This window comes from Muntiacus reevesi, chromosome 9 (assembly GCF_963930625.1).
Source record: "Muntiacus reevesi chromosome 9, mMunRee1.1, whole genome shotgun sequence".
NCBI lineage: Eukaryota > Metazoa > Chordata > Mammalia > Artiodactyla > Cervidae > Muntiacus > Muntiacus reevesi.
Window position 1 is genome coordinate 82,636,122 of NC_089257.1, and position 72,089 is coordinate 82,708,210.

Consider the following 72,089-nt stretch of genomic DNA (forward strand, 5'->3'; position numbering starts at 1 on the left):
CTATATCTACTTGATTTAACCAATAGCCACTTATATTCAAACACTTTCTAGAAGAGCTACATTTTTCACTCTGCTGCCCCATATTTTGTGTTTTTGATGTCATATTTTGCATCTTTATATTCATCCCTTAAGTATTTACTGTGGTTATAGTTGCTTTTACAATTTTTGTCTTTTAATCTTCATATCTTCATATTTGCTTATTTAAATGGTTGATCCACAGCTTTTACCATGTATTTGCTTTTACTAATGGGGTTTGCTTTTCCTATAATTTCTTAATTCTTAGTCATTTTTTCACCTAGAGAAGACCCTTAGGGTTAGTTTAATATTTATAGCCCCTTTGAGTTGTTGCTTATCTGAAAAGTTCTTTATCTATCCTTCAATTCTAATGATAACCTTTACAGGTAGAGGATTCTAGATTTTAGATTTTTCAGTTTTAGCACTTTAAATATATTTTGCCACTCCTTTCTGGCTTGCAAAGTTTCTGCTGAAAAATAAACTGATAGCCTTTGGGGATATCTCTTGTATACTCTCTTGCTGCCTTTAGAATAGTCTCTTTTTCTTCACATTTTGCCATTTTAATTATATGTTTCAGTGTGATTCTGTGTTTGTCTTGTTTGGGGCTCTCTGTGATTTCTGTATGGGTTTCTGTTTCTTCTTCAGGTATGGAAAATTTTCAGCAATAATTTCACCAACTAAATTTCAACAATTTTCTTTTCCTCTCTTCTCTTTCTGAGATCCCATATAATGGGAATATTAGTACACTTCATATTGTCTCAGGTCCCTTAAGTGTCCTCATTTTACTCTAAGGAGTGAATTGAAAAAAAATCTTGTTGTGATAGATGTCAAAGAGTGTTCTGCCTATGTTTTCCTTCAAGAGTTTTATAGTGTGCATCCCTATATTTAGGTCTTCAGCCCATTTTGAATTTATTTTTGTGCATGGTGTTAGAGAACGTTTTAAATTCATTCTTTTTAATGGAGTTGTCTAGTTTTCCAAACATCATTTGTTGAAGAGGCCATCTTTTCACTATGGTATATTCTTGCTTCCTCTGTCATAGATTAGGTGACCAGAGATGCGTGGGTTTATCTCTGGACTTTGTATCCTGATCCACTGATCTACATTTATTTTTGTCCCAGCACCACACTGTCTTAATGACTCTGGCTTTGTAGTGTGGTCTGAAGTCAGGGATCCTGATTCTTCCAGCTCCATTTTTCTTCATGAAGATTACTTAAGCTATTTGGGGTCTTTGGTATTTCCATATAAGTTGTAAAAATTTTTGTTCTAGTTCTTTGAAAAATACCATTGGTAATTTGATAGGGATTGAATTGAATCTTTAGACTACTTTGTTTATTATAGTCATTTCCACAATACTGATTCTTCCAATCCAAGAACATGGTATATCTCTTCATCTATTGGTGTCATCTTTGATTTCTTTCACCAATATCTTGTAGTTTTCTGAGTATAGGACTTTTGCCTCTTTAGGTTTATCCTAGATTTTTTTTTTTTTTTTTTTTTTGATGCAATGGTAAATGAGATTGCTTCCTTGGTTTCTATTTCTGATTTTTTTTTTTTGTTACTGCATAAGAATGCAAGAGATTTCTCTGTGTTAATTTTGTATCCTGAAACCTTACCAAATTTGTTGATAAGATCTAATAGTTTTCTACTAGCAACTTTAGGGTTTTCTACGTATAGTACCATGTCATCTGCAAAAAGTGATAGTTTTACTTCTTTTCCAGTTTGGATTTCTTTCATTTGTTTTTCTTCTCTGATTGCCATGGCTAGGACTTCCACAATTATGTTGAACAATAGTGGTGAGAGTGGGCACGTTTGTTTTGGTCTTGATCTTAGAGGAAATGCTTTCATGTTTTCACCATTGAGAATGGTGTTTGCTGTGGGTTTGCCATATATGACTTTTAGTATATTGAGGTAGATTCCTCTCAGCCCACTTCCTGGAGAATTTCTATTATAAATGGATGTTGAATTTTGTAAAAAAAAAACATTTTTTTGCATCTGTTGAGATGATCATATGTTATTTTTTGTTTCAGTTTGTTAATATGGTGTATCACAATGTTTGACTTGCATGTATTGAAAAATCCTTGCATCCCTGGGATAAATTCTACTTGATCATGGTTTATTATCCTTTTAATGTGTCATTAGATTTGGTTTGCTAACACTTGGTTTAAAAAATGGGTGGAAGATCTAAATAGACATTTCTCCAAAGAAGACATACAGATAGGTAAAAATCACATGAGATGACACTCAACATCACTTATCATTAGAGAAATGCAAACCCAAACTACAATAAGGTATCATCTCATTCCAGTCAGAATGGCCATCATCAAAAATATACAAACAATAAATGCTGAAGTGGGTGTGCAGGAAAGGGCAAGCTCCTACACTGTTAGTGCAAAGATAAACTGGTATAGCTACTATGGAGAACAGTATGGAATTTCCTTAAAAAACAGAACTACCATGTAATCCAGCAACCCCACTCCTGGGCATATATCTGGAGATGATCATAATATGAAAGATGCATGAGCCCTGATGTTCATTGCAGCACTATTTACAATGGCAAAGACATAGATGTTGTGGGTTTCCCAGGTGGTGCTAGTGGTAAAGAACCCACCTGCACATCAATGCAGCAGACATAAGAGACACGGGTTCAATCCCTGGGTTGGAAAGATTCCCTTGAGGAGGGTATGACAACCCACTCCAGCATTATTGCCTGAAAAATTCCCTGGACAGAGGAGCCTGGTGGGCTACAATCCATAGGGTCACAAAGAGTTGGACATGACTGAAGCGACTTAGCTCATACACAGCAGCAACCTAAATGTCCATCAACAGAGGAATGGATAAAGAAGATGTGGTAAATATACACAATGGAATATTACTCGGCCTTGAAAAAGAAGATAATGTCATTTGCAGCAATATGGATAGACCTAGAGATTGTCATGCTGAGTGAAGTAAGTCAGACACAGAATGACAAATATTATATGATTGCTTATATATGGCATCTAAAAAAAAGTACAAATGAAGTCATCTACAAAACAGAAACAGAGTTACAGATGTGGAAAGCAAACTATGGTTACCAGGGTGTAAGTAGGGGAGAAATGAATTGGGAGACTGGGGTTGAGACATACACACTACTATATATAAAATAGATAACTGATAAGGATGTATTGTACAGCACAAAAACTCTACTCCATACTCTGTAATGACCTATATGGGAAAAGAATCATAAACAGAGTGGATGTATGTACATGTATAATTATTCCCTTTACTGTACACCTGAAACTAACACAACACTGTAAATCAATTATACTCCAATACATCTTTAAATGAAAATAAATAGATAAAAATAAATTTTCTTGTTCATTTTGCTGCTCCAATTGGATTATATCCATTATTCTATCCTCTAGATCACATACACATTCTTCTATATCCACTTACTAGCTGTTAATGCCTCCTAGTGTATTTTTAATTTTAGTGATTTAGTCTTCTGCTCTGAATCTTAAAAAAAAATTTTCTACTTCATTGTTAAAAATCTCACTGTGTTCCTCTATCCTTTTGCCAAGTTCAATTAGCATTTTTATTATGAACGATTTGAACTCTGTGTCTGATAAATTATTTATTTCTGTTTCATTAGCTATTTTTCCCTTGTTCCTCATTTGAAACAAATTCCTGTTTTCTCATTTTGCTTAATTTTTCTGTCTCTATGGAATAAGGTGACACAGCTACCTCTCCTGACATTAATGGGGTGTCCTTGTGTGGGAATGTTCCTATGTATTATGCTTGTGCCCAGCGGTTTTTGTCTGGGATCTAGATTTGAAATGAGCATGGGTCATGTGTTCCACCAGAGCGTGCTAGAAGCCATCACCTTGGTGGGAAGTGGAGCTGGAGATGAGGGACTAGATCCAGTGCCAGGTGTGAGCTGGAGCTTCTGCTATGCTCAGTGGCCACCATCACCTTATCAGTGGTGGGCCTGGGGCCCATGGTGCTGGAGAAGAAGCCCTGAGATTTGGGTCTGAGCTGTTTTTTTCCAAGTATCTCCTGTGCCCTTTCAGCAATGGCACTCTGCCCCAAAGGGGAACAGGCCAAGCACAAGTGTGGGCTGGAACATGTACTAGGACAGTCCCAGCATACCATCCAGAGCTCCAGACAGCTCCTCACCCACCAACTCCATGAGTGCCAACAATGGGTGGCCCTTGCCATATTCAAATGCAATGCCAGATCTGAGCTGCTCTGTCCCCTTCAAGGGTGCACTCTCCTTGGCAATGGCAGCCTTCACTCTATTGTGAGCTGCACTGGAGCTAGAGTGGCTAGAGAGGGTACTCAACACAGGCTGGGGCACTTTTTGGGATGTCTTGGCATGCCAATCAGAGCTCCAGCAGCTCCCAATATGCCACCTCCACAAGCACCAGCAATAGCTGTCCTCACCCTATTCAGAAGCACTGCCAGGTCCATATTAGCTCCTTCTCCCCAATGTGTACACTCTCCTTGTAAACAGTAGCTTGGAGTATCTGGAGATTAGAGGAGCTGGAGCCTGGGCTCACCATGGGCTGGGGTGCGTGCTGGGGTGGTTGTAAGAAACCAATATCTCTAATGAAAATAGATGCTAAAATCATCAATGAAATATTAATAGGCTGAATTCAACTGTACATTACAAGGATTACACACCATGGTTAACAGGGATTTATCACAAGATGGATTAATGGTTCATGATCCACAAATTGACCAATGTGATATACTACATGAACAAACTGAAGAATAAAGATTATATGATCATCTTCATTGGTACACAAAGGCTTTTGATAAAATTTAATGTCCATTTATGATAGAAACTCTCCACAAATGTGTATAGAGAAAACTTACCTCTACATAATAAAGACAGTGTATGACAAGCCCATAGCTAATTACATGTTCAATGAAAAATGCTGAAAGCATTTCCTTTAAGGGAACAAGACAGAGTACTTACTCTCATCACTTAATAGTATTGGAGTGTTGGTGAAGATGTGGAGAAAATGGAACACTTGTGTCCTGTTGGTGGGAATATAAATTGGTACAGACTCTATGGAAAATTTTATGTAGATTCCTCCAAAAAAAAAAAAAAAAAAACTACCACAAGATTCAGCAGTTCCACTCCTACGTATTTATGTCTTTATCTGAAGAAACTGAAAGGCAAGTTCAAAAGGATCCATGCACTCTTATGTTCATTGCAGCATATTATTTTTTTTATAATAGCCAAGATATGGAACCAATAACACAGTGTCTATTGATAGATGAAGAGATAAGAAATATTTGGTATATATATATGTGTGTGTGTATGTATATGTATATATACACACACTGAAATATTTCTCTCATAAAAAATGTTATCTTGCCATTTGTGACAACATGGATGAACCTAGAACATGTTATGCTTGCTGACACAAGTCAGACAGAGAAAGACACATACCATATGAATTCACTTATATGTGTACTCTAAAAAGCAAAACAAATAAACATATATAACTAAAAAGAGAATACACAGATACAGAGAATAAACACGTGGTTGCCAGAGGGAAGGGAGCTGAAGGAAGGAGGTAAACAGGTGAAGGAGAATAAGAGGTACAAACTTTCAAATGCAAAATTAATGTCATGGGTATAAAATGTCCAGCGTGAAAAAAAATGTCTAGTGTGAGGAATATAGTCAATAATTATTTAATCTCTTTATTTAATAACAAGTAGTAAATAGATGTATTATGATGATCATTTTTCAAATGTATGGAGATATCAAATCACTATGTTGTGTTATCAAGAACTACCGTGGTGCTGTAGATTGATTGTATCTCAAAAATAACCAAATAATCCAACTCATAGAAAAATAAATCAGATTTGTATGTACCAGATGGGGGTTTGGGGGAGGAGAGTTAGAATAAGGTAGCGAAAATGTATAAACTTCCAGATGTGAGGTAGTTACTCATGATGTAATGTGCATTATGATACATTTAACACTACTGTAAGTTATACATGACAGTTGTTAAAAGGGAAAGTATTTCCAAATCAAGGAAAACTTTTCTATTCCTTCAACTTTGTATCTGTATGAGATGATGGATATTTAAACTTGTGATAATCATTTCACATGTATGTAAGTCAAATCTTGTCACTGTATAACTTAAGCTTATACGGTGCTGTATGTCAGTTATATCCCAATAAAATTGGAAGAAAAAAATAGAGTTTTCAAAATGATACATAGCTGATGAAAGACCTTAGAAAACAGGTTGCATTCAAAGTGAAAAGAAAAACGAGAAACTCCAGATATTTTTGATCAATAGAAACATTCTCAAAGTAATGCTTAAAATTTCAATTAAGCGATCATTTCAAGCCTGGTGCACTGGGAAGACCCAGAAGGATCGGGTAGAGAGGGAGAGGGGAGGGGGGATCGGGATGGGGAATACATGTAAATCCATGACTGATTCATGTCAATGTATGACAAAAAACACTACAATATTGTAAAGTAATTAGCCTCCAACTAATAAAAATAAATGAAAAAAAAATAAAAATAAAAAATAAAAAAAAGAAATGATACCAGAATTGCAATGACAAATCCAAAAAAAAAAAAAAGAGGTTGGCAAGACATCGCATACATTCCTTAATGTTAATTTGTAGATCCACTATTCCAAAAGATCTAACTTAGTACAATAGTGTTAAATCTCTGAAAAATAGTGAAAACTACTAGCAATTATTAGTAGCATCCCTAATGTATTTTCTTAGTTTTGCCTCGGCAATTTTTAAATGGCAATATGTGCTAATGTGCTGCACTAATATATCCCACAGATAAAGGAGCTCTACCCACACCTATAAGAAATTAATTGAATCAGCGTTACAAATATAACAAAATAAATGAGATCATAAGCTGGAAAGTTTTAGCACTGTTTCACTGGTTCAGGCAAGAAGAGATGATGTTCTTTAGCTGGAGAGAAGAAATATGAACTCTTTTTTTAGATATGAACTATTAAGAGAGAAAAAAAATCACAGAATGTTGGGTGTGCTGACGTTTTATTTATTTTCCTGGATGATGGTTACCTCTTTAAGCTGTCTTTTCTAAAGTGCACTGATGGCTTTAGCTCCATCAACATCAGGAGTGATTGTTGAGCACTTTTGTTGATGTTACGTATGTCATGTCTTGGACTCCCTGGAGATTTTGCAATTAATTAGAAAAATGAAGTTTCTGCTGTTATGCAGCTTCAACTCTACTAGAGTGAAACAGACAGTTAAAAAAAACTCTGGATAAGTTCTTATGCTATGTGCTAGAGGTCGTACCAGAAAAGTTATTTTGTTAGAAATAGTCCATAGGTTATTTCAGTCACATATACTAGTGTGATTCTTACCTTTCTGATTCTTTCCAGAAGGACAACTGTCTGAGACAAGGTTTGGGTGGGAGGAAGAGGGGCAGGAGAGCATCACAACACTAAGGTATGGTACTGAGAGGCAGCATCGGGGAAACAGATGCCAGGAGACGGTGGAGGGCCATCGAGCAAAGCTGTGGCGGTTGCAGAGCTTTCACTGTGCTGGCCTTTCCCACAGTACCGTTGCATTACCTGCTGCAGGTGCTGACTGGGTCACAGTTACATTACCAGTGAATAGACATTTTTCAGAGTTGACTAGCCTGATCTGTTGCTTCAGTGTTACATGAGCAGTCCTCATAATACCTACTTAGGAATTACAGTATTTGGCCACAATAATGACACCTGGCCTGCTCCAAACCCACCTCTTCTTCCCAGAGACCTTCCAAGAAGCCTGTGCATCAGATCAGTCTGAGATGCCTTCTTGCCTGTCTAACCTTGATCAAGTTCAATAAAAGGAACACAACCGTCTGATGCAACAGAAATTCTTCTGGAATGCTTTCTTCTTAAATTCACTCTCTCATGTTTGCTTTGGGGAATAGATTGTCAAGGACTACTTTTGCTACCTCACATCAGGTCCAAGTGTATAAATGAAAGTGAGGAAAAAAGTCAGAATAACCTGAAAAGTATCTGATCAACTGCCTTGTATGTTGTAGATATCAAAAGTTTCTTATGCCAAGAGTACACTTAACTGATGAAAAAGGAGTGATGTTTGAGCTTTTTCACTCATCTCTTTGAAGCACATAAACTATTTGACAATGTTAAGTGTTTGATATTTAACTTCAAACTCAGCCCTTCCCTGGCTCAGCTGAGAAAGAACCTGCCTGCCAATGCAGGAGATGCCAGACGTGGGCTTGATCCCTCAGTTGGGAACACCCTCTGGAGAAGGACATGGTAATCTCCTCCAGTATGCTTGCCTGGAAAATTCCACAGACAGAGGAGCCTGGTGGGCTATAGTCCATGGGGTTGCAAAGAGTTGGAAATGATGGAGCACACATGCGTGTGTACACACACACACACACACACACACACACACACACACACGCGCGCGCGCACACACACTGGGGAACAAAGGGAATGTGTTTTTTCCTGCCGTTTCAGTATGGACTTACGGTTTTGGTTAAATATTTCTCAAGTTATGTCTAACTAGTTGAACTATACCTTTAGGTAAATGTATATGTGCATTTTTCTAGTATATTATAATATGCATATTATATATATATTAACCTAAATAGGGTTATATCATGTATATTTTTTCTTCATGTTTAGCTATGAAGTCATTCATAATGCTTGTCTATCTATCCAGTTTAATACATATGTTAGCAAAAAGAACCGTAAAATAAAGACACTATGTACCTCAGGAAGTCAAGGATCATCAATTTCTTTTAAGCCTCCTATGGATTTACCACTCAATATCGTTTTCTTTTTCTAATGCTGAAGGCTGATCACTCCTTTAAATTTTGTCATAATGTTAAAATGTATATGTTTGTATACCTATTATTATTTATTTATTTAAAAAGTTAAAAGTAGCATCATTCTGTTTGTCTTTCTGCAACTTGTTTTTTTACTCAACATTATATTTTGGGGTTCAATGCCTATTCCTTTGTACTCCAACCTCACTCAGTCACCAGATGCTGTCTGCCCTGGGAAGGTTGTAAGCTTGGGCAAAGTGGTTTTCTATAGCTGAAACTGACGCTAAAGAAGCCAGTAGCCAGGTTTTATTTAAAATCTGACATTTTTATCACAGATTTTTTCATTACTTTTGATTTTTAAAATATTTTATTAAGACATGACATCTTGACTGCTTCATTTTTTGATGTCCCTTTAAATTCTGTACCTGAGGCAAGTGCCTCATTTGCCTGATTTCCCTCAATCTCGACCTGGCCCTGGTGTCGGATGACTCTATTACCTGCAACCGGGCAGAAACTTCTTTCAAGCGGATTCTGGGCAGGGCATGCTGGTTTCTACTCCCAAAATGTGATATTCCTAACTGTGGATTCTTTCTCATCCTGAATCACCAAGTTAGTATGACATGAGACAGAGCCTTTGGTCAATCGCCTGAGTAGGAAATAAATCTTTATTGTTTAAGACCCTTAAACCTTGGGAGTTGTATATTACCTAGATGACCTTAACCTGTACATAGATCAAAGTAGAATGCCTCACAGCAACATAAAATATATAAAAACATAAAAACAATTGACATTGGTTTAATAGAGTATACACAGTGAGAAAGCTGCAATTAGAGACTGAAAAGATAATGCATTTTGTGCAGTGGCAAAACATCAGTGAAACTACCCCTTTTGATTATGGGGACCAAAAATTCTCTACCTAAAAACTTGCTGTTATAGAAGAGGGGGATCAGAAAACTTTTTTCTTTTTTTGGGTGGTATGTTGGTATCTGTCTGTCTTTGGTAAGTTGTTATAAGAAAGGCATATGCTTAGACATATGCTTAGGAAATTTGTCAGTTTATAAGCAGGATATTTTCTTTGTTTACTTCATTGCCCTGAAATTTGATTTTGGTGTGTCTGAATATGGTTTCAGGGTCTTCCCCCAGTGACTCAGTGGTAAAGAATCCTCCTGCAATGCAGGAGAAGCAATAGACGCGGGTTCCATCCCTGAGTCAGGAAGATCCCCTGGAGGACAGCCTAGCAACCCACTCTAGCCTTCTTGCTTGGGGAATCCCATGGACAGAGGAGCCTGGCAGGTTACTATCCATTGGGTGTCAGAGTCAGATGCAACTTAGTATGCATGCATAGTTTTGTTGGTATGGTTTTGTTTTTACTTATCTTTCTTGATAAACTTTGCACCAGTGGATTGATTCTCAGCCGCTATCTTTTCCAGTATTACCTTTCCCCATTCTATCTTTTTATCTTTTCTGAAATTGGAACTGGATATCTGTTAGACTTTATTCTATTTTTCTTAGGTTGCTTACTGCATTTTCATATAGTTTTTAATCTTTTTATATCTCTGAGATGCATTCTGAGTAATAAATTTTTGAATGTATTATCCAGTTAAGTAATTTTTGCATTGGTTATCCTACAAACAAATAAATACAACAAATATATTTTTATTTCCAGAGAATCTTTTGGTATATTGTCATTTATGCCTGGTTATTTTTGACAGTGCATTGTTTCTTGCTCATTTTTTTGTATTCTAGACTTTATTTCTTTAAATGTATTAGGCATAGTCATTTTATATTCTTTATCTGAAAAATGTCTAAATTTTTAAGAGGTCTAAATTTATTTTTTGTTGTTTCTGCTGAATCAGTGAATTATTTATTCATGTATTTGGTAAATTTCAATTGTGAGACCATAATTAGGGTTCATAAGTTCCACTTGAACATATCATAACATTCTATAAAACAGGTTTGCCATATTTTCCTTAATATGTCCACATTATTTTGTATGTTTAAGAATAATTTTATAATTTCCTACCATCATGGATAATTTTGGGGGAGAAAGCCCTTTAATGAGTTGTTTTTTATCAATAAAAAATTTCTGAAAACACCAGAAATGGTGTTATTGAACCAAAAATAGAAACATTTTTACAGTTCACATAATTACTTTCATCAAGACTTGGGACCAATTACAATGCCATCAGAAAAGAATGAGAGTACAAATTTCACAAGATGTTCACAAAATTAGATTCTTATGCATATGTTTTTATGGTATAATTTTCTGGATCTTTTAAAAGAATTATGGTAAACTATCATGGTCCAGGGTTCATTTTCCAAGTAATTGTAGCAATATCAGTTAATTACTCTGTTATCTGATTTTATGATTCAGATTTATGGGTGGTCATAGAAAATGTGTGATAAACTATGGTGGCTAAACATATATGTATTTTTGGCCTTTGCTGTAATAAAAAATGTCTCAATAGCTTACAGCCACATTTGTTTTTTGATCATTGTAAGTGGGGTGGTTTTTGTGCCGCTCAGCCTAGTTTTGCTCTGTTTGGGTGCACATATATTCTTCTAAGATCCAGGAAGAAGGAATTATACCTATCTAGGGCATGCTATTTTTGTGGCAATGATCTTCAAAAGACCAAGTAAAAACGAACAGTTCTCTTTAAAGGTTCTGTTTGTGATCAGTACAATATCACTTCTGCTAATACTCCATTGGTGCAGGCAAGTCATATAGCCAAGCCCGATAATGAAATGGAAAATTATAGTCTGCCTGTAGATATATACTCAAGTCACATGTATGTGGATAAAGATAATGCTCATATGAGGTGAAAGGATAGTTGGGAATGGTCTCTAAAACTTTCTTGGCTTGCCTTGGCACTCATTCCCTATGTACATGCTCTCATATAATTTAACACATTTTGTTGATATCATTTTTGCTCTGTTTATTTTCTTGTGTAGATCTCAAGTCTCTTAAGGACAGAAATAGTGTTTTACTCATGTCTCATGTAACCCAGTGCCTAGAGCACAACACAGAGTACAGTCTCTAAAATTAGATATGTTGGACTGAATCATTTTCATACATGCTTCCCCTGATTAACGATCCATGTTCTTTGGTCTTAGAACTAGAAAAAGGTAATACAAGCTAATTTTTCCCAAAATTACTGGACTCCCTGATGTGGTTTTTTTAAGGTAAGAAAAGATTACTACTCATATTTATTTTTAAATTCATTTCAGGACTGCAGGAGAAAGAGTAGTCTTTTCATTTCTATTAGGTAACAGGAGAAGGAGCATATTAACACTGCTGTCATTCAAAAGCTCAGGGCATATTAAACTGTACTCTCTCAATTCAATAGAAGCTCTATGTTCAAGTCAGACTCTGCCTGAGAAGACAAATGTATAACAGGATAACTTCTCCACTCTCAGAAAGAGAAATTGAAAGGTTGTCTGCTGAAAAAAAGAAAATTTTTTTAGAAGCTATCAAAAAATTATTATTCAATAGGGAACCCTAACAGTCAGGACCAACTTGTCCACTGCACATAGAAGGAACAGTGCCTAGTATCTATGATACTTATAATGGTCCATGCAAATAAAAAAGTTTTCCTATCTTTTAAATTTGAAGGAAAATGAAAATAATAAGTACATGATAACAAATCCAGTTAGGAATTGTAATATTTTTTACAGAGGAAGTGACCACAAAGGCAAAGATGCCCTTGGCCCACAGAAGTCATACTATGATCCTGTTTACAGTGAGTGAATCTTTTGAAGTAGGAGGAGATGAGATAGATCCATTGAGCTGAGTGGCACCCTCCAAAATTGTAGGCTTGGCGTTATGCTCATGGCTGTGGGTAGAATGGTTTTTATCCATTCCAAAACTGTTTTGTTGTTTGTGGTAGAACTGACTTGGGCAAAATCATGAAGAAAATTATTTGGGGCCCTCCAGTCCCTTTCTCTCTCTCCTTGCCTCTCTCCAGTCACCCCTTACCAATAGACAGATTGAGACATATTACAAATCTTCAGATCAAGCAAAAAAAAAAATCAATTTCAATCAGACAGCACCAAAGCGGAAGTAGTTAGAGTAATTGGCAGACAGGAGGCAGGGGAAAGACCTTAGAGAAAAAGTGTAGAAGCAAAGAAAGAAATTATATACTTGGCTACTGGTTAAAACCTAGTTGGATGTTTTGGCTATTTGTGATGGTTTTCTTAGTATTTTGATTTTGTAAACTTGAGGCATTTATAGGCTTAGATTTTGGTTTGCTTACATAGGCTGCCACTGCATTAGAGTATTTTTAATCTTTGGTCTTCTTGTCTAAGTAATTTAACAGTGTACGTGTGCTTAGTCACTCAGTTGTGTCCGACTCTTTGCAATCCATTGACTGTAGCCCACCAGGCTCCTCTGTCCATGGGGGTTCTCCAGGGAAGAATACTGGAGTGGGTATCCATGACCTCCTCCAGGGGATCTTCCCAATCCATGGATCAAACCCAGGTATCCCTCACTGCAGGCAGATTCTTTACCATCTGAGCCGCCAGGGAAGCCTGTATGCATGAATAAATGCACACATACACACTTATGTGTATTGCTACTCTTGTTGTTTAATAAATACTTAATTCTTCCTTATAATGTGTTGGGCCTTGTTATAACTACTAGGACATATCAGTTAAGATAAAATAAATTTAAACAGTCTCTGCCATCTAGTTCAGTGGAACTCAAAATATGGTCTCTGAACTATCTTATGACTTTATTGTTTTTTAGTTTAAAGTTAATGATGTATTTTTATGGTTTAGCAATCAGATTATAGATTTATTAAAAAGAATGGCCATTAATTTGCAACAGTTTTAATTACAGTGAAGATACTTTAAAAATCTATTTGTGTGCCATGTCCCCCACCACCACTTCCAGTTTTGACTTGAGGATATGAATGGGTAGGGAGTTGGAGAGAGAGAGGCTGGCGTGGTGGTGTGGCATAGAGGAGGAAGAATCATGAGAAAGCGAAGGACAAGAGAGAGAAGAAAGCATGGGAAGGACAAGGAGAGGAGCAAAAAGGGGAAAAGGACAGAGAGGTGTACAAAAGGCACGTGTTCAAGGAGGAAGTGGCATCGGGTCTCACTTTGTTACAATTCTCTTTGAGGTAAATATACAGTGAAATGTATACCTTATATAGGTGTATGGATGTATAAATACTTTCTTGACATTTTCCTCTGGAAACATACTAATAAACAGAAAATTTGAAAAATATATAGTGAACGCCCACATGCTCACCACACCAGTTATACCATCAATACTATATTTGCTCTATAACTTTTCTACTCATCTCTCCATTCCTCTAACCATCTTATATTTGAATGCATTTTGAAATAATTGCCCTTAGGAGACTTACTCCTAACACCTAGTACAACATTTGTCTGCAGTTTTGTTCTTTTGAAGTGATATTTATATCCAATTAAAAGCACAAATCTTAAGTGAAGATAAGCTGAATTTTGACAGTTGCATGCACCTTTAAAGCACACATATCTATGTAGATGTGGAATGCTACCATCACCCCAGAAATGTCTCCCATGTCCTTTTCTCAGTCTTCAATTCCATACGGCAACCTCTATAGAATAGTTTCCCTGCTCTAGAGCTTTATATTAGTGGAATCATACACTATGTACGTTTTCATGTAAAGCTTCTTTGACTCAGTCAATGTTTTTGAAATTCATCCATAGTGTTACATACATCAATAGTTTCTTGCTTTTTTAAATTGGAGAGTAGTATCCCTTTGTATGAATATACAAGGGTTTGTTTTCCATCTAATTTAGTTACAAATTTTAGCTATTATTAATAACACAGCTATGGACAATACCAATCATGTCTTTTTACTTTTTAGACACATTTTTTATTATTTCTCTTTGGTAACTACTTAGGTTAAAAGTTAAGTATAGGTTTAGCTCTTTTAAGAATTTAACACCCTTTTCCATGGTACTGTTTTTCAGTCCTACCTGTTTGAAAAGTCCAATTCTCTACATGCTCGTCAATATTTGGTGCTATTAGTCTTTTTAACTTTAACCACTCTGTGAGTGTGTTGTGATTTCTCATTGTAGTCTTAATTTTAAGCTTCCTGATGGCTAATTATTTTGAGAATTTAAATTTTTTTTTTTTTTTACCATTCATATATCTCCCTTTCTGAACAATTTGTTCAAATTTTTGCACATGTGAAATTGTATTATTTGTGTATTTGTTATTGAGCTGTAGTAGCTCTCTACATGTTCTGGATACCTATCTTTTGTCACCTTTATCGAATATATGCATTGTAAATGTATATCCTCCCAGTCTGTGGCTTGAATCTTCACTTTCTCATAACACCTTTTGATGAAGAGAAATTTTAAATCTCAGTGAAGTTTAGCAATTTTCTAGGAGGTTACTGCTTGCTGTGTTGAGTCTAAGAAATTTTTGTTTACCTCCAAGTCACAAAAATAGCCTCCTGTCTTCTTCAAAGCTTTACAGTTTTAGCATTTATGTTTGGATTGATGATCCATCTCAAATTAATCTTTGTGTACCTGAGTTAGGAGGTCAAGGTTTATCTTTTTCTATTGCAATCTAGTTGTGCCCACACTATTTGTTGAAAAGACTTTTCTTTCTTCACATGATGCTTTTGTCAGTAATCCAATGATTGTATAGGTGCAAGTCTACTTTTAGGTTCTCTGTCTAATTTCACTGATTTCTTTGCTGATTTTCATGCCAGCTATCACTTTGTTTTCAGTTCTACAATAAGTCAGGTACTGTAAGTCATCCAACTTTTTCAAAATTGTTTGGAATAATCTAGATTTTTTGAACTTTCAGTAAAGTTTTAAAATTAGCTTGTTAATTTCTGCAAAAAATATGCATAGGTCTTGATTGGGATTGCATTGAATAAATGATTCGATTTGGTTAGAGCTGACACTGACATTATAAAATACTGAGTCTTTCAACCTATAAACAAGTTATATGTCTCCATCTACTTAGGTCCTTTTGACTTTCCCCCAGCAAATTTTTGTGGCATTCAACATAGACATGTTGCATTTATCTTGTCAGATGTGTTCTGATTGTATTGTTGACATTATTGTAAATATAATCATTTTATTAGCTTCATTTTCAAATTTTTGATCTAATATATAAACATACAATTAACTTTTGTGCATGAACTTTGCAGCCTGTGTTCTTGCCCAAGGTAGGTATTATTTCTAATTATTTCCTTGCATATACTTTACAAATTTTTTATGAAAACAAACAAGTCATCAGTACACAAAAATTTGTACTAATTCTCCTTTCTAGTTTTGATGTCCTTTATTTCATTTTGTTGCAATGACTTAAACTTTCAGAGAAATATTGAATGAAAGTAGTGGCTTTTATGCACTGATCGTGATTTGAAGGAGGTCATATTAAACATTTCACAATTAAATATGATATTATCTGTAGGATTTTCAAAAATTTCTTTGATTAATTTGGGAAATTTATTTTCTATCCTTAGTTTCTTGAGTGTACTTGTCATGAATGGTTTAAAATTTTTTAACTTTGAACATCTTTGAGATAATTATATGGTTATTCTTTATCTGCTAATATTTTTAATTAGATTGATGATTTTGGAATGTTAAAGCAATTCTACTATCCTGATAAAATATATTAATCTTCCATTTATTATTGAATACTATCTGATATTTTGTTAAGGATTTTTTCCATCCTCTCCATATATGAGAGGTATTGGTCTGCAATTTTTTTTTTTTTTTTTTGGTCTGTAACATCTTTATCATGATTTAGTGTTACTTAGGTTGGCCTCATAAAATGAATGTTAATATGTTCGTCCCTCCTCTATTTTAAAAAAATTGTATTACTTATTTCTTAAATGCTGCTGCTAAGTAACTTCAGTCATATCCGACTCTATGTGACCCCATAGACGGCAGCCCACCAGGCTCCTCCATCCCTGGGGTCCTCCAGGCAGGAACACTGGAGTGGGTTGCCATTTTTATCTCCATATTTCTTAAGTAATAGATTTAATTTATCATAAAATAATCTGAGCCTGCAAATCTATTAGTGAGAGTGTATTTAAAAGAAATTTAATTTTCTACTTTAACATGTATAGGACTATACAGACCTAGTATTTCAACCTTTGGTAAATTTTATATTTAGAGGAATTTGAAACAGATGAATTTGTTGGCTAAAACTGTTAATGTTCCTTCATTTTGCTTTAGTTTTTAGAGAGTTTCTAGTGATAGTCAATTTTTATACTTAAGATTGGTAATATTTTTTTCTTATTTTTCTGTCCAACCCTTCTAATCATTTGTCAATTTTATTAATTTTTTTAGAACCAATTTTAACCTTTGTCAGTTTTCTCCATTTTCTTTCTTTTTTTTTTTTTTCAGTTTTCTCCATTTTCTATACCATCAATATCTATGCTAGTCCTAATTCCTAGTATGGACATATTTCCTTTGCACATATTTTCTAGCTTTTATAGGTGATAAATCAGACATTGGAGAGAAATATATATTTTTATTTTATAATATAAATATATAAGCTATACTTATCACTTTAGCTAGAACTGCTTTAATTTAATAATAAATTTTGCTGTGATACATTTTCATTATTATTTACTTTGACATTATATATGACAATCTGTTATTAAATCTACCCAGTTAATCCTTACTTAGGATATTGTATTTCTCAGTTTTATAATTTCCACTTAGTTCTTGCATATATTTTCCATTTATATATTTAGATACATCCTTTGTTCATTCCTGTGAGCATAGTTCCCTTCATCTCTTGAACATATGCATGACAAGGTTTTTGCTTATTCCAAAAATTTTGTCTCTTTGACTTTAGTTTCCATTATTTTTTGTTCTTGACTGTGGGTCCCCTTTCCCTGTTTCTTAACACATCTAGTAACTTTCCATTGACTTCTAAACATTAGAACTAATACATTTTAAAGATTCTAGATTCTGTATCTTCATCTGACAATTGTTGGTTTCGTTCTAGAAGAAAATATACTTGTCTGGATTGAATCTAAACTCTATTTCCCCTTTGGTGCTTGAAAGTTCTGCTCACTTCTGTCAGCCTTTTTTTTTTTTTTTTTTTCCTTCTTCCTGGTCATTGGGAATACAAAATCAGTGATCAGCCAAAGTGTTTGGCAAAATTTTTGCTCAGATTTTAGTGCTCCCCCATCTATAGCAACCCACTTTCTGTGCTCCCACCTTTAAAATCTTTCTCGCAACCTGAAATATATCTTCTTACTTCCCAACATGTTAAGACCACATCTTTCTGCTTAAGTTCCAGATGCTCCACACCATGAAGACTGGATAGTACTTTTAGATGAAAGGCTTATAAATATGTATTATCTCATCCAGTGCAGTCCCTCTCTGAAAATTTAACATCTGTTCATATTTTTCCTGCTTTTGGTGACTCTCCAAAGTCCTTAAATAGTTGCTTATAAGAGTAAAGGGAAAGTCCAGTTGCTTCTAGAGAGAACAAAGGAGAAAGGTACAATGAAAGAAGAATCAAATAGGACTTTTGGCCAACATCACTACAAACTGGAATTAAATGCAGAGAGGACTTCGGTGTCCTAAAGGAAAATTATTGTATACTTATAATCCTGTTAATTAGATGTAAGAGTGAAAGTCAGATATTTTCAATCTTAACAAGCACTCAGGAATTTTCTCTCCCATATGTCCTGTCTAAAAAGAAAAAAAAGGCAACCAGATTCTCCAGACAAAAGGCTTGAAAGAAAGTCATGGTACAAACATGAGACAAGCTAAAACTTGGCATAATTTTAAGCAAAGAATGGCATTTTAAAAAGGGAATCTGTTTGACTTTAAACCTTAGAATATTTTCAGTAGAACAGCAAAGATTCAGTGACCTAGGAAAACATTCTTGTCCTTATGTAGATGTTTCTCTAATAAAAATATCTGGCTGAAAAAAAAAATAGTTGCTTATATATGTATCATCCACAGTTTAGAATTATTAATTGTGAGTGACTTGATCTACTACATGCTACTCTGTCATTACTGGAAGTGGAACCCAATGTCTGACTGACTTTTAAATTACAAACTTTAAGAATAATTTTTCACAAATACCTAAGTACTTGATCTCAATATTATCACTTGAATTTTGTATGCTGTGTTAGTTTCTGCTCTACAGCAAAGTGAGTCAATAATGCATATGCTTATATTCACTCTTTTTTAGATTCTTTTCCCATATGGCTCATTACAGACTATTGAGTAGAATTCCCTGTGCTATACAATGGTTTATTATTAATTATCTATTTACATGTAGTGGTGTGTATATGTCTATCCATATTTCCCAATTTATCCCTCCCAACCCCTTCTCCCCTTGGTAACCACAACTTTTTTCCATACATCTATGACTCTAATTTTATTCTGTAAATAAGTTCATTTGTACCTTTTTTTAAAAATTCCACATTTAAGCAATATCATATGACATCTGTATTCCTCTGTCTTTCTCCACTAAATGTGACAGCATCTAGGTCCATCCATGCACTGCAATTGGCATTATTTCATTCTTTTTTTAATGGCTGAGCAATATTTCATTGTATATATGGACCACATCTTCTACATCCTAACTTTTTTAAACAGTCAAGCTGGGAAATTACTACATGTGGAAGAGTGAAATTAGTACATTCTTTAATGCCATGAACAAAATTAAAAATGAATTGACCTATGTAAGATCAGAGTCTATAAAACTCAGAAAAAAACAAACAGAACACCCTCTGACATAAATCACAGCAAGATCTTTTTTGATCCACATCCCAGAATAAAGAAAATAAAAATAAAAGTAAACAAATCAGACCTAATTGCACTTGAAGCTTCAGCATAACAAAGGATATCATAAACAAAATGAAAAGACAACCAACAGAATGGGAGAAAATACTTGCAAATGAAGTGACAAACAAAGAATTGTTCTTGTTTGGTCACTAAGTGTTCAACGCTTTGCATGGAGTATGGCTAGGCTCCTCTGTCCTTCACTATCTTCCAGAGTTTGCTCAAATTCATGTTCTACTGAATAAGGAATTAATCTGCAAACTTTACAAACAGCTCATGCAGCTCAACATCTAAAAAACAATTTAATCAAAAAATGGGAGGAAGATCTAAAAAGACATTTCTCCAAAGAAGGCATACAGATGGGCAAAAAGCACATGAAATGATGCTCAACAACACTAATTATCAAAAAAATTGAAATCAAAACTAAAATGAGCTATCACCTCACAATGGTCAGAATGGCCATCATCAGCAAGTCTAAAAACAATAAATGCTGGAGAGGATATGGAGAAAAGGGAACCCTCCCACATTGTTGACGGGAAGATAAATTGGTATTGCCACTAAGGAGAATACCATGGAGGTTTCTTAAAAAACAAAATAGTGCTACCATGCTGCTGCTGCTGCTAAGTCGCTCCAGTCGTGTCCTACTCTGTGCGACCCCACAGATGGCAGCCTACCAGGCTCCGCCGTCGCTGGGATTCTCCAGCGAATCCACTCCTGGGCATATATCCAAAGTAAACCATAATTTAAAAAGATACATGCTCCTCAACATTCACTGCAAAAATTCCGAGATTGCTTATTAACTGGAGAGAATAACAGCAAACTCCGCTGTTTAAGAATGTACACTTTTTTTAATATTAAAAATTTTAAAATGGAAGTATAATTGACTTGCATGCATACAAATGTCTGACTGCATTTATGCATGCATTCATGTCTGACTGAATTTAATTTCAGATATTGCAGAATTTCATGTTCAATGATTTTATTTTTATTTTTAATATACTGATGTTTTATAGTATTTACATAAGAAGAATTATGACTTCCTGGGAGCCCACAATCTAAAAATATGAATCCTAGGTAAGAATGAATAAATTTTCAATGGCTTTCCTTAAAAATGCAGAAAATTTTGAGTTATAAAGTTATATCTCTACATATTAGACAGAAGTTGAATTTTTTTTGAAAGACCTATTTGGTTGTCTGCAGGAAAGTTTAGTAGTTGAACTAAATTTTTAGTGACTGCACTGAACATAACAGTTTAATTTCAGCCCCCGATGATTTTTGCCACTTTTCTTTAGGCAGTCAAATGTTTCTATATTGATTGTCAATGAGTCCACTTAGGATTTTGTGCCCTGATTTGTACTGCTTACAAGGAATTAAGCTTGCTAACAATTCCTGCAGAAAAATTAAATTTCTCTAGGTTATATATAGCTACCAAGTTAGTAATGATGCCAAAGTAATTTACCAGAGACCTGGTGGATTTGCTTACTTTAAGAACGGAAATTAAGAGTAGAGAATTGTTCAGTATACTTATACTTACCTATGTTCTGTTATTTGTACATATTATATGTGTGCATATGTTATATATACATATATGTGTGTGTGTGTGTGTGCATGTATTCAATATAACTTCTACATTCTACTCGAGAGGAAGACATTTGATTTTTTTTTAGGCACCAAAATTTTACCAACTCTCCTTCTTACTCTTTCTTTATAAACCAAATTAATTTCTTTTGGATCCACAGTTGTGATGGGAACCAAGTTACAATGTACTTTTATTTCTCTCTGGCCCCTCTCAACCTCTGGTTGTCACTTCTCTCATCCTTTCTCACTTACCAATTTATTCCAATGCCTGTAAAATATGGACTAAAGGTAACAACATCATTGATTTGAGATTGAAGAGAATGCCCAGCACTAAGCCAGGCTCTCAGGAGCATTCAAACTCCGATAGTTCCCCTACACTCTTTGACATAATTCCTTCTCATCTGTCATGGGTTGAGGAACCAATGAGCCTATAAACCAAGAACATGGTCTAAAGTCCATAGACCAAGCAAGGGCCTCGCTGGTAAAAAGCATGGCTTTGTGACTGCTACTGCCAACTTCCAGCCTAAGGAAAGACTGAATTGTTGTTGTTCAGTCACTCAGTCATGTTTGACTCTTTGCAACCCCATGAACTGCAGCATGGAAGGCTTCCCTGTCCTTCACCATCTCCCGGAGCTTGCTCAAACTTGTGTCCATGTTATTGGTGATGCCATCCAAGCATCTTGTCCTCTGTCATCCCCTTCTCCACCTGCCTTCAATCTTTCTTAGAATCGAGGTCTTTTCTAAAGAGTTGGCTCTTCACATCAGGTGGTCAAAGGATTGGAGCTTCAGCTTCAGCATCAGTCCTTCCAATGAACACCTAGGACTGATTTCCTTTAGGATGGACTGGTTGATCTCCCTGCCATCCAAGGGATTCTCAAGAGTCTTCTCCAACACAACAATTCAAAAGCATCAGTTCTTCAGTGAACAAACTTCTTTAATGTCCAACTCTCACATTCATACATGACTACTGGAAAAACCATAACTTTGATTAGACAGACCTTTGTTGGCAAAATAATGCCTCTGCTTTTTAATATTCTTTCAAGATTTGTCAAGGAGCAAGTGTCTTTTAATTTCATGGCTTCAATCACCATCTGCAGAGATTTTGGAGCCCAAGAAAATAAAGACTGTCACCGTTTCCATTGCTTCCCCATCTATTTGACATGAAGTAATGGGACCAGATGCCATTATCTTAGTTATTTGAATGTTGAGTTTTAAACCAGCTTTTACACCCTCCTCTCTCAACTTCATCAAGAGACACTTTAATTCTTCTTTGCTTTCTGCCATAAGGGTGGTGTCACCTGCATATCTGAGATTATGGATATTTCTCTGCATATCTGAGATTATGGATATTTCTCCCAGCAATCTTGATTTCAGCTTGTGCTTCATCCAACCTAGCATTGTGCATGTTGTACTCTACATATAGGGCTCATCTTGTGGCTCAGCTGGTAAAGAATCCACCTGCAATTTGGGAGACCTGGGTTCAATTCCTGGGTTGGGAAGATCCCCTGGAGAAGGGAAAGGCTACCCATTTCAGTATGCTCACCTGGAGAATTCTATGGACTGTACATATAAGTTAAATAAGCAGGATGACAATATACAACCTTGGTATACTCCTTTCCCAATTATTTGGAACCAGTCCATTGTTCTATATCTGGTTCTAACTGTTGCTTTTTGACCTGCATACAGGTTTCACAGGAGGCAGGTATGGTGGTCAGGTATTCCCACCTCTTGAAGAATTTCCCACAGTTTGTTGTGGTCCACACAAAGGCTTTAGCATAGTCAATGAAGCAGAAGTAGATGCCCTTCTGGAACTCTCTTGCTTTTTCTATGATCCAATAGATGTTGGCAATTTGATTTCTGGTTCCTCTGCCTTTTCTAAATCCATCTTGAACATCTGGAAGTTCTCAGTTCACGTACTGTTGAAGCCTAGCTTGGGGAATTTTCAGCATTCCTTTGCTAGCCTGTGAGATGAGTGCAATTGTGCAGTAGTTTGAACATTCTTTGTCATGGCCCTTCTTTGGGATTGGAATGAAAACTGAACTTTTTCATTCCTGTGGCCACTGCTGCACTTTTCAAATTTGCTGACATATTAAGTGTATCACTTTCACAGAATCACCCTTTAGGATTTTAAATACTCAGTTGGAATTCCATCACTCCACTGACTTTGTTTGTAGTGATGCTTCCTAAGCCTCACTTGACTTCGCACTCCAAGATGTCTGGCTCTAGATGAGAAGAAAGGACTGAGTGAACAGTTCCAAAGCCCCTGAGCTCATGGTTCCTTGTGGTAACTCCCAAGTACCTCCATCCTCACCAGGACTTGCAGAGGGACTTCTCAATTCCCCGTGCCACACTTGGAACTGCATGAGGGATGCAGCAGAGGCCAAAGACTGACTGACTAGTCCCAAGGCATCGATGACAGACATTATCAAACCAATCTCAAAGGTGGTTCCATTCGTTCTTAGGGAGGAGAAGTGGGACCCAGGCAAGGACAGCAGCTCAAAGGCAAAGAGCAGGTCTGCTTTTCAATAGCAGTAGTGATTAGGCTTGAAGGGGCCATCACAGCACATGCCCAGGTAATAAGGCCTCCTTCTCAGTCGGCTTGGTTAGCTTCACATTCTGCTTGCCCAGGGGGCTTCAGCCACTGCTTCATCTAGCTTCTTGTGCAGGAAGTGGACTCTGATAGGGTATTTGTCTGGGTGGGTCCACAGCTCACCTGCTTGGTGAAGAAGTAGCTCTCACAAAGCTGGGATGACCCATGGCTCAGCCCAGGTTGGACAGCCAGCCCTTGGCTAGCAAGATGATGCGACACCCATTCTTCAACAAGTAGCAGTCCACCTAGGTCTTAATGTTCACCTTCTCCACAGCATTTTAATTCAGCACACTTGACATCAATCTCCATGTCAAAGTGTCCATGAAGTGTCAAAGCTGCACACACAATGACATCATCTTTCATCTCTTTAGAGGGCAGGCCAACAGTTTTGTTGATACAGCCGATGGTGGTAACAAAGATACTGCACTCCGGGCAGGCCTCATCGCTGATGGTCTCTCATAGCCCTCCATCGCCACCTGGAGTGTGCTGACAGTGTAGATCTCCATGATGATGACGTGGCCCCAAACCCCCTCAGGGCCTGGGCACAGCCCTTGCCCTTGTTGCCATAGCCTGCTTCCACCACCATAATCATCACCTGTGGTCCACTTGATGCCATCTATGAAGGGCTCCTGGCAGCCAGAGAGGTTGTCAAACTTGTTCTTGGTGGTGGAGTCATCGCCGTTGATGGCAGGCACTTTCAGGACTCTGTGTGCGATGACCTTATACAGGTTATGGACCCCGTTGTGGTCTCTTTGGAGATGACTTGGACAAGAACTGTGGGTGCTTGGTGTGAATGACGTTGGTGAGGTCCCACCATCGTCCAGAATCATGCTGAGCCGCCTATCCTTGAAGAACAGTGTCTGCTCCATGCACCGCAGATACTCCTCATCTGTTTCAGCCTTCCAGCTGCTGCATGGTCTGGGTGGGGAAGATAATTGTAGCGGGACCACCGCACCTCAACATGCAGGGTCAGGAGAGTCACAATGAAGACAGCTGTCTCCATGGTCATGTGCCGGCCGTGGGCAAACCGGACACACTTCCCTGGCTCGGAGGCGGAGGCCATCTCTCACATGCACATCGGGCCTGGTGTCTCATCCTCTGTGAGGTCTGGGACCTTGCATCCCCAGATGGCCCAGTTAACTGCAGCAACTTTGTAAGAACGCTTGTCCAGCTTGCTGGAGGTGTTTCCTCACAGAGTGATGGACCCAGGCCTCAGGCTGGAAAGAGGCAGACCGGGTGGCTCTGGGCAGGGAAAGACATTTAATTCAGAATGAAGATGAAAGGGAACAAAGCCTCCTAGCTGCCAGTCAAGTACCATTTCACGAACTTAATCTCTACTTTTCTAAACATTGGCTTCTTTATCGTTCTTCTACATGTCAGCTGCTATCTGCCCTTTTCAAAGCTACAAGCCTTTTCTCATATTTTCTGACTTTTAATTACCCTATTAATATTTTCTATTGTTGCGAACTTTATTTCCATATTTCCAGGCTTTTTCCAGTCTAAACTGTCTTTCATTTGAAGAAACCAGGCATCTTAAATCTATAAGATAAGTATCATGGGTTATTTAGTTCAGCTATTCTAACTCATCAAGTGTGAATGGCTTTATTTCTTATAAATTTGCTAAATAATTTTTTGAAATCCTTAGTTATGCTTCATGTAATTTTATTTCTTATTTTTTTTTAATTTTTTTGCTTCGTGTAATTTTAAAAGGAGTAGTTGTGGATAATCTCCTATACTTGGTTTTCTCATTTGTTGTTATTTTTAATCAATCCTTTCTCAAAAATCATTTAGTCAAATTTATAAATATTTAGTCTTCAAGGAAAAATGTCAGTAAAACACATTATATTGGTGTTTTGGCTACATTTATAGAACTGGAGTGAAAGGATGAAATTCTGATGTTTTTTGGGAGGGGTCAAAATTCAAATCTCTGTATTTTATTTTAATTAAACAATTATTTTATTCTCTCTATTCGTTTAAACATTTAACTATGTATCATATGGCAAATACCTTACTAGTCAGAGTATATAAAGATGCATAACACAGCCTCAGCTCTGAAGAAGAAAAATGCATGAATAGGACTATGTACCATGAATAAACATTTATGTTGGTTGGTTGAGTCACTTACTGTTTATATCTGTTTCCTCATCTACTTATTTATACTTCCCCTTACACTTTAAGAATGTCCTTGTGTGGGTAATAAATTGCAAAGTCACTATTATATTTAACTTAAACAATCCTAATTTCTAAATGATACCTGACTATGCAAGCTTCTAACAATGTAAATGAAGTGGTCAAAATATCTGCCTGTAATATTTGAATTTATCAATTGAATTATGAATTCGTATTTCAGATTTTCTTATTTATTTATTTATGACCACTCTTCCAGCTGGTGGAATCTCAGTTCCCTGACCAGGGGTCGAAACTGCACTTCCTGCAGTGGAAGTGCAGAGTGTTAAACACTGACCACCATGGAAGTTCCTAGATTTTCTTATATGCATTGTACTAATTTAGATTTTTTCCATTTTCACCCTTTATAGTCAAATTTTATTTAAACTATACACTGCATACTTAACATTTAAGCTTTTGTCTTCAGATTTTCTTCAGTCATCTAACAAAATTGTTCAAAGTGTACAGATAAATTACTTGAGATATGTTATTTTGGGGGAATTTATGCATGAAGCAGAACTTTTTTTTTCATTTATTTATTTTTTAATTAAAGGATAATTGCATTACAGAATTTTGTTGTTTTCTGTCAAACCTCAACATGAATCAGCCATAGGTATACATATATCTCCTCCCTCTTGAACCTCGCTCCCATCTCCCTCCCCGTCCCAGCCCTCTAGATTGTTACAGCAATCCTGTTTGAGTTCCTGAGCCATACAGCAAATTCCCATTGGCTATCTATGTTACATATGGTAACATAAGCTTCCATGTTACTCTCTCCATACATCTCACCCTCTCCTCCCCTCTCCCCATGTCCATAACTCTGTTCTCTATGTCTGTTTCTTCATTGTATATTCTTGCCGACTTTGTTGTAGATTAATTAATTATAGGGGTGTGATTTTATTTCTGGGATTTCTATCCTGCTCTGTTGATCTATATTTCAGTTTTTGTGCCAGTGATGTACTATTTTGATTAACTTAGCTTTGTAGTATAGTCTGAAGTCAGGGAGTCTGATTCCTCCAGCTTCATTTTTCTTTCTCAGAATTGCTTTGGTTATTGGTAGCCTTTTGGTTTTCCATATAAATTTTAGAGACTTCTGGTTCTGTGAAAAATGTCACTGATAATGATAAAGATTGCATTGAATCTGTAGATTGCCTTAGGTAGTATAGATATTTTGATAATATTGATTCTTCCAATCTAAAACATGGTATATCCTTCCATCTCCTTGTGTCATATTCAATTTCTTTCATCAGTGTCTTTGAGTTTTCAGAGGAGAGGTTTTTATATCTCCTAGGTAAATCTATTCCTAGGTTTTGAAAATTTTAATTCTTTTTGATGTAATAGTAAATGGGATTGTTTCCTTAATATCTGTTTCTGATCTTCTTCGCTGTTCGTGTATAAGAATGAAAGTGTATACAAAAAGAGATTTATTTGTATTAATTTGAATCCTGCAATGGTACTGAACTGACTGATTAGCTTCAGTAGTTTTCTGGTGGGATCTTTAGGATTTTCTGTGAATAGTATCATACTATCTGCTAACAGTTACAGGTTACTCCTCTTTTCCATTTTCCATTCTTTTATTTCTTTTTTCCCCTCTGATTGCTATGGCTCAGTTCAATTCAGTTCAGTCACTCACTCATATCCACCTCTTTGAGACTCCATAGGCTGCAGCACGCCAGGTTTCCCAGTCCATCATCAACTCCTGGAGCTTGCTCAAACTCATGTCCATAGAGTTGGTGATGCCATTCAATTGTCTCATCTTCTGTTGTCCCCTTCTCATCCAGCCTTCAATCTTTTCCAGCATCAGGGTCTTTTCTAAAGAATTGGCTCTTCACATCAGGTGGTCAAAGTATTCGAGCTTCAGCTTCAGCATCAGTCCTTCCATTGAATATTCAGGACCAATTTCCTTTAGGATTGACTGGTTTGATCTCCTTGTACTCCAAGGGACTCTCAAGAGTCTTCTTTAAAACCACAGTTCAAAAGCATAATTTCTTCAGCACTTAGCTTTCTTTATGGTCCAGCTCTCACATTCATACATGACTACTGGAAAAACCATAGCTTTGACTAGAGGGACCTTTGTTGGCAAAGTGCTGTCTCTGCTTTTTAATATGCTATTTGGGTTAGTCATAACTTTTCTTCCAAGGAGCAAGTGTCCTTTAATTTCATGGCTGCAGTCATCATCTTCTCTTCTATTCTCAACTATTTGTAAGGCCTTCTCAGACAACCATTTTGCCTTTTTGCCATTCTCTTTCTTGGAAATGGCCTGATCACTGCCTCCCTGTACACTTCCATAGTTTTTCAGGCACTCTGTCTATCAGATCTAATCCCTTGAACCTATTTGTCACTTTCACTGTATAATCATAAGGGATGATGAATGGTCTAGTGGTTTTCCCTACTTCCCTCAATTTAAGTCTGAATTCTGCAATAAGGAGTTTGTGATCTGAGCCACAGTCACCTCCCAGTCTTGTTTTTTCTGACTCAATAGAGCTTCTCCATCTTTGACTGCAAAGAATATAATTAATCTAATTTTGGTATTGGCCATCTGGTGAGGTTCATGTGTAGAGTCATCTGTTGTGTTGTTGGAAGAGGGTGATTGCTATGACCAGTGCATTCTCTTCGCAAAACTCTTTTAGCATTTGCCCTGCTTCATTTTCTACTCCAAGGAAAAACTTGCCTATTACTCCCATTATCTCTTGACTTCCTACTTCTGCATTCCAGTCCCCTATGAAGAGGACATCTTTTTTTATTTTTTGGTGTTCTAAAAGCTATCATATATCTTATATGATATATAATATCATAAGATAAGATATGATATCATATATCATATATAATATCATATAATATATCTTATAAGATAAGATATCATATCACATAACCTATATCTTATAGGTTATCAGAGAACTTTTCAACTTCAACTTCTTGGCATTAGTGGTTGGGGCATAGGCTTGGATTACTGTTATATTGAATGGTTTGCATTGGAAATGAACAGAGATCATTCTGTCATTTTTGAGATTGCACCCAAATACTGCATTTTGGACTCTTTTGTTGTCTATGATGGCTACTCCATTTCTTCTAAGGGATTTTGCCCACAGTAGTAGATATAATGGTCATCTGAATTAAATTTGCACCTCCAGTCAGTGTTAGTTCACTGATTCCTAAAATGTTGATGTTCACTAGTCATCTCCTGTTTGACCATTTCCAATTTGCCCTCATTCATGGACCTAACATTCCAGGTTCCTATGCAATATTGGTCTTTACAGCATCAGACTTTACTTCAATTGCCAGTCACATCCACAACTAGACATCTTGCTTTGGCTCTATCTCTTTATTCTTCCTGGAGTTATATATCCACTCTTCTTCAGTAGTATATTGGACACCTACCAACCTGGGAGTTCATCTTTCAGTGTTCTACCTTTTTGCCTTTCCATACTATTCATGGGGTTCTCAAGGCAAGAATTCTGAAGTGGTTTGCCGTTCCTTTCTCCAGTGGACCACATTTTGTCAGAACTCTCCACCATGATCCCTCCATCTTGGGTAGCCCTAAACGCCGTGGCTCATAATTTCTTTGAGTTAGACAAGGCTGTGGGTCATATGATCACTTTGGTTAGTTTTCTGTAATTGTGGTTTTCTTTCTGTCTGCCTTCTGATGAGTAAGGATAAGAGGCTTATGGAAACTTCCTGATATGAGCGAGAGATTGTTACGGCTAGGACCACCAAAACTTTGTTGAATGAAAATTCAACATCAAATAAGGACATCCTTTTCTTATTTCTGATAGTACACGGCAAGTTCTACTTTTCACCACCTAGGATAATGTTAGCTGTGGTTTGCTTTATATGGCCTTTATTATGTTGAGGTAGATTCCCTTTATGCTCACTTTTTGGAGGGATTTTATAATAAATGGGTATTGGACTTGTCAAAAGATTTTTGTGCATCTATTGAGATGATCATATGGTTTTTATTCTTCAATTTGTTAATAAGGTTAACATAAAAATTGAGTTGTGGACATTGAAGCATCCTTGCATCCCTGAGATAAGTCTCACTTGAACATGGTGTATGATCCTTTTAATGTGTTGTTGGATTCAGTTTACTAGTACCTTGCTGAATATTTTTGTATCTATGGTTATCTGTGATATCAGCCTGTAATTTTCTTTTTTCATGATGTCTTTGTCTGGTTTTGGCATCAGGATGATGGTGGCTTCATAGAATAAACTTGTGAGTGTTTCTTTTCTTTTTTCTTTTTTTTTGCTTGAGATTGGCAATTAATTTACTTTTTTATATTTATATATTTTGATTTATTTAATATATATATATATAATTTCCATTTATTTTTATTTGTTGGAGGTTAATTACTTTACAATACTGTAGTGGTTTGAAAAAGAGACACAGATGTACAGAACAGACTTTTAAACTCTGGGAGAAGGTGAGGGTGGGATGTTCAGAGAGAACAGCATTGAAACAAGTATACTATCAAGGGTGAAACTGATCACCAGCCCAGGTTGGATGCATGAGATGGGTGCTCAGGGCTGGCACACTGGGAAGACCCAGAGGGATGGGATGGAGAGGGAGGGGGGAGGGGGGATCAGGATGGGGAACACATGTAAATCCATGGCTGATTCATGTGTTTCTTTCACTGGAATTTTTTTTAGGAGTTTCATAAGGATAGGTGTTAGCTCATCTCTAAACGTTTGATAGAATTCACCTGTGAAGCCATCTGGTTCTAGACTTTTATTTGTTGGAAGGTTTTAAATCATGTTTTCAATTTTGGTGCTTTTGATATGTCTGTTCATATTTTCTGTTTCTTCCTGGCTCAGCCTTAGAAGGTTGTATCTTTCTAAGAATTTGTGCATTTCTTTTAGGTTGTCAATTTTATTGGCAAATAGTTGTTTATAGTGGTCTCTTATGAGCTTTTGTATTTTTGTGGTGTCTATTGTAATTTCTCCATTTTCATTTCTAATTTTACTTGAGTTCCCTCACTTTTGTTTGGTTTTTTTCTTGGTGAGTCTGGCTAAAGGTTTATCAATTTTGTTTGTCTTCTCAAAGAACCAGCTTTTCACTTCATTGGTCTTTGTTATTGCTTTCTCTGTCTCTATTTCATTTATTTCTGCTCTGATCTTTATGATTTCTTTCCTTCTACTAACTTTGGGTTTTGTTTGTTCCTCTTTCTCTAGTTGCTTTAGATACAAAGTTACACTGTTTATTTGGAATTTTCTTGTTTCCTGAGGTAAGATTGCATTGCTATAAACTTCCATCTTAGAACTGCTTTTGCTTTTCCAAAGGTTTTGGACTGTTACTTATTCATTGTTATTTTTCTCTAGGTACTTTTTTGATTTCCTTTTTGATTTCTTCAGTGATCCATTGGTTACTTAGTAGCATCCATTTAGTTTGTGTGTGTTTTTTAATAGTTTTATTCTAGGCAATGAGTTAAAATAAACTAAATATGATTCTGAATTATATTTATAACTCTGACCTTATAAGAATATAATTATATTTAGCATTTATTTGCAGGCAAAGGAAACATTTATTTATAGAACAAGTTTTATAATCACTGTTTTAAGGTACAGAAATGGTCATTGCTTACTTGATGTTTCACCCCTTCGGGAATTCAGTTGTTATGAGAAAATGAAATGAATACATATAAATCTTAAGCCATATGTCCTTACTGGCAATGAAGCAATTTTTCAATAATCTTTCAAAGCTGACTAACCACAAAAATGTAAATGTTAAATTGTGGAAGAAAATTCAAATGACTGCATGTAGATAGGTGACAGATTAGAAGCATTAGTGGGGAAACATCTAGGTTTCAGTAAAGGAAGAATGTCCTTGTTCCAAAAAGGAGAGAGACAGTTAATGTTACCTGGACTAGTGGCAGTGAAGTTAAAGGTTGATGCAGATGTGATGGGGAGGGAGTGGGCAGCTTTTTCCCTCCAAAGCAGTTGACAAAGTTAGCACCTCCATGTCTAGCAGACTACACATTCAAATATTATATATGCTACTGTTACTGCTGATAACAGCTATCTCTGGTGGGTCAATCAACAGGCAGACACTATACATATTCTGGGAAAAAAAACCTTATAGATTTTGAATATTCACTGAATAGTGAAATGTGGGTGAAAAGAGAAAAAGGAAGGGGAGTGGAAGGGAGAGAGGACTTATTATTTATTGAATACCTGCTCTTTCAGGGTTTGTCAGACTTAGTTACATGTGAAGGTCCACCGAATCTTCTTAGCAGAAGCTGATATTATCACTTCATATGGATAAGAAAGTTGAAGTTCTGAAATGTTAAAATATGTACATTTATTCAATATACATTGCAAGAATGTACCATTATTATGCTCATTTCTGAGGATATAAAGATGGAAACAATCAGGTGTGATTCTTTCTTTTAAGAAAATTGCTATCTAAATGTATGAAAACTGTAAATATGTGATTCATCAAATGTTACACAATTCATGTATAGATGCTGGTTTTTCTAGCTTTATCACTTGTGCTCTTGGTACCATTATATCAGGAGGAAGCAAGTTTCTGCTTCTCCCCCTTACATTCTTTTACAACATTCAGATTGAGTATATGGCTGTGTCCAACAGTACATTTCTCTGTATTTTCTGAGCTGAGTTTTGTAGGTTTTGCTTGGGTATCCATCAAAGTGCTAAATACAATAGGAGAATTTGCTTAGAAATCTATGATAACAAATAATTACATGAGTCTAGAATTGTATCTGAAATATACTTGATATAATGACTTACAAATTACTTTTGTCTCTCTGAATTTTCCCTTTCATTTCCCCCATATTTAAGTTTGCTACTGGTCTGCATTCATTGATTTAAGAAAACTATGTGTCAGGGAAAATATAGAAAAAACTGTAAGCTTTTGTGGCTTTTCTTTCTCTAATGAACAAAGAGAGGTCAATGTTTAGTCAAAATATTTTGGAAGAAGAATGTTGTTTCCCAGCATAACCCTGTTTGTTGATTAGAATGAGACCCTCTTGGGCTAGAAGAGGTTGGGGAGATACTGGAGCATGCTGTGGGTTCATACTCTACCTGGCTTTGTAGAAGCATCGCTGAGAGACTATCCCCCAAAAGAAATTTTTTTGCAACATCCCCCCAAATTTCTATTCCTTAAATACAACAGTGAAGTGGCAGAGACTGAAGAGCCTTATGGATTAGGACAATGACACCTATGCCGATAGGTATAAGTTCTGGCAGGTAGAGTGCTGCCTGCTTCAGAAGGAGCCTTCTTCATCTGGAACCAAAGGGCTCTGCTTGTTCCCAAAGTCGGATGTTGCTCTGTTTTAGTTGCGTCAGATTTTACCATGAAACAATCGCATTGGTGCCAAGGTGGCCCTAGTGGTAGAGAACTTGCCTGCCAATGCGGGAGATGTAACAGACATGGGTTCGATCCCTGGGTTGGGGAGATCCCTTGGAGGAGGGCATGGCAAACCACTCTAGTATGCTTGCCTGGAGAATTCAATGGACAGACGAGCCTGGCGGGCTATGGTCCATAGGGTCGCAAAGAGTCAGACACAACTGAAGTGACTTAGCATACATGCATATGTGCACTCATTCTATTCTTTAGTCTTTCTCTTTCTCCTCCAGACTGTGCTTTTCATATCAAGCCTTCACTCTCCCCATCTAAACACACACACACACACACACACACACACACACACACACATTATCTGACAGAGAGCAGGGCAGTGGTAGAGATATCCATAGGAAAGTACCCTATTACATATATAGGCTTGCTTTAAATAGTAAATAAGGGAAAGGTACATTTTCCCAGAAGTTTGTGTTTTCTTTCCATATTGATTTTTAATAGTGGATATCACAGGTAAAAGTTTCAAGATTTCATTATTGGTTTGAAAATTCTTCATTATGTTGAATTCTTCATTACGTTGAAATTTTAGGGGAGCAAACACTCTGGGTCTTGATATATGACCCATAACTCTGGGCCATGGGTTGATTCTTTCTTTCTATTTTGTACTGAAGACTTTTTTTCTTTGTTTTTACAGTAAGCAGCTTTAAACTTTATGATATAAAAATGTCTTAAGTAAGAAGAAACTGAATCTTCTCAACCAACTAGCTCTTGAAACTCTCTTTCTGTAATATGGGAAAGATCAAGGATTTCTGCTCTTCTGCTATAATACCCCTCTGGAGTTCTGAACCATGCATGCTCCTGGTAAATATGTTCACTGATTGATTTCATGAGACTTTTTCTCAAGAGAACTGCTCCCATCCTGAGTTGTTCTGTATTAGTAGTTGGCATTTTCCAGAGATTTAAAGCCTATCCCTATTTTAAATCAGTTTTTCCAATATTTCTTTTTGCTTGTTCTTCTCATGTTGCCTAATTCCAACTCACTATACAAAAATTTTTGAAAGCTACTAATCTCTCCTCTGTATATGCTCTATTGCTTAATATGGACTGGCACATCACATAAGGATGTTTGGTAAAAAATATTGTAACAAATATTGTAATATGGTATGTACTAAAAATTATAAGTGTGCAAAATATTTCTTTTTGTCTTTTGCAAATGACTTCACATAAGAATAGCAGTGATGGCTCGCATAGCCAATTATCTAATTTCATAAAGATTTTATCCCTTTCACAGAAGCAGTTTGTTAAATGACTAATGAAATTTGGCTTAAAAATCTATGCCTTAAAAAAAATCTATGCCTTATCAGAATGTTCTAGTAAATAACTTCACAAATCAGGAAATATTTATTGTCTGACCATATGTCTCAGTTTGTGATTTGGAAGAAATTGCCACCATAAGCCACCTCAGGGTTGAGTCCCACTAGGCTTGCCTCCCACTTTTTCTTCATATGATTTCCAAAATCCAGTCATTGACAGGACCCTGAAGCACCATTTTTCTCTTTTACTTTCCTTGTTATTCCCTCTTCTTGGAACACTCTCCTCTCCTTTCCTCTTCTGCCTGTTGAAGAAATTTCAAGACAGCTCTTTCCATTACTCTCTCACAAAATTTCTTTATTGTCCTCTCCATCAAAACAACAACCAAATTTTTCTAATTTTCATATATACCCAACCAAGTTTTTCTATAAATTAATCCCTGAGTAAAAAAAAAATATCATTTTGTATGTAAGTCCTTAGAAAATCTTTCATTGTTGAATAGCATTCACATTTTATTTTAAATGACAAAGTATTTTTTGGCAAGAACACACAAGTCTGAAATATCTCAAGTGATGCTAATTTGGAGTCTTTATATGTCAGGTGATTGAGAGAAAAAAGAAGAGAAAGAAATAACTCAGAATTACTAATAATTCCTGAGGAGTGAAACTTTGCAAGTACAAATATTAAAAGTTTCAAAATTTTCAATTTTCTTTTTCTGTTTTTTCTTTTGCCATATGACTCAACTTGTAGGATCTTAGTTCCCTAAACAGGGATCCAATTTGAGTCCTAGGCAGTGAAAGTATGGAGTCCTAACCACTTGACAAACCTATAGCCAATGTCATACTCAATGGTGAAAACCTGGAAGCATTGCCTCTATGATTAGGAACCAAGACAAGGATGTCTATGATCACCACTTCTTTTCAACATAGTTTGGGAAGTCCTAGACACAGCAATCAGAGAAGAAAGACAAGAGAAATTTATCAAAATTGGAAAAGGAAGTAAAATTGTCATTGTTTACAGATGATAAGATACTTAACAAAGAAAATCCTAAAGATATCACTAGAAAACTATTAGAACTCATCAATGAATCTGGTAAAGTTTCAGAATACAAGGTCAATATACAGAAATATGTTGCAACTCTATACACTAATAACAAACTATCAGAAAGAGAAATTAATGAAAATCCCATTTATCATTATATCAAAATGATATATGAATGAGCCAACCTCAGTTGACAAGAGACCTCTACACTGAAAACTATGAGACACTAATGAATGAAATTAAAGATGACACAAATGGAAGGATATATCATGCTGTTGGATGAGAAGAATCCCATACTTCCATAAAAAGGAAAATAAAAACATTAAATTTATCCTTTAAAAAATTACTTTTTAATACCACTAGAATAGTTGGTTATGAAATTTGCTCAGTCATGTCTGACTCTTTGCAACCCCATGAACTTAGTCCATGGATTTCTCCAGGTCAGAATACTGGAGTGGGTAGCCTTTCTCTTCTCCAGGGCATTTCCCCAACCCAGGAATCAAACCGGGGTCTCCTGCATCGCAGGCGGATTCTTAACCAACTGAGAAGAGTTGATTGCATATATATGTCTAAGTAGTGATATACACATATCTAAGTAGTGAATGGGGGTGGTGATTGTCACTGTGTTATATTGAAGGTTAAAATTTCTGCCTCATGCATATATTTCCCCCAAATAATATATCTCAAATAATTTATCTGTACACTTTGAAAACTTGTAACATTTTCATATACAAATTTTGTGTTGTGAAATTTTACCTAAGTCATTGATGAGTTCCAGCGACTTTCTGATTACATCTTCATAACTTTCTATAAGTGAAAGTGAAAGTTGCTAGTCGTGTTGGACTCTTTGGGACTCCATGGAATTCACAGTCCATAGAATTCTCCAGGCCAGAATACTGGAGTGGGTAGCCATTCCCTTTTCCAGGGGAACTTCCAAACCCAGGGATCAAACCCAGCTCTTCCCACATTGCAGGCAGATTCTTTATCAGCTGAGCCATCAGGGAAGCCCAAGAATAATGGAGTGGGTACCTATCCCTTCTGCAGCAGATCTTCCTCACCCAGGAATTGAACTGGGGTCTCTTGCATTGCAGGGAGATTTTTTTTTACCTGTTGAGCTACCAGGGAAGCCCAATATGATGTCATCTGCAAACAGTGACAGTTTTACTTCTTCCTTTCCAAGTTGGATGTATTTTATGTGTTTTTCTTGTCCAATTGCTGTAGCTAAGACTTCCAATACTATCTGGAATGAAAGTGGCAGGAGTGGGAATCTTTGTTTTGCTCCTGACTTTAGAGGAAATATGACTTCCCTGGTGGTTCAGACAGTAAAGAATCTGCTTACACTGTGGGAGACCCAGGTTCAATTCTTGGGTTGGGAAGATCTCCTGGAGAAGGAAATGGCAACCCACTCCAGTATTCTTGCCTGGAAAATCCCATGGATGGAAGAACCTGGTAGGCTACAGTCCATGGGGTTGCAAAGAGTTGGACATGACTAAGTGACTTCACTTTCACTTTCTTTCACTTAGAGGAAATGCTTTCAACACTTTACCACTGAGTATCATGTTGGCTGGTATAGGTCTGGTCATGTATGTTCCATAAAATGTTGATATAATTTCCCTCTATACTTACTTTATTGAGATTTTTTACCATAGATGGATGTTGAATTTTGTTAAAAACATTTTATGCATCTATTGCAATGATCATGACTTTTTATTCTTCAGTGTGTTAATGTAATGTGTCACATTTATTGATTTGCAGATATTGGAGCATTCTTGAATTCCTGAAATAAGTCCCACTTGATGATGATGTTTGATCCTTTTAATATGCTATTAACCTGGATTGCTAATATTTTTTGAAAGTTTTTCATCCATGTTCATCAGTGATTTTGTTGTTGTTCAGTTGCTAAGTCATATCTGATTCCTTGCAGTCCCATGGACTGCAGCATGCCAGGCTTCCCTGTCCTTCACTATCTCCTGGACTTTGCTCAAATTCATGTCCATTGACTCAATGATACTATTTAACCATTTCGTTCTCTGTCACCCACTTCTTTTGCTTTCAATCTTCCCCACTATCGGGATCTTTTCCAGTGAGTCGGCTGTTCACATGAGGTGTCGACAAAAAGTACTGGAGCTTCAACTACAGTCCCTCCAATGAATATTCAGTGTTGATTTCATCAGTGATACTAGGCTATAATTTTATTTTTTGTGATATCTTTTCCTGGTTTTGGTGTTAGGGTGAAGCTAGCCTCATAGAATGAATTTGGAAAAATTCTTTCCTCTCAATTTTTGGAATAGCTTGAGAAGGATAGGTGGGAGATTGTACATTTTTAGGAGTTTGTTCATTTATTCTAGGTTGTCCATTTTATTATCACATAATTTATAGTAATCTCTTATGAAATGTTACATTTCTATCTTGTCTATATAACATTTTCTCTTTAATTTCTGACATCATTAATTTATAATATTCTGATATTATTATTTCTGACATAAATTCTGTTGGAGTCCTTGTCTCTTTTGTTTTTCAAGATGAGTCTGACTAAAGTTTTATCAGTTTTACTATGTTTTAATAACTCTGAGTTTAATAACTCTGAGTTTCGCTGATACTTTCTATTACTGATTTACTCCACTTCATTTATGTCTGCTCTAATCTTTATTATTTATTTCCTGACACTAATTTTGAGTTTTATTTATTATTTTATATTAAGTATAAATTTACTTTATTTGAAATTATTTTTATTTCATAAAGTAGGTATGTTTTGCTATAAACTCCTCCCTTAGGACTGCTTTTGCTGTGCTCTGTATGTTTTGGTTCATTGTGTTTCCATTTTCTTTTGTCTCCTGGTAGCTTCTCATTTCCTCTTTGATTTATTCAGTGATCAATTGATATGTTCCAGTTCAGTTCAGTCACTCAGTCATGCCCGACTCTTTGTGACCCCTTGGACTTCAACACGCCAGGTTTCCCTGCCCATCAATTCTCCCAGGGCTTGCTCAAATTCATGTCCTTTGAGTTGGTGATGCCATCCAACCATCTCATCCTCTGTTGTCCCCTTCTCTTCCTGCCTTCAGTCTTTCCCAGAATCAGCATCTTTTCCAATGAGTCAATTCTTCAATCAGGTGGCCAAAGTATTGGAGCTTCAGCTTCAGTGTGAATATCTGATGCCTATTGACTAATAATGATTGAATATTCATTATTCCAATGAATATGAATATTCAGGACTTATTTCTTTTAGAATTAACTGGTTGGATCTCCTTGTGGCCCAAGGGACTCTAAAGAGACTTCTGCAACACCACAGATTAAAAGCATCAATTCTTTGGCACTCAGCTTTCTTTATAGTCCAACTCTCATATCCATGCATGACTACTGGAAAGACCATAGCTTTTACTAGATGGATTTTTGCTGGTGAGGTAGTGTCACTACTTTTTAATACGCTGTCTAGGTTGGTCATAACTTTTCTTCCAAGGAGCAAGAGTCTTTTAATTTCATGGCTGCAATCACCATCTGCAGTGATTTTGGAGCCCAGAAAAATAAAGTCTGACACTGCTTCCACTGTTTCCCAATCTATTTATCATGAAGTGATGGGACCAGATGCCATGATCTTAGTTTTCTGAATGTTGAATTTTAAACCAACTTTTTCATTCTCCTCTTTCACTTTCATCAAGAGGCTCTTTAGTTCTTCATTTTCTGCCATAAGGGTGGTGTCATCTGCATATCTGAGGTTATGGATATTTCTCCCAGCAACCTTGATTCCAGTTTGTGCTTCCTCCAGCCCAGCGTTTCTCATGATATACTCTGCATATAAGTTAAATAAGCAGGGTGACAATATACAGCCTTGAGGTACTCCTTTACCTATTTGGAACTAATCTGTTACTCCATGTCCAGTTCTAACTGTTCCTTCCTGACCTGCATACAGGTTTCTCAAGTGGCAGGTCAGGTTGTCTGATATTCCCATCTCTTTAAGAATTTCCCACAGTTTACTGTGATTCACACAGTCAAAGGCTTTGGCATAGCCAGTAAAGCAGAAGTAGATTTTTTCTGGAACTCTCTTGCTTTTTCCATGATCCAGTAGATGTTGTCTATTTGGTCTCTGGTTCCTCTGCCTTTTCTAAATCCAGATTGACAGCTGGAAGTTCACGTTCATGTACTGTTGAAGCCTGGCTTGGAGAATTTTGAGCATTACTTTGCTAGCATGTGAGATGAGTGCAATTCTGTGGTAGTTTGAACATCTTTGGCATTGCTTAACTTTGGGATTGGAATGAAAACTGACTTTTTCTAGTCCTGTGGCCACTGCAGTTTTCCAAATTTGCTGGCATACTGAGTGCAGCACTTTCACAGTATTATCTTTTAGGATAGATCAAATGGAATTCCATCACCTCTACTAGTTTTTCTCATAGTGATGCTCCCTACAGCTAACTTGACCTTGGACTCAAGGATGTTTGGCCCCAGTTAAGTGATGACACCATCGTGGTTATCTGGGTCATTAACAATTTTTTTTGTATAGTTCTTTTGTGTATTCTTGCCACCTCTTCTTAATATCTTCTGCTTCTATTAGGTCCCTACTTTTTCTGTCCTTTATTGTGCCCAATTTGCATGAAATATTCCCTTGGTATAACTAATTTTCTTGAAGAGGTCTCTAGTCTTTCCCATTCTATTCTTTTCCTCTATTTCTTTGCACTGATCACTGAGGAAGGCTTTTTATCTTTCTATGCTGTTCTTTGGAACTCTGCATTCAGATGGGTATATCTTCCCTTTTCTCCTTTGCCTCTCTGACAACCATTTTGCCTTCTTACATTTCTTTTTCTTGGTGTTGCTCTTAATCACTGCCTCCTGTACCATGTCATGAACTTCCTTCCATAGTTCTTCAGGCACTCTGTCTATCAGATCTAATCCCTTGAATCTATTTGTCACTTCCACTGTATAATTGTAAAGGATTTGATTTAGGTTATACCTGAATTTTCTAGTGTTTTTCGCTACTTTTGTCAATTTATGTCTGAATTTGGCAATAAGGAGTTCATGATCTGAGCCACAGTCGGCTCCCGGTCTTGTTTTTGCTGACTGTACAGAGCTTCTTCATTTTTGGCTGCAGAGAATATAATCAATCTGGTTTCAGTGTCAACCATCTGGTGATGTCCATGTGTAAAGTCTTCTCTTGTGTTTCTGGAAGAGGGTATTTGCTATGACCAGTTTGTTCTCTTAGCAGAACTCTATTAGACTTTGTCCTGCTTCATTCTGTACTCCAAGGCCAAATTTTCCTGTTAATCCAGGTGTTTCTTAAATTCCTACTTTTGCATTCCAGTCCCATATAATGAAAAGGATATCTTTTTGGGGTGTTAGTTCCAGAAGGTCTTGTAGGTCTTCATAGAACTGTTCAACTTCAGCTTCTTCAGCATTACTGGTTGGGGCATAAACTTGGATTACTGTGATATTAAATGGTTGAATGTAGAGTTCCAAAGAATAGCCAGGAGAGATAAGAAAGTCTTCCTCAGCAGTCAATGCAAAGAAATAGAGGAAAACAATAGAATGGGAAACACTAGACATCTCTTCAAGAAAATTAAAGATACCAAGGGAATATTTCATGCAAAGATGGGCACAATAAAGGACAGAAATGGTAGGGACCTAACAGAAGCAGAAGATATTAAGAAGAGGTGGCAAGAATACACAGAAGAACTGTACAAAAAAGATCTTCATGACCCAGATAATCACAATGGTGTGATCACTCACCTAGAGCCAGACATTCTGGAATGTGAAGTCAAGTGGGCCTTAAGAAGCATCAGTATGAACAAAGCTAGTGAGCATGATGGAATTTCAGTTGAGTTATTTCAAATTCTAAAACATGATGCTGTGAAAGTGCTGCACTCAATATGCCAGCAAATTTGGAAAACTCAACAGTGGCTACAGGGATGGAAAAAGCCAGTTTCCATTCCAGTCCCTAAGAAAGGCAATGCCAAAGAGTGCTCAAACTACCACACAATTGCACTCATCTCACATGCTAGTAAAGTAATGCTCAAAATTATCCAAGCAAGGCTTCAAGAATATGTGAACTGTGAAGTTCCAGATGTTCAATCTGGTTTTAGAAAAGGCAGAGGAACTGGAGATCAAATGCCAACATCACTGGATCATTGAAAAAGCAAGAGGGTTCCAGAAAAACATCTATTTCTGCTTTACTGACTATGCCAAAGCCTTTGACTTTGGATCACAATAAACTGTGGAAAATTCTTCAAGAGATGGGAATACCAGACCACCTGACCTGCCACTTCAGAAACCTGTATGCAGGTTAGGAAGCAGCAGTTATAACTGGACATGGAAAAACAGACTGGTTCCAAAAAGGAGTATATCAAGGTTGTATATTATCACCCTACTTATTTAATGTAAATGGAGAGTACATCATGAGAAATGCTGGGCTGGAGGAAGCACAAACTGGAATCAAGATTGCTGTGAGAAATATGAATGACCTCAGATATGGAGATGACACCACCCTTTTGGCAGAAAGTGAAGAAGAACTAAAGAGCCTCTTGATGAAAGTGAAAGAGGAAAGTGGAAAAGTTGGCTTAAAACTCAACATTCAGAAAACTAAGATCATAGGATCTGGTCCCATCACTTCATGGCAAATAGATGGAGCAACAGTGGAAACAGTGGCAGACTTTATTTTTGAGGGGCTCCAAAATCACTGCAGATGGTAACTGTAGCCATTTAATTAAAAGATGCTTACTCCTTGGAAGGAAAGTTATCACCAACCTAGACAATCTATTAAAAAGCAGAGCCATTACTTTGCCAGCAAAGGTCCATCTAGTCAAGGCTATGGTCTTTCAGGAGTCATTTATGGATGAGAGAGTTGGAGTATAAAGAAAACTGAGTGTTAAAGAATTAATGCTTTTGAACTGTGGTGTTGAAGAAGACTCTTGAGTCCCTTGGACTGCAAGAAGATCCAACCAGTCCATCCTAAAGGCAATCAGTCCTGAATGTTCATTGGAAGCACTGATCTTGAAGCTGAAACTCCAATACTTTAGCCACCTGATGTGAAGAGCTGACTCATTTGAAAAAACCTTGATGCTGGGAAAGATTGAAGGCAGGAGGAGAAGGGGACACACAGAATGAGATGGTTGGATGGCATCACCAACTCAATGGACATGAGTTTGAATAAGCTCTGGGAGTTCATGATGGACAGGGAGGCCTGGCGTGCTGCTGTCCATGGGGTCGCAAAGAGTCAGACATGACTGAACGACTGAACTGAACTGAACTGATTTAATACTTGAAGGCATTTTTCCATATATTTTGTTCAGTTTTGAGTTATTTCATACAGAGGGGTAAATTCAGTCCCAAATACTTTATCTTATCCAGAAAAAATTGTCTCTTATCTTTCTATTGCTTACTTTTGCCAACTTAGAATCAAGTGTGTGTGTGTGTGTGTGTGTGTACATATATATATGTACCTTTTTTGTCTTTTGCTAATTTGTGTACTCACAACATAACTTTCTATCTGTAAACTTGATATATGTTGGAGCAAGAACAACTAGGCCTGCTCTGATGCAGCAACCCCATTAAATTAGCAAATGTTAAGCCCCAGCTGTACCTGGGAAAAGAGATACAAATAACAAGTTTATTTAATACACACTAGCTTGAAAATTCCTTTCATATGATACAATTGAGATAGCTGTGAAAAAAGGGAATATGAAAAGGAAATATAAGAAGGACTTGCAGGGGTCCAAGGGGAAGTGAGCAGTACTCTAGATCACTACTTACAATTAATATTTATGCAGCCTACTTTCACACTATTTTTCTCTTAATTTCCTGTTCCTCCAAAGGATTACTTTAAGATATCATTAGTTTGGAAGCATCCCATATTTTAAATGCTGTATTTATTATTTTTTAAATGTTAATTTTCCATGGCTGCAAACTGAGGCTATATTTAAAGATAAAGCTTAGGAGCAAAATCACATTACCAAAATAATAGCTGTACACGTGAAGGCTTGTGGTCTATGTTTTATTTTTCTCAATTAATATAGCAGTGTTCCCAGAAAACAAAATGAAACAAACCACAAAAATTGTTGACTTTTTGAAGTTAATTCCTCCATGAAAACTATGATGGGTCAGGACACCCTTGTGTATTTTTAAACCTGCCCATCTTGATGCATGTCTAATATTTTCTCCTGCTTTAACTCTGTAAACATTCTATCCTCAGTTAGTGCTTGTTTTGATGCAATCAAATCCATGGCACACCTGTCTCTGAGGATGAGAAGAGAGTGAGTCATTTGGGAGGACAGTCACATTAACTCTTGGATGACATAAAGGATAATTTATAAACTTGAGCTTTTGAGGACATAACACAATGCCCTGATGGTTGAAAAGAACTCATGGATCTCCTGAAAGAAGTCATCTCCTCATTCTCACTAAAGGGGTTGCGGGACCATCAAATGCCAAATTAAACTCTAGAGTTAGTGCTCTAGACTTTGGTAAAATAGTTGTAAGTAGTTGCAATGAATCATTGTGAGAACTATTATTCAGAATGTTTATTGTCAGACTGCTACTTTGTGGCTGCAAATCAGCCTGGCTGAACATGTTTGAACCTTGCTGTTCCACTTCATGTTTGGAAATACACTTTAATCTTTAGTTTAGATCTCATCTGTTTTAAGGACACAAATTCTGAGGAATAACCAAACCAATATTACTCTTTTGAATTGTGGCCTTCCATTTTCAGTGAAAACAGCACTCTTCATTTTGTCACTGAGTTCTTTCCCTAGCTATGCACTGAAAAGGGAGAAAAGCAAAAAAAAAAAAAAAAAAGAATGACAAAAATCAGCCTGCTGATGGACCAGGGCAAAGAAAACACTGTGGCAGAATGGTATTTCATAATGATAAGGAAAAAGCAATTTGCTCATCTAGGTGAGTGCTTTATCCTCTGGGGGAGTGTAACCTGAACAAGGTAAATTACTTTTTCCTGGTACCACTTGGTATCCAAGAGGAGGTAATATACCCCATAATGTCAAGACACCCTGCTGCCATGAAAGTGGTTATATCCTTAGCTGGCTACAAGGAGAGTGCTTGGCTCACAGGCAAGCTTATTGGTCCCTTCATATATCACCCAATCCAAGACAGATCTTTCAGAGCATAAGAGCAAGTATACAAATGAATAGATGCTTTTTTAAGGGGTAGCTAAAAGTATGTTTTTCTGACCCCTCCAGCAATTGCAATTCAACTGCACTCTTTCCTTCGAAACAAAGTTGTTTACTGTGTCTGTTTTTTTCATTCTAAAATGGTGAAGGGGACAAGTAAGCATTTCTCACTGGTCCATAGGAGTGCAATTCAGTCTCACACATGCTTCACAGCAGGATGCTGTGGAGATGACTTCCTCTACTTGCAGTTCTGATACCCCACATGTGGAAAAGGGAGGGTTGTTCAGTTGAAGACCCTGAGATAAGCTTGCCTTTTTAGAAAGAGTTATGCAACTCATTATAAAGTGACTGATAACAAGAGAACATCTTATAAGCAGAACATTATCTGAACTCTTCCTTTATGACTAAGGATATAAATTATTACTGGGCTGGGGTTTATTACTTTTGCCACATTGTGTGAGACAGAGGTTTAAGGAGAATAACACTGAGTATTAATATTCATATTAAGATAACTTTAAAAAACTAATCACTCATTGTATAAGTCACTCAAACTGAGTGTCTAAGCTCAGCTTTGGCACATCTGTCTTTCATAAACTGACAAGACTAAACTGCCATTTTGTTTTAAGGTAGATACAAAACTCTAGGATTGCACCCAAGGATGGAATGTTGGGAGTATTGTTTCTTTATTCATTTGTTCATTTTCTAAATGTTTATTGGGAGTCTACCATGGACTATTTACTGTGATAAGTGATGAGATTAGAACATAAGCAATACAAGCACAATCTTAATGCTAACACCCGAGGGTTTCTAGTTCAGGTAGGTATATGGGCATTAGGGAGGAAACCATGCAAATGCTTAAGATTGTGATAAATCCAACAAAAAAAAAGGTAGAGAGTGCTTTAAAATTTTTGTTTGGGGAATTTAATTTAGTCTGGAAGTTGGGCATCATAAAAACTTCCCTTTTTAAACTGAGTAATAACGAGGATAATGTCAGAGCTAGAAATTCCTGATAGAGAGATTTAATTGGGCATAGAGTCAAAGGGGGAACAACCCTGAAGTAGCTAGAAATTAAAGGAGAGAATGTGATAGAGAAAATAAAATACAGGACGTATAACTGAAGATAAGGGTTTTTTTTTTTTTAATTTTTTCATTTAATAAACATTTGTATAGCATTTATTCTATGCCAGCCAGGAACATCTATAAGTGCTTTGAAAATGAAAGTGAAAGTCACTGAGTTGTGTCTGACTCTTTGTGACCCCATGAACTGTACAGTCCATGGAATTCTCCAGGCCAGAATACTGAAGTGGGTAGCCTTTCCCTTCTCCAGGGGATCTTCCCAACCCAGAGATTGAACCCAGATCTCCTGCACTGTGGGTGGATTCTTTACCAGCTGAGCTTCCCCAGAATCACTTTCCCCAGTGATTCTTCCCCACTTAGGGAAGCCCTGAGTGCTTTACAAAGATGTACTCATTTAACTCTTATAATAATAATTTTATGACAAATGTACAATTATTATCCCCATCTTATAGATGTGGAAACTCAGCAAAGTTTTACAATGAAATTAGGAAACAAATCATTGAGGAACTGAAAAACCAACCAAAATATTACAATTTTTGCCCTAATAGTATAAAAATTTATACAATAGCTTTAAGCGGAGGAATGTCTTCATCAAACTTTTAATTTTAACTATATACCTCTGAAAAATGTCTGAAGAGAAACAGGGGTGGAAAGTCTAGAAAGAATGGATGAGAAAATAGGTCACAGGGCTATTGCAGGACCTCTGGAGAGAGATGAAAGTGCTAAGGTCCTGGCAATGCCAAGAGATGGATGGATTCAAGAAATATTCCAGAAATAGAAGGGATAGGAGTTGGAGACAGATTGTGATAGTGGGAGGGAAACATCTGGGATGACTTTTCAGGTTTCTGTCATAAATAGATACAGGACCATTTATTAGGTTACGGAACATAGGCAAAAAAACATGTTTGGTTAGTGCAGGTACAGAGAACCCTAAATTTTGTTTCAGTTATAATGAGTTTGGATTTTCTAGCATATATTTATATGTAAATGTAGAGAAAATATTTGGTCTTAGGAAAATGGAGATATGCTAAAAAGTATATTAATTTGGAAGTTCAGTCAGTTCAGTTCAGTTTCTCAGTCATGTCCGACTCTTTGCGACCCCATGAATCACAGCATGCCAGGCCTCCCTGTCCATCACCAACTCCTGGAGTTTACTCAAACTCACGTCCATTGAGTTGGTGATGCCATCCAGTCATCTCATCCTCTGTCATCCCCTTCTCCTGCCCCCAATCCCTCCCAGGATCAGGGTCTTTTCCAATGAGTCAACTCTTCGCATGAGGTGGCCAAAGTATTGGAGTTTCAGCTTCAGCATCAGTCCTTCCAATGAACACCTAGGACTGATCTCCTTTAGGATGGACTGGTTGGATCTCCTTGCAGTCCAAGGGACTCTCAAGAGTCTTCTCCAACACCATCGTTCAAAAGCATCAATTTTTCGGCGCTCAGCTTTCTTCACAGTCCAACTCTCACATCCATACATGAACACTGGAAAAACCATAGCCTTAATCAGACAGACATCTATTGGCAAAGTAATGTCTCTGCTTTTTAATATGCTGTCTAGGTTGGTCACAACTTTCCTTCCAAGGAGTAAGCATCTTTTAATTTCATGGCTGCAGTCACCATCTGCAGTGATTTTAGAGCCCAAAAAAATGAAGTCTGACACTGTTTCCACTGTCTCCCCATCTATTTCCCATGAAGGGATGGGACCAGATGCCATGATCTTAGTTTTCTGAATGCTGAGCTTTAAGCCAACTTTTTCACTCTCCTCTTTCACTTTCATCAAGAGGCTCTTTAGTTCCGCTTCACTTTGCCATAAGGGTGGTGTCATCTGCATATCTGAGGTTATGGATATTTCTCCTGGTAATCTTGATTCCAACTTGTGCTTCTTCCAGCCCAGCGTTACTCATGATGTACTCTGCATAGAAGTCAAATAAGCAGGGTGACAATATACAGCCTTGACGTACTCCTTTTCCTATTTGGAACCAGTCTGTTGTTCCATGTCCAGTTCTAACTGTTGCTTCCTGACCTGCACACAGGTTTCCCAAGAGGCAGGTCAGGTGGTCTGGTAATCCCATCTCTTTCAGAATTTTCCAATTTGGAAGTTATGTGACATTTATTTATAAATTTTGCATTTTGCTTGCTACTTCTCTAGACTCTACTGTAGATACAAAGAAGTATAAGACAATATTTAAGACGTACCAATGTAATGATATAGTCCATAAAAGTAGTAGGAATTTTTAGACCACAGAAACTTTATGCAGATAATAACATTGAGAATATTTCTGTTACTTCTATATCACCTCTGTACTGGTTAAGAAGAAAATATATAGGAGGAAATGAGACTGGAAAGAGGCAAGGTGATGACCAAAAGATTCTTAGTCATCATTTCTCTTTTTTTAATAGCAAAAATTGTTGGCAACTTATATTCTGACTTCTAAATATTATAAAAAAATTGTAAACCTTCATTTAATTCTTATCTTAAACCTCTGGGGAACACAATCCTTAATATAACTCACCAAACTCCCACTAAAAGCTTTCTCCTAAAACCAAAATCTGGAGAAAAGTAATGTATTATTCACCAGGTACATTTGCAATATATGTAATTGTGAGGCATGCTTTCACTGGGCCAGATTCCATACTGAAGAGCAGTTTAGGTCCTTTTTTCCAGCATACGAAGGGATGAAATGGAGCATCAAATAGATGGATCCATAGAAAAAGTAATTCCACCTAAATCTGCTTTGTGATAAGCTGCTCTCTTGCAATTTATGGCATCTAATAGCACTGACTGAGGAAAGAGCAAAAACTTTGGAAACTACCATTCTTTAAATCCTACAATCGACTTGCTTTTTATAAACTCTCTTCAGTTTTTCCCTCCCATTTTCCTATATTTTTCATTAATTTTGGCTCTTCCTGTATCTTCCTTCCTTTTTATTTTCTCCTCCTAGTCCATTGATGGCTGACATTTTATTGGCACTGAACCTGAAGAAATCTGTGTGTTAAAGAAGGTATGTGTACATGTACATGTGTATTTATGACTGTATCATGACTTTATTTATTAAAAAATATAGACAAACTATCTTTCCTTTTATTTAATGAGCTCTATTCTTCTAACCAGGTGCTGCTACTGGTAAAGAACCCACCTGCCAATGCAGAAGACATAAGAGACACAAGTTCGATTCCTGGGTTGGGAAGATCCTGGGTTGGGAAGATCCCCTGGAGGAGGGATGGCAACCCACTCCAGTATTCTTGCCTGAAGAATTCCCATGGACAGAGGTGCCTGAAAATTTATAGTTTATAGGCTCGCAAAGAGTCAGATATGACTGAAGAGACTTAGCATGCATGCATTCTTCTAATCAACATGGAATCTGAGGGCAGATTCTCAGGGTCTTAAATATGTGCTTTGTGAATTGGACAGAGGACTATGTAAGAAGTCAATTATACTTTTGACTCCATCAGATAAATTTTGGCAAACTCCTGGTTTCCTCAGAAGTTTGACAGAGAAGATCAGGAAAGTTCCTTCTAATTCTAACATTCTATGATTCTTTTGCTAAGTAAAGTACTGGTTTATGACATAGGTAAAATAAGAAAATCAGATTCCATTGGTGGAAGGATGAGCCTTAGAAGAGAGGAGGCCTAGCCATTCTTCTGAAAGTTAGGACAGATTTGAAAGTGAGAGTTCCAGGTAGAAAAAGAAGGACCTCTAACACTCTGTTATCCAACCGCATCAGTTCAGTTCAGTTGCTCAGTTGTGTCCGACTCTTTGCGACCCCATGAATTACAGCACGCCAGGCCTCCCTGTCCATCACCAACTCCCGAAGTTTACTCAAACTCACGTCCATCGAGTTGGTGATGCCATCCAGCCATCTCATCCTCTGTCGTCCCCTTCTCCTCCTGCCCCCAATCCTTCCCAGCATCAGGGTCTTTTCCAATGTGTCAATACTTCGCATGAGGTGGCCAAAGTACTGGAGTTTCAGCTTTAGCATCAGTCCCTCTAATGAATACCAGGACTGATCTCCTTTAGGATGGACTGGTTGGATCTCCTTGCAGTCCAAGGGACTCTCAAGAGTCTTCTCCAACACCATAGTCCAAAAGCATCAATTTTTCGGTGCTCAGCTTTCTTCACAGTCCAACTCTCACACCCATACATGACCATTGGAAAAACCATAGCCTTGACCAGACGGACCTTTGTTGGCAAAGTAATGTCTCTGCTTTTTAATATGCTATCCAGTCACATCACTACATGGCAAATAGATGGGAAAAAAGTGGAGACGTGGCAGATTTTATTTTCTTGGCTCCAAAATCACTGCAGATGGTGACTACAGTCAGGGAATTAAAGCATGTTTGCTCCTTTGAAGAAATCCTATGACAAACCTAGACAGTGTATTAAAAATCAAAGACATAACTTTGCTGACAAACATCCTTCTAGTCAAAGCTATGGTTTTTCACATAGTTATGTATGGCTGTGAGAGTTGGATCATAAAGAAGGCTGAGCACTAAAGAATTAATGCTTTCAAACTGTGATGCTGGAGAAGACTCTTGAGAATCCTTGGACAGCAAGGAGATCAAACCAATCAATCTTAATGGAAATCAACCCTGAATACTCTTTGGAAGAACTGATGCTGAAGCCCCAATACCTTGGCCACGTGTTGCAAAAAAGCCTTCTCATTGGAAAAGACCCTGGTGCTGGGGAAGATTGAGGGAAAGAGGAGAAGGGAACGACAGAGAATGAGATGCTTGGATGGCATCACTGACTCAACAGACATAAGTTTGAACAAACTGTGAGAGATGGTGAAGGACAGGGAAGCCTAGTGTGCTGCAGTTCATCAGGTTGGGAAGAGTTGGACACTGCTTAGCAACTGAACAGCAAGAACACACTCTGTAAAGTAGGAACTAACTCTTTGAAGTTTCACCAGTATTTTCTAAGTTACTTCTTTCCTCTTACTAAACTGTGAGCTCCTTCAGAGTTGGGGCTATGCTATCTTCACTTTTGATTCCCAGATTCTCTTAGTGGCTGGTACATAATACATTCTCAATAAGCATTTGTGAAGAGGGACTGGGAGAGGCCCAGAGGACCTGGGAGGCCAGCCAAGCCTGCACCTTTAACCCGCACCCTACCACACCCCCCCATCTCTGCCCCCTCAGACCCGGTCCAAGAGGCCCCGAGGGGCAGGCTAGAGCCTCTTCAGTCAGAGCTGCTCCTGCACGTGGCGTGAGCATGAGGGCAGCCCGTTCGCTCCAGTCAGCACCCGTCCGCCCCGCCATGACCGTGGTCTCCACGGGGCGCTGAGGCCCCATAGGGCCGTCTCACATGCCCCCACACCACGCCATGGCGCTGGCCCCCGGCCGCCTTGATCTGAACCGCCTTTCTCCCTGGCCTCACACCAGCACAGCTCCTGACCGGTGACTCTGCCTGGGCCTCCTTTCCTGCGGCCCGTGTCTCCCAAGAGCCGTCACGTTATAGTCTCAATGAGCCAGTGGTGGGGAGGGGTGCAGGTGACCCGTGGGCCATGGGGGGGAGGTGGGAGGTGACCCCGGGACCATGGGAGGAAGGGTGAGGTGACCCCTGGGCCATGGGGGGGAGGCGGGAGGTGACCCCGGGGCCGTGGGGGGAAGGGTGAGGTGACCCTTGGGCCATGGGAGGGAGAGGTGCAGGTGACCTCTGGGCCGTGGGGGAAGGGGTGCAGGTGACCCCTGGACCATGGGGGGGGGGGGAGGTGGGAGGTGACCCCTGGGCCGTGGGGGGAATGTAGTTAGTGCTCAGCACTGCTGGTGCAGGGCCCCACGCCCACGCCTGTCCCTTGGTTTGGGGCCTTTATCCTTCCCTTCCTTCCTGCAAGGATGTTGTGTGGAGTGGAGTTGGGGGTGGTAGTCTCAACCAACGAGAAGACATTACCTGAAGGTGTTGTGAGGGCTTGGAGATTTCCAGAGGGCAGCGGTGGTCTCTGGCAATCATAAGTGGTTCTGAGAGACTGAGAAGCTCACAGTTGTTCCGTTCAGTCGCTCAGTCGTGTCTGACTCTTTGCGACCCCGTGAATCGCAGCACGCCAGGCCACACCAACTCCCAGAGTTTACTCAAACTCATGCCCATCGAGTCGGTGATGCCATCCAACCATCATCTCATCCTCTGTCATCCCCTTCTCCTCCTGTCCCCAATCCCTCCCAGCATCAGGGTCTTTTCCAATGAGTCAACTCTTCGCATGAGGTGGCCAAAGTATTGGAATTTCAGCTTCAGCATCAGTCCTTCCAATGAACACCCAGGACTGATCTTTAGGATGGACTGGTTGGTTCTCCTTGCAGTCCAAGGGACTCTCAAGAGTCTTCTCCAACACCACAGTTCAAAAGCATCAATTCTTCGGCACTCAGCTTTCTTCACAGTCCAACTCTCACATCCATACATGACCACTGGAAAAACCATAGCCTTGACCAGACAGACCTCTGTTGGCAAAGTAATGTCTCTGCTTTTTAATATGCTATCTAGGTTGGTCATGACTTTCTTTCCAAGGAGTAAGCATCATTTAATTTCATGGCTGCAATCACCAACTGCAGTGATTTTGGAGCCCAAAAAAATGAAGTCTGACACTGTTTCCACTGTCTCCCCATCTACTTCCCATGAGGTGTTGGGACCAGATGCCATGATCTTAGTTTTCTGAATGTTAAGAGAGAAGCTCACAGAGATCCTGCCAAATTCCATGGTTGAACTGCTCTAGCTGTGTCCTGGGCTGGCCGCCACCGTGTCAGGCCATGCTGTCCGCAGGAAGCACATCTCTTATGACTTGCAGGGTGGGACTCCGGATCTGAACACTAATCGTGAGCGGCTGTGACCGAGAGCTTCCCCCGTGTCTCCCTGCCTCTCCGAGGCCTCTTACCTTGAGACATGGTTCCTGGCATCTGCCAGGCTGTCTCCTCAGGCTCACCATCCATCCCTGAGATGCAAATTTAATCTGTAATGGTGGGTATGGGCACAGAGCATGGTGGTCATTTCTAGAAGCATTGTCGGGCTTTTTTATTTTTTATTTTTTTTATCTGCTGTGTGCGTGTCTGCTGGAGAAGGGAATGGAACCCACTCCAGTATTCTTGCCTGGAAAAATCCCATGGCCAGAGGACCCTGATGGGTCACAGTCCCATCAATCAGGTCCCAAAGAGTTGGACACGACTGAGAGACTAACACAACACAGACATTTGTTGATCTGAGACAACTGAGTGATACTAAATACTTAAAAGTGGCAAAGACATGAAGTAATTAGCCTCCAACTAATAAAAATAAATGACAAAAAAAGTGACAAAGACCAGAAGGAACTGGAACTTAGAATTTTTAATGGAAATGCAAAAGGTTTGGTGATCAGAAAAGCACAAAGAAGAGCAAACCCATACCCAGGTTAACAAATGGCAGACAGAATGACAATTACCTCTCCATTGATGATTTATCTCTATCAAGGACTTTATAACTGAAAAAAGTAAAACAATCACATTAAATGGAGACCTAAAATAAGAATGCTTCACTTATTTATAGAGGTCTTCAGAAAAGACTTGAAGTGCTTGAAGAATCACAGAAAGCAGAAGTGCCAGACTTCTGGATATGGGAAAATACTAAGCAATTTCTGGGAAGAAATGAGTGCTAGACATTATGATCTGGATATAAAACTGGACATTTCTCAGCAGAATTTTAGGATGAATATCAGACAAAGTCAGACAAACTAGGTTGCACACTGTCTTTAACACTTTACAGCTGTATGGCTTGCATCAAGTTATATAACCTCTATGTGCCTCAGTTTCCTCAGCTTTAAAATTGGAGTACCTGTCTTACTTAGTTACCTAATCTTACCTGTGAAGATTAAATTCTCTTAAGGCATGTCAAAGATTGCAGTCACATACTAAGTGATCTATGAGACTTGGTGTTATTATTGTTATTATTATTATGCATAGTACTTAAAAGTGAAGTGATATCACCAGGGGATATCTCCAATAAGAACAAATCATACTTTACAAACCACTTTCAATCTTTTGAAAAAAGTTTTTAAATTGCTTACTGAAGGGCATTTCATAGATATATTTGGATGATAGTAAATCCCCTTGATAGGTTTCCCTGATAGCTCAGTTGGTAAAGAATTCACCTGCAGTGCAGGAGACACTGGTTTGATTCCTGGGTCAGGAAGATTCCCTAGAGAAGGGAAATTCTACCTGCAACAGTATTCTTGGGCTTTGCTTATGGCTCAGCTGGTAAAGAATCTGCCTGAAATGCGGAAGACCTGGGTTCCTTCCCTGGGTTGGGAAGATTCCTGGAGAAAGGAAAGGCTACCTACTCCAGTATTCTGGCGTGGAGAATTCTATGGACTGTATAGTTCATGGGGTCGCAAAGAGTCACACATGACTGAGTGACTCTCACTAAAGCCCCTTGATAAATCTTACTGCTTTCCTCAACAGATTTGTGGTGAAGAATCTGCCTGCAGTGCAGGAGACCCAGGTTTGATTCCTAGGTCAGGAAGATCCCCTGGAGAATGGCAACCTACTCCAGTATTCTTGCCTGGAGAATTTCCGGACAGAGGATCCTGGCAGGCCCCAGTCCATGGAATCACAAAGAGTCAGATACTACTAAGTGACTAACACAAACAGACACACACACTTTAACAGACTTGTGGACACAGTGGTGGATGAAGAGGGTGGGATGATTTGAGAGAGGAGCATTGAAACATACAAATTGACATAGGTAAGATAGACAGCCAGTGGGAGTTTGCCATATGGTGCAGGCGACCCAGACCTGGTGCTCTGTGAAAGCTAAGAAGGGTGGGGAGAATCAGGAGGAAAGGAGGTTCAAGAGGGAGGAGAGTTACATACACTTATGGCTGATTCATGGTGATGTGTGAAAATCACACAATTATAAGGTAATTATCCTCCAATTAAAAATACAATTTAAAAAATGATAGTGATGACATCCATTTGGGAGAGATGTTTAACTAAGAGAATATTACATTAAGGGGTCAAATTAGTTAGTATGCTTTCTATCTATAAATTTGTACAGAATATATTATAAATAGTTTTATAATAAAATTAACTTTCAGAGCTGTTAGGAACCCCAAAATACCCTTTAAGCCCAAATGTTCTTACCATAACCAAAAGAAAAAAAAATTTGAAAGTAAGACGATCCAATGAATTACCTAAAGGCACACAGGTAGTCTGTAGTATAGCTAAGATTTGGACATTATTTTGGTGCTAAGTATGTTTCAGTTGGAGAAGGAAATGGCAGCCCACTCCAGTATTCTTGCCTGGAAAATCCCATGGACGGAGAAGACTGGTAGGCTACAGTCCACGGGGTCGCAAAGAATCCGACACGACTGAGCGACTTCACTCACTCATGTTTCAGTCTGCCGTCTGGTAAAGGAAAGTTAAACTAAAGTTAAGAGGAAAGTTAAAGTATTGTTTCTTTCTCTAGGGGACTATTTCCTTCCTACTCAGTAATACAAAATCAAGATGCTGTTAATGTCCATTAATTGACCATAGTGGAAAACGTAGTGAGGTTATCTGTTCTTATTTCAAGAACTGTCTCATTCATCTTCCCAGCTGAAATGTGACCTGGACTTCAGTGATACTCACTAAGAGATTTTGGCAATTTTCTTGATGCTATATATATATATATATAGATAGATAGATAGATAGATAGATAGATAAATTTAAGATTTAGGGTATGGTATGTTTGTGGATCAAGTGTATTTCCCAGACTAACAAAGAGCACAAGATTTCCTGGGCTATGAGTTGCAAACTTGTGGTCAGTTTTTTAAAATTTAAATGCCTGTAAGTTATGCAAGTTTTCTTTGATGTAACAGAGACTCTAGTACTCCCTATCTTTCTGTCTCTTGAAGTCATTTGAGTCTTACAGAGTCATTTGAGATCTCTTACACAGAACTCCGAAGGTGTTCCACAGGGGTATGTCTTCAAACACCCTCCTTCTGTTCCACTATTTATTAATTAAACCTCTTTATATCAGTTTTCCTATTCTAACCCATTATCCCCAGAAAGTACCATTCCTTTACACATAATGTGCTACTTCCTTTCTCTATGAGGTTCTGAAAACTTCATGACTTCCAACAACTACAGAGTGTAAATGGTTTTGAGGAGAAAAGTGGGTTCTTGTCTCAGTTCTTATTATTTTGAGGAAGAATAAGATGTTCTATAGATAGTAGAGAGGGGCATAAAATTGTGTGATGGCTTCAACTCAGGTCTATGACTGCACTTTTTCTTCAGTATTTATTAATAAAATCAAACACACTTTGCCACAATACAGGTTATTTCCCTTCTGAACTTCTCATTGATTCTATATGAGGCACTCATATTTTTAAAATTAGTACAATGTTGACAACCCTTCTTGGGTTAAAATAACCCTGTTTTGTTTTGTTTTTAGTGTCAAGAATACATTAGAACTTCCCTAGTGGTCCAGGAATTAAAACTCCATGTTTCCACTGCAGGTGGTGTGAGTTTGATCCCTGGTCATGGAAATAACATCTCACATGCCACATAGCAAAAAAAACCAAAAACCAAAACCAAAAAAAAACATTAGCCTTTTCACTACATTAGGTATTTGGGTATATTTATAAATTTGCATATGTTAACAGCCAATGAATACCCCTGGGCCCAAGCTGCTTTTTTTTTTAATCCTAAATTTAGCTCTGGATTACAGAAAATGATGAAAGAATTTTTGGTTCAACCCCCACTCCACTATACTGACATTTAAAAAGGATAATGAATGCTGATTATGCTTTGGCATTTATCTCTGCATTCCCAGTGTCTAAGATAGAGTTCTTGCCCTAGAGGAGATGACAACATTTCTGTGGTTTTAGATTGATGAAATCCAATGAAGAAGATCAACAAGAGCTGGAAGATGCTGGGAAAGGTAGCCTCATGAATCAGTTGAGGATATCTGTGGATTCTGTGGGATTTGGATGTGTAGGGAAGGTGCTCTAGATGATGAGAACAACAATATATGGAGGCATAATGATGTAACTGGAAGTGGAAGAGGAGTGTAATTTGATACTAGAGGAAGTTAAGCACAGTATTAAAAATTAGCAATGAAAAAGGTAGGTAGGAAAGTTAGATTCAGAAGTTTATTTTTAAATAATTTTCTGTGCTTCAGGAAACAGCTCACTTTCTTATTCAGCATTTTCTGACTATCTTCCATTTGCTAAACTCAATGCTAGCATTTCGGAATAAAGAGGTAAATGAGATGTAGTCCATTCTATTAAGCAGTTTGCCATCTAATGATCTTAATTCAAGTTCTTTCCAAATGTCATATTGAGGGCCTTCCATTCCCATTCACAGCCCTACTTTGGAAAGATGGTGGGAAAGCGCTCGGAGGAGGCTAGATGAGGGACAGACTGCAAATGTCCACCTGCTGAGAAAAATTGTCCCCAGCCTATACCATGTTTAAGACTATACTAAGGATCATAAGAAACAAGACCATCCAACATATCTTCCATTTTGTTAGCATTTGCATATTCACTCATTTTTATTTAAAAGGGCATCTTTATTTTGTGTCAAGTATTATGCTAGATTCTGGAGATTCAGAAATGATCAAGATAGACTCATTCCATATTTTTCTTGAGTTTATAATATATAATGTCTGGAAGATGTTCTAGAATGTTACAAGAATACTTGAGAAACACACACACACATAACATAGATTTAGGAGAACAAGGTAGAGAGACATCTGGGAGGGTTCCTGAAGGAAACTCAGATGAGGATAAATTAGAGCTTTTCCTAGACACACACACACACACAATAAGGTGAAAATTGTCCTAAACTTAGGGGACAGCATGTAAGAAAATCTGAAGAGAAGGTAAGGTAAATTTTTTTTATGAAAATAAGAGTTCATTACAATATGAACAATCTGGCTCTCTTGCTTTTCTCCTCAAGGTAATCTCAAGAAATAATAGGTTAAAAAAAATTAAAACAAACAAACAAACAGAATGTCAGTATCAAAAAGTTTGGAATTATAGAAAGTCACTTAGCATATAGCAAGATCCTTAAAAGTCCTTTTTAGACATTGTTTCTGTTTGGGTCTCTTAAAAGCAGAAATACAGAACCTGAGGCAGGGATTGGTGTTCATGTGATCTATTCAGGGAGAATTCTTCAAGAAGAACCAATAAAAGAAAGCAGGATAAAAAGAGAGATAGAACTGAGCAAAGATACAGATGAGATCTAGTCTTGGCCTGGTTTACTGAGGGAAGGCTAGATAGAATAAACCAAGCAGGGTTGCGTCCCTACTTCCCAGAAAAACAGATTTATTTATTTATTCTTCATACCTATAACACCCAATCATTGGCACAGGTATATGGTTGGAAGCATAAAATTTTTATTATGTTATTTATATAAATATATATAAATGGCAAGTACCTAACAGAAATAGAAGAAATTAAGAGAGGTGGCAAGAGTACACAGTAGAACTATACAAAAAAGGTCTTAATGACACAGATATCCGGGATGGTATGGTCACACCCTGCAGACATTTTGGAGGGTGGAGCCAAGTGGGCCTTAGGAAGTATCACTAGGAACAAAGCTGGTAGAGGTGGTGGAATTCTAGCTGAGCTATTTCAAATTCTAAAAGATGATGCTGTGAAAGTGCTGCACTCAATATGCCAGCAAATTTGGAAAACTCAGCAGTGGCCACAGGACTGGAAAAGGTCAGTTTTCGTTTCAGTCCCAAAGAAGGGCAATGGCAAAGAATGTTCCAACTACCATACAATTTCATTCATTTCACATGCTATCAAGTTAATGCTCAAAATCCTTCAAGCTAGGCTTAATACATGAACCAAGAACTTGCAGATGTACAGCTAGATTTAAAAAAGGCAGAGGAATCAGAGGTCAAATTGCCAACATCCATTGGATCATAGCAAAAGAATTCCAGAAAACATCTACTTCTGCTTCACTGACTACGCTAAAGCCTTTGGCTGTGTGGATCACAACAAACTTTGGAAAATTCTTCAAGAGATGGGAATACCAGACCACCTTATCTGCCTCCTGAGAAATCTGCATGCAGGGCAAGAAACAACAGTTAGACCCGGACGTGGAACAACGGACTGGTTCCAAATTGAGAAAGGAATATGCCAGGATTATATATTTTCTCCCTGATTATTAACTTATATGAAGAGTGCATCAGGCAAAATGCCAGACTGGATGACTCACAATGTAGAATCAAGATTGCCAGGAGAAATATTAATAACTTCAGATATGCAGATGATACCACTCTAATAGCAGAAAGTGAAGAGGAACCAAAGAGCCTCTTGATGAGGGTGAAAGAGGAGAGTGAAAAAGTTGACTTAAAACTCAACATTTAAAAAATGGAGATCTTTGTATCCCGTCCCATCCCTTCATGGCAAATAGATGGGGAAAATTGGAAACAGTGGCAGATTTCATTTTCTTGGGCTCTAAAATGACTCATTGGAAAAGACCCTGATGCTGGGAGGGATTGGGGACAGGAGGAGACGGGGCCATCAGAGGATAACGGATGGCATCACCGACTTGATGGACATGAGTTTGAGTAAACTCCGGGAATTGGTGATAGACAGGAGGCCTGGCGTGCTGCGATTCATGGGGTGGCAGAGGGTCGGACACGACTGAGCGACTGAACCGAACTGAACTGAAAATCACTATCAATGGTGACTGCAGTCATGAAATTGGAAGATGCTTGCTCCATGAAAGAAAGCTATGACAAACCCAGACAGCATATTAAAAAGCAGAGACATCACTTTGGCAACAACGGTCCCTATAGTCAAAGCTATGGCTTTTACGGTGGTCATGTATGGATGTGAGAGTTGGACCATAAAGAAGGCTGAGCACTGAAGAATTGATGCTTCCAAACTGTGGAGTTGGAGAGGGCTCCTGAGAGTCCCTTGGACTGCAAGGAGGTCAATTTAATCAATCCTAAAGGAAGTCAACCTTGAATATTCATCGGGAAGACTGATACTGAAGCTGAAGTTCCAATACTTTGGTCACCTGATGCAAAGAATTGACTCATCAGAACCAGAAACTCTATGCCAATAAAATGGACAACTTGGATGAAATGGACAAATTCTTAGAAAAGTATAACTTTCCAAAACTGAACCAGGAAGAAATAGACGATCTTAACAGAACCATCACAAGCAAGGAAATCGAAACTGTAATCAAAAATCTTCCAGCAAACAAAAGCCCAGGACCAGATGGCTTCATAGCTGAATTCTACCAAAAACTTAGAGAAGAGCTAACACCTATCTTACTCAAACTCTTCCAGAAAATTGCAGAAGAAGGTAAACTTCCAAACTCATTCTATGAGGCCACCATCACCCTAATTCCAAAACCAGACAAAGATGCCACAAAAAAAGAAAACTACAGGCCAATATCACTGATGAACATAGATGCAAAAATCCTTAACAAAATTCTAGCAAACAGAATCCAACAACATATTAAAAAAATCATACACCATGACCAAGTGGGCTTTATCCCAGGAATGCAAGGATTCTTTAATATCCGCAAGTCAATCAATGTAATACACCACATTAACAAATTGAAAGATAAAAACCATATGATTATCTCAATAGATGCAGAGAAAGCCTTTGACAAAATTCAACACTCGTTTATGATTAAAACTCTCCAGAAAACAGGAATAGAGGGAACATACCTCAACATAATAAAAGCTATATGTGACAAACCCACAGCAAACATCACCCTCAATGGTGAAAAATTGAAAGCATTTCCCCTGAAATCAGGAACAAGACAAGGGTGCCCACTCTCACCACTACTATTCAACATAGTCTTGGAAGTTTTGGCCACAGCAATCAGAGCAGAAAAAGAAGTAAAAGGAATCCAGATAGGAAAAGAAGAAGTGAAACTCTCGCTGTTTGCAGATGACAGGATCCTCTACATAGAAAACCCTAAAGACTCTACCAGAAAATTACTAGAGCTAATTAATGAATATAGTAAAGTTGCAGGATATAAAATTAACACACAGAAATTCCTTGCATTCCTATATACTAATAATGAGAAAACAGAAAGAGAAATTAAGGAATCAATACCATTCACCATTGCAACAAAAAGAATAAAATACTTAGGAGTATACCTACCTAAAGAAACAAAAGACCCGTACATAGAAAACTATAAAACACTGATGAAAGAAATCAAAGAGGACACAAACAGATGGAGAAACATACCGTGTTCATGGATTGGAAGAATCAATATTGTCAAAATGGCTATTCTACCCAAAGCAATCTATAGATTCAATGCAATCCCTATCAAGCTACCAATGGTATTTTTCACAGAACTAGAACAAATAATTTCACAATTTGTATGGAAAAACAGTAAACCACGAATAGCCAAAGTAATCTTGAGAAAGAAGAATGGAACAGGAGGAATCAACCTGCCTGACTTCAAACTCTACTACAAAGCCACAGTCATCAAGACAGTATGGTACTGGCACAAAGACAGAAATATAGATCAATGGAACAGAATAGAAAGCCCAGAGATAAATCCACGACCCTATGGACGCCTTATCTTTGACAAAGGAGGCAAGGATATACAATGGAAAAAAGACAATCTCTTTAACAAGTGGTGCTGGGAAAACTGGTCAACCACTTGTAAAAAAATGAAACTAGAACACTTTCTAACACCATACACAAAAATAAACTCAAAATGGATTAAAGATCTAAATGTAAGACCAGAAACTATAAACCTCCTAGAGGAGAACATAGGCAAAACACTCTCCGACATAAATCTCAGTGGGGTCCTCTATGACCCACCTCCCAGAATATTGGAAATAAAAGCAAAACTAAACAAATGGGGCCTAATGAAACTTAAAAGCTTCTGCACTACAAAGGAAACTATAAGTAAGGTGAAAAGACAGCCCTCAGATTGGGAGAAAATAATAACAAATGAAGAAACAGACAAAGGATTAATCTCAAAAATATACAAGCAAATCCTGAAGCTCAATTCCAGAAAAATAAATGACCCAATCAAAAAATGGGCCAAAGAACTAAACAGACATTTCTCCAAAGAAGACATACAGATGGCTAGCAAACACATGAAAAGATGCTCCACATCACTCATTATTAGAGAAATGCAAATCAAAACCACAATGAGGTACCATTACACACCAGTCAGGATGGCTGCTATCCAAAAGTCTATAAGCAATAAATGCTGGAGAGGGTGTGGAGAAAAGGGAACCCTCTTACACTGTTGGTGGGAATGCAAACTAGTACAGCCACTATGGAAAACAGTGTGGAGATGTCTTAAAAAACTGGAAATAGAACTGCCATATGACCCAGCAATCCCACTTCTGGGCATACACACCGAAGAAACCAGATCTGAAAGAGACACGTGCATCCCAATGTTCATCGCAGCACTGTTTATAATAGCCAGGACATGGAAACAACCTAGATGCCCATCAGCAGATGAATGGATAAGGAAGCTGTGGTACATATACACCATGGAATATTACTCAGCCATTAAAAAGAATTCATTTGAATCAGTTCTAATGAGATGGATGAAACTGGAGCCCATTATACAGAGTGAAGTAAGCCAGAAAGATAAAGAACATTACAGCATACTAACACATATATATGGGATTTAGAAAGATGGTAATGATAACCCAATATGCAAAACAGAAAAAGAGACGTAGAAGTACAGAACAGACTTTTGAACTCTGTGGGAGAAGGTGAGGGTGGGATGTTTCAAAAGAACAGCATGTATATTATCTATGGTGAAACAAATCACTAGCCCGGGTGAGATGCATGAGACGAGTGCTCGGGTCTGGTGCACTGGGAGGACCCAGAGGAGTCGGGTGGAGGGGGGGTGAGAGGGGTGATAGGGATGGGGAATACGTGTAACTCTATGGCTGATTCATGTTAATGTATGACAAAACCCACTGAAATGTTGTGAAGTGATTGGCCTCCAACTAATAAAATAAAAAAATTTAATTAATTAATTTAAAAAAATAAATAAATAAAAAATAAAAATCTACCCACCTATGCAAAAAAAAAAAAAAAGAAAAGAAAAGAAAAGACTCTGATGCTGGGAAAGATTGAGGGCAGGAGGAGAAGGGGACAAAAGAGGGTGAGATGGTTGGATGGCATCACCGACTCAAGTTTGTGCAAATCCAGGAGATAGTGAAGGACAGTGAAGCCTGGTGAGCTACTTTCCTTGGATCACAAGTATTGGACATGACTTCGTGAATGAACAAGAACATATTATACATTATATAACATATAATCCATGTAGTATATAGTTTATAATTGTAACCCTTTTAAATTTCTTCCTTTGTCTCCTGTATTGAGTATAAAATGATGTCCAGAGTTAAATAATGCAAAAGCTGAATAGTACAAATAGACTGCTTCTTAGAAAGTACAAAGAAGTAAACAAGGATGCTTATGTTGTGTTGTTTTTTTGTCATCCTTGTGGAGTGCAGAGTATGAGGAGTGGAACCTAGGGAGAAACAAAGACTAGGGATGTAAGTAAGAAGCTGGATGATGGGGAACATGGAAAAGTATCCAGCCAGACTGAGGATGAATTGAGTAAAACAGAGTTTCATGGATGGAGGTCGGAAAATGTGGGTTGCTGTGTCCCGGTCAGAAGCGGAAGACTCGACAGCTTATGTTGACCTCTGATTCTTCTAAAGTGAGTCATGGATTCCTGAGAGAAACATAAACTTAGTTTTGCAGTTGTCTGGAGGTTAGGGCAAGGAAGAGTATTTTCTGTCTTGTGACTGGGGTTAGAATGACATACTCCTACAATGATTTTTTAGGGTCTTAAAAATAGCAAAAGCTGCCTGGAACTGCATCCTCCTCATGTCTCCCTCACACACTCAAATCTGAACTTTCAGAAAGAAATCACTTTACTTGTACATTCTGCTATTTTGAATTTCCATATGTGTTTTATTTTGTAACCACACTAGTTGAATGTCCTCTTGATGGTTTAGAACTTCACTCAATATTAGGAAGTTCTTCTGTTTGGCCTTAGAGTTGGTTGCTTTTTATGATAATTGTTAACAATAAGACATCTTTATGGTTAGTACATAGAGAACCTACCTATGTTGTTTAGACACCTAACTTTTAAGAATTAATAGTGATTTAGTCTGTTTCCTGATTTCTGGAGCATGTGGAAAGATATGAATATGTTTATAAACCACCTTTCAGTATTGTTCTTGACCTTTTTGGATGTTATGATGGAAAAAATTGAAATGATTCCTACTTCTGAGGAAATAACAAGCTAGTGGAAAGAAACAGAACAAGAGCAAGTTAAAATACTCCATATTCAACAAAAAACAAGGAAATCTTACAAATGTGAGGCATGTTTCTTTTCGTAAAGTCGAATGATTAAAATGATTAAAAATGATTAAAATGATTAAAAAATATTATAAAATATTTACCACTCATCATTCTTACAAAACATTATTAATTAGCCCATAATATTCTAGTGCTCCGAAGTTGTTTTGGAAACAGAACAGATGTGGTGGATACATATAGACAAGTGGCAAGATATGAACTTGATGTTTGCATTGCCCCTTTGCCTTTGAAATTAATTTCAAGGACTCACACCATACATAGGGAATTACAGTTTCTTTATTTAAGTTTTGCATTTTCAGAAAGCCATGGGGATGATTCTGATCCTCTGTCAGATCTGAGAACTATGCCTTAGGGGTTTATCTCAAAGTTGCTGAATGCCATATCTAGAAGACACATAATGAGTTTGTAAACAATCCAAGCTTCTGAACTATCTGAACCCACTTCCACAGGTTTGAGTGGGCCGTTCCTCATTGTGTTCTGCATTTCCTTGTTATATACCTTCCTGGAATCTTAGGAATATGTGGGGAGGGAAGAATTTATGACTACTCCATCACTAAGCCATTTTCAAAGCCACCCAGAGGACACCCTACAAATACATTCACTCTAAGGTTATCTCTGAGCCCCATTAAATCATTCCAAATCTCATTTCTTCATTTCATGAAGGAAAAATAACTTCTATCCAGTGTGCAGCTGTGAAGTTCATTGAGCAGACCCATTTCTTGGAATGACTGGCAGCAGCTAGTGGTGATTCCAGAGTACTACATCTTCCCTGAAAGTGAAAGTGAAAGTTGCTCAGTCAGGTCCAACTTTTTGCAACCCCATGGACTGTTCAATCCATGAAATTCTCCAGGCCAGAATACTGGAGTGGGTAGCCTTTCCCTTTTCCAGCAGATTTTCCCAACCAGGAATCAAACCAGGGTGTCCTGCATTGCAGATGGATTCCCTAGGACATGGCAGCTTCCCTAGGACACGGCAATAACAAGTCAAAGAGCTCCTGAAGGAATACTAGAAGGGTCAGGAGAGCAATAAAAAATAAAGCACTTGAGGATAACTTTTCTGGAATGATTATAACCTCTATTTTCACAGGAAAAGTAAAAGTGACTTGTTCAAGAAAACCTTCTTCCACCAGACAAAAAACTTTAAAACTCCTATTCACAAGGAACAATAAAATTACCCAGTATGGAATTCTTCTTAAAAAATAAAATGGGAGAAAATATTTGCAACATAAATAAAAGATAAAAGATGACTAGCCATAATATACTGAGTTCCTATTTATTAATAAGAAAAAAGGAATAACCCTGTGGGAATGTATAGAAAGTGTATGAACAAGTAACTTACAGAAGGAATAACAAATGGCCAAGAAATTGAACATATTAAGATTGTTTCTGCCTGTTTTTCATGTACTGCTTCTTATTAAAACCCTATTGTCTGCAGATGTTTACAGGACTCATCCTCTCAGTTCCTTCAGCTCTCTGTTTTAACATCTTCTAGTCAAAGATACCTTCCATACCCACCCCATATAAAATATCATGCCCCCAGATGATTTTATCTTCCATTCCATACTTATTTTGACTCAGAATTTATAAACACCTGATTCCTATGTTTGCTTATTTGTGTGTTGCATGTTTCCCTGGAGTAGAATATAAGCTCCATGAGAATGAGGACTCCATCTGTCTTATTTACCAGTATATACTCATCTAACAAGTTAGCCTAAAAAGATCTCTTGGACTTCCCAAGTGGTGCAGTGGCAAAGAATCTGCCCTTCTAAGTTTTTTTCCATCATCATTACAGCTACAATGTTTTATAGTCTTCTGTGTAATGGCTTTCCACACCATAGTCAATATCATTCTATAATGAAAAGCTGAAAGTATTTCTACTAAGATCAAGAACAAGACACATTTTTTCAACATAACCATAGCAATCGGACAAGAAGAAAAAAAAAGATGAAATGCATCCAAATCGGAAAGGAAGAAATAAAGCTGTCAGTTTCAGATGATATGATACTAAACATAAAAAACACTATAAACAACACCAAAAAACTATTAGAAATAATAAATGAACTCAGTAAAGTTTCAGTATGCAAAATTAATATAAAAGAAATCTGTTGCATTTCTATACATTAAAAATGGAGTATAAGAAAGAGAAATTAGTAAAACAATTCCATTTGCTTTTTCAGTATAATGAATGAAATATCTAGAAATAAATCTAACAAGGTGGTGAAAGACCTTTACACTGAAGACTATGAGATATTGATGAGAGAAACTGAAGATGATACATACAAATGGAAAGCTGTTCATCAATTGGAAGAATTAATATTGTTAAAATGACCATACTACCCAAAGCAATCTGCAGATTCAGTGGAATCCTATCAAATACCAAGGGCATTTTCCACAAAACTAGAACTAATAATACACATTTATTTTTTATGGAAACACAAATTCTCCAAATAACCAAAAGTATCTTAAGAAGAACAAAGCTAAAGATATCACACTTCCTGATTTCAAGCTATGCCATAAAGCTATAGTAATAAAAGCAGTATGGTGCTGGCATGAAGATGGACACAGAGATCAGTGGAATAGGACTGAACAAACAAACAAACAAAAACAAAACAGGCAACTAAGTATGCTCTTTGGCATTGATCTTAGCAATAATTTTTGGATCTGTCCCCTCAGGAAACAAAAGCATAAACAAATAAATGGGACTACCTCGAACTAAAAAACTTTTGCACAGGGAAGAAAATCATTAACAAAGTTAAAGGTCAACATACCAAATTGGAGAAAATATTTTCAAACAATATATTTGCTAAGGGTTAATATAAAAATTTCCTAAAGAAATCACACAACTCAATATTAAAAAAAAAAACCCATTTAGAAAAATGAGTATCTGATCTAAACAGACATTTCTCGAAGAAGACATACAGATGGCCAATAGACACATGAAAAAATACTCAACATCACTAATTATCAGGGAAATGCAAATCAAAACCACAATAAGGTACCACTTCACACTTTTCAGAATGGCTAACATCAAAAAACACAAAAAATAAAAAGTATTGCAGAGAATGTGAAGATAAGGGAACTTTTGTGCACTGTTGATGGAAATTTAAATGGTATAGCCACTATAAAAACTATACAGAGGTTCCTCAAAATATTTAGAATGGAATTACCATATGATCCTGCAATTCTGGCATTTATTCAAAGAACACGAAAACACCAACTCAAAAATATATATGTACCTTTATGTTCGCAGCCACATTATTTATAATGGTCACGATATGGAAGCAATCTATTTGTCTATGAACAGATAGATGAATGAATAAAAAAGAAGTAATGTGTGTCACAATGAAATATCACTTTGTCATAAAAAGGGATGAAATCATGCCATTTGTGACAACATACCAACATAGATGATCCCAGAGAGTATTAAGTGAAATAAGTCAGACAGAGAAGGATGAATACTGTGTTTTGATTATATATGGAATCTAAAAAAAAAAAAAAAAAAGCAAGCAAAACAAAATAGAAACAGACTTTAGATGCAGAGAACAAAATTGTTAAATAGGTAAAGGGATTAAGAATAGAAAATTCCAAATTTAAAATATATTAGTCACAGGATGCCAAAGAAGCTAACCTCGAGCAGTTCTATGAAGACCCACATAACCTTCTAGAACTAACACCAAAAAAAAAAAAAAAAAAAAAAGATTTTTTTCATCACAGAAGACTGCAATGCAAAAGTAGGCAGTCAAAAGATACCTGGAGCAACAGGCAAGTTTGGCCTTGGAGTACAAAATGAAGCAGGGCAAAGGCTAGCAAAGATTTGCCAAGAGAGCATACTGGTCATAGCAAACACACTCTCCCAATAACACAAAAGGTAACTATACATGGGCATCACCAGATAGTCAATACTGAAATCAAATTGATTATATTCTTTGCAGCCTAAGATGGAGAAGCTCTACACAGTAAGCAAAAGCAAGAATGGGAGCTGACTGTGGCTCAGACCATAAACCATATTGCCAAATTCAGGTTTAAATTGAAGAAAGTAGAGAAAACAACTAGACCATTCGGGTATGATCTAAATCAAATCCCTTAGGATTATACAGTGGAAGTGAAAAATAGATTCAAGGGATTCGATCTAATAGGCAGAATGCCTGAAGAACTTTGGACAGAGGTTCATAACATTGCAAAGGATGTGGTGATCAAAACCATTCCTAAGATAAAGAAATGCAAAAAGGTAAATTGTTCTCTGAGGAGGCCTTACAAATAGCTGACAAAAGAAGAGAAGCAAAGGGCAAAGGAGAAAAGGAAAGATATACCCATATGAAAGTGGGGTTCCAAAGAATACCAAAGAGAGATAAGAAAGCCTTCCTCAGTGATCAATGCAAAGGAATAGAGTAAAACATTAGAAAGGGAAAGACTAAAGATCTCTTCAAGAAAATTACAGATACCAATGGAATAGTTCACCAAAGATGGGCACAATAAAGGACACAAATGGTTTGGACCTAACAGATGCTGAAGTTATTAAGAAGAGGTGGCAAGAATACAGAGAAAAACTATACAGAAAAGATCTTCATGACCCAGATAACCACAATGGTGTAATCGATCACTCACCTAGACCAGACATCCTGGAGTGTGAAGTCAAGAGGGCCTCAGGAAGCATCACTATGAACAAAGCTAGTGGAAGTGCTGGAATTCCAGCTGAGCTATTTCCAATCATAAAAGATGATGTTGTGTTTACAACATCATCTTTTATGATTTGAAATAGCTAGGGTGAAACAGATCACCAGCCCAGGCTGGATGCATGAGACAAGTGCTCGGGCCTGGTGCACTGGGAAGACCCAGAGGAATTGGGTGGAGAGGGAGGTTGGGGGGGGGGGGGATCAGAATGGGGAATACATGTAAGTCCATGGCTGATTCATGTCAACGTATGACAAAACCCACAACAATATTGTAAAGTAATTAGCCTCCAGCTAATAAAAATAAATGGGAAAAAAAAAAGTGTTTCACTTAACATGTTGGCAAATTTGGAAAACTCAGCAGTGGCCAGGGGACTGGAAAAAGTTTGTTTTCACTCCAATCCCAAAGAAAGGCAATGCCAAAGAATGTTCAAACTACCACGCAATTGGACTCATCTCACACACTAGACAAGGAATACTCAAAATTCTCCAAGCGAAGCTTCAACAGCACATAAACTGAGAACTTCCAGATATTCAAGCAGGATTTAGAAAAGGCAGAGGAACCAGAGATCAAATTGCCAACCTCTGTTGGATCATAGAAAAAGCAAGAGAGTTCCAGAAAAAATCTACTTCTGCTTCATTGACTAGGTTAAAGCCTTTGGCTGTGTGGATCAAAACAACCTATGCAAAATTCTTAAAGTAATGGGAATACCAGACCACCTTACCTACCCTCCCCTCTCCCCGAGAAATCTGTATGCAGGTCAAGAAGCAAAAATTAGAACTGGACATGAAACAACCAACTGCTTTCAAATTGGGAAAGGAGTACATCAAGGCTGTATATTGTCACCCTGCTTATTTAACTTATATGTAGAATACATCATGTGAAATGCCACACTGGATATAGCACAAGCTGGAATCAAGATTGCCAGGAGAAATATCAATAACCTCAGATATGCAGATGATACCACCCTTATGGCAGAAAGTGAAGGGGCACTAAAGAGCCTGTTGATGAAAGAGAAGAGTGAGAAAACTGGCATAAAACTCAACATTCAAACAACAAAGGTCATGGCATCTGGTCCCATCACTTCATGGCAAATCAATGGGAAAACAATGGAAATGGTGACAGGCTTTCTTTTGGGGGGCTCCAAAATCACATGATGGTGACTGCAACCATGAAATTCTAAGATGCTTGCTCCTTGGAATAAAAGCTATGACCAACCTAGACAGCATATTAAAAAGCAGAGCCATTACTTTGCAGACAAAGGTCTGTCTGTCAAAAACTATAGTTTTTTCAGTAGTCAAGAATGGATATGAGATTTGGACCTTCAAGAAGGCTGAGCACTGAAAAATTGATGCTTGTGAACTGTGATGTTGGAGAAGACTCTTGAGAGTCCCTTGGACTGCAAGGAGATCAAACCAGTTAATTGTGAAGCAAATCAATCCTGAATCTTCATTGGAAGGATTCATGCTAAGCTGAGGCTCCAATACTTTGGCCATCTGATGTGAAGAGCCAACTCATTACAAAAGTCCTCAGGGCTGGGAAAGATAGAAGGCAGGAGGAAAAGAGGATAACAGGGGATGAGATGGTTGGAAGGCTTCACTGACTCAGTGGACCTGATTGAGCAAGCTCCAGGGGAATGGTGAAGGACAGGGAAGCCTGGCATGCAGCAATCCATGTTTCAAAGAGTCAGACATTGACTGAGTAACTGAACAAGTCACAGGATATAGTGTATAGCATAAGGAATAATACTGTAACTTTTTATGGTGTCAGATGGTTACTGGCCTGTACTTTACAAAAGGGTGATCATTTTGCAATATATTTGACTGTTGAATCACTATGTTGTACAATGAAACTAATGTAATATTTTTCATCAGTATTTTAATTTTCATGTCAGCTCAGTTGTGTCCAACTCTTTGCAACACCGTGGATTGTAGCTGCAAGTCTCCTCTGTCCCTGGGATTTCCCAGGCAAGAATACTGGAGTGTGTTGCTATTCCCTTCTCCAGGGGATCTTATCCAGACATGGATTGAACCCAGGTCTCCCACATTGCAGCAGATTCTTTACCGTCTTAGCCACCAGGGAAGCACCATTCATCAATATCCTTTAGTAAACAATAAGCAATAAAACTTAACATTGAGAAGAGAGCAACTGATTTCTTATGAAAAGAAAGTGTTAGTGGCTCAGTTGTGTCCGACTCTTTGTGATCCTATAGACTGTATTCTGCCAGGATCCTTGCTCTATTGAATTCTCCAGGCAAGAATACTGCAGTGGGTTGCCACTCCCTTCTCCAGGGGATCTTCCCAACTCAGGGATCGAACCTGGATGTCCTGCATTGCAGGCAGATTCTTTACCATCTGGGTCACCAGGGCAGCCCCCAAATCATTGGTCATTAGTAAAATGCAAATTAAATCACAATTAAATATCACTATATACCTATTGGAATGGGAAATAAATAAAAAATGCTATGCATATAAAAAGTAAGAAAAACACATAACAATTAGAATACTCATACATTCTGGTAGAAATGTAAAATGCTACAGCCACTCTGAAAACTGGAAATTTCTTGTAAGTTTATCCTACTTTATTAACTGACCTAACAAACTGACTCCTAGAGAAATGAAAACTTGCATTCACACAAAAGTCTAAGCACAAATGCTTATAGTAGCATCATCAAAAGCTAGAAATAACCCAACTGTCCTTCTATAGGTGAACTGATAAATTGTGGTTTTGACCATACGGTGGATGCTCAGCAATAGAAAGCAAGGAAATCCTGATCCATGCAACAGCATGGATGACCTTAAAAGCAGGTAAGTTAAAGAACCCAGTCTCAAATGTGATATGTAAGATGTCATGTATATGGCATTCTGAAAAAGACAAAACAATTCTGACAGAGAACAGATAGTAGTTTCTAGCAGTATGGTAAGGGGTGACGTTGACTGCAAGGGGGCAACATAAGATTTTTGTGAGGAGGGAGTTGTTTTGTTCCCTGATTGTGGTGCATCTATGACTCAGTATATTTCTCCAAACCTACAGAAATGTACACTTGTACTGTATGTAAATTAAAGAAGGTGAAAGTGAAATTTGCTCAGTCTTGTCCGACTCTTTGCGAGCCCATGGACTATACAGTCCATGGAATTCTCCAGGCTGGAATACTGGAGTGGGTAGCCTTTCCCTTCTCCAGGGGATCTTCCCAACCCAGGGATCGAACCTGGGTCTCCTGCATTGCAGGCAGATTCTTAACCAGCCGAGCCACAAGGGAAGCCCAAGAATACTGGAGTGGGTAAATTAAAGACTGTTAATTTAGATTGTATATATAGATTGTTATCTAAATCTTTTAAATTTAAAAATTATACACATAATACTATCCTTCCTGAAG

At 37.7% G+C, this 72,089-nt stretch overlaps 1 pseudogene; it reads right to left on the reverse strand.

Annotated features, from left to right (window-relative positions):
* Positions 1-23,671: 23,671 nt before the first annotated feature.
* LOC136175974 (adenosylhomocysteinase pseudogene) lies at positions 23,672-51,042 on the reverse strand (annotated as a pseudogene).
* Between the last annotated feature and the right edge of the window lie 21,047 nt (positions 51,043-72,089).